This window comes from Mytilus galloprovincialis, chromosome 13, assembly GCF_965363235.1.
Source record: "Mytilus galloprovincialis chromosome 13, xbMytGall1.hap1.1, whole genome shotgun sequence".
NCBI lineage: Eukaryota > Metazoa > Mollusca > Bivalvia > Mytilida > Mytilidae > Mytilus > Mytilus galloprovincialis.
The window spans coordinates 26,017,378-26,089,466 of record NC_134850.1 but is presented as its reverse complement, the minus strand read 5'-3'; the positions used below and the strand labels follow the sequence as shown (position 1 = coordinate 26,089,466).

The following is a 72,089-nucleotide window of genomic DNA, read 5'->3' as shown; positions in this document are numbered from 1 at the left end:
CAAAATAACTGTGTAATTCGGACCTAAGAGGTAAAATCATGAAAAAAAACTTTTTCAATTTTGATGCATTAGTGGCATTCTGACTTTCTATCTGACAGGTTTTCATGTGTCAATATTTGTGTTTCTATAATTTAATCCAGTTGTATAACTCATTTGTGAACTTTGAATCTACAGAAAAATTATTATCTCAGATAATGTGCAAAATGTGTTGTATAAATGACCCTTGTCTAACGCCCTGTTTTGCTCAAGTTAAATGTGAGGAGCTTGGTACACAAAAGTTTAAGTCCAAGATAAAGATTTCACTTAAATTGTATAAAAAGCACTTTATAATGTCCTGTGTACCTGTTTTATTTCAAAAAATTTGTAAGGGTTCCGTGGAACCCAATGTCTCGCCTACTCTTTCTGTTAATCGCAGGCTCAACAAAAATGAGGAAATAAATCAATGAAATATTCCTGTTGATACTATCTTTTGCTTCTGTCCAAGTTTGGTAAAAATCAAGGATAGTTTATGAATCTAATAAATGTTTAAAAACTTTAACTATTTGAAATATTATTGTGATGTATTATGTTTATTGACAAAAGATATTTAATGATTGGCGTGTGTTCGTATTTTTATTGTGTTTAATCCTTGGTGTTTATGATTAGTATACAAACAAAGAGAAATTTGATTGACGGTGAATGGCTTCTCAACAATTTCACTAATCTGTAATTCTTTATTAATGGATTCAGCAATTGAAAAGTAATTATATTCAAATAGTCACATTAAACAGATACAATGTTTTTAGAAAGGCAAGCCGAGGCAAACATTTATTTTACATATAATTAAAAATAGATTTAGAGTAAAATTTTCAAATTCTTTATAAACTTTGAGCCTTACAGTATAATCAAATACATGCACAGTGTATAAACAATATGCATAATAAACAATAGGTGACGTCAGAAGTTTCATCAATACAAAATATCTTTTATTACAATAAACTGTTTTTTTAATTTAAAAGAGAAATGTATAAACTTTCCCAAGTTACAAAGCTGTTTTGTGTTTTCACCTGACAATAATTCTATTAATTTAAAAGTTGATGGCCTAGACCAGTAATATTTTTTTATATATTTTTTTTTCGCAAATCAGTATATCTACTACATTGAAGGATAAAATGAAATTCATCCTCTATTACTCCTAAATCACAAAAAATACAATTTCTTTCATTTCTATTAGTACCAACATAACGTCCAGTTTCAATACAAAGGTTATGTGAAGACAAACGAATCCTTGTTATACATTTACGAAAAAGTACAGGGATGCATTTCTGTAAATAAAATTGCAAAACTACATTTGTTACAAGATACTTATATAATCTACACTTTGAAGAAGAATCTAATAAAAATTGTAAATGAGTAAATAAACTCATAAATACCAGGACTAATTTTTGCATTTACGCCAGACGTGCGTTTGTCTACAAAAGACTCATCAGTGACGCTCGAATCCAAAAAGGTTAAAAAGGCCAAAAAAATTACGAAGTTGAAGAGCATTAAGGACCAAAATTCCTAAAAGTTATGCCAAATACAGCTAAGGTAATCTATGCCTGAGGTAGAAAAGCCTTAGTATTTCAAAAATTCATAATTTTGTAAACAGTTAATTCATAAATATAACCATATCAATGATAATTCATGTCAGCACAACAAGTGCTGACTACTGGGCTGGTGATACTCTCGGGGAAATAAATCTAGCTCCACCAGCAGTGGCATCGACCCAGTGGTTGTAAACAAACTCATCATAGATACCAGGACTAAAAATTGTATATACGCCAGATGCGCGTTTCGTCTACAAAAGACTCATCGGTGACTCTCGAATTCAAAAAAGTTTTAAAAAAAAAGGCGAAATAAATTAAGAAGTTGAAGAGCATTAAGGACTAAAATTCCTAAAAGTTATGCCAAATACAGCTAAGGTAATCTATGCCTGAGATAGAAAAGCCTTAGTTTTTCAAAAATGCAAAATTTTGTAAACAGTTAATTTATAAATAACTTGGAGAAGACAATACTAAGTTGAAAAACTTGTGTCTAATCCATCTGTCTCTTTTTGGAACAATAAAATATGTTTAAACTAAACTAACTATAAATATAACCATATCAATGATAATTCATGTCAGCACAAAAAGTGCTGACTACTGGGCTGGTGATACCCTCGGGGAAATAAATCTCCACCAGCAGTGGTTGTAAATAAACTCATCATAGATACCATGACCAATTCGAAATCAGTGGTAAATTTTCAATTTAAAGAGATTTTTTTTGTACTTTTATTTTTATATATATCTTGTTAACGTATATTTTTTTCATCCCATTTTAAAAATGTTCAAAATGAATTATTTAATTAATTGTAGATACAAATAAATTAAGAATTGAAAATTAATTTCCTATAAAAAAAAAAACAACCAACATTCTACTTATATTCTTCTAGTAGTCCGAGTTTGTTATAGTCCGATTTTTGGAGGCCGATTATGATAAGATAAGATAACTTTATTAGCACTAACACATTGACAATAAATGGTTATGGCAACAAATTAAAGACAAACTACAATAACATATATACAATGAAGGAGTGACAGTGGATATTTATGAGAGAAATATATAAAAATAAAAAGAGAAGCTTATACATTATTACAGAAATAAATTACCTTTTAATAATGAGTTTCTCACCAACAAGCATTCATTCATCAGACAAATAGTTGACAACAATTTTTAATATTGTTGGGGAATTTCTATTTAGAATTGATATAAGCAAGTTATATGATAAAGAAAGTTAATTTATTATTCAATAGAAAATTATTTAATTTTTTAATGAGGTTATCTCTCACATAGTTATAGGAGGAACATTTCAAAAGAAAGTGTAGTTCATCTTCAATGTCTCCATTGTTGCAGTAAAGACAAACCCTACTCTGCCTTGGTATTTTTAGATATCGCCCTCTTTCTATAGATAAAGTATGAGCACTGAACCTCAATCTACATAATGTTGATCTATCACATTTGGATTTGCATTGATCAACATAGGAGGGTCTACTATTTGGTTTATGGGCGTTTTTCAATAAAAACGTATTTTCTTGTCCCAGCCACTTTAAAAAAATGTGTTTGATCTTTGCAAGTAATTTTTTGTGCAATTAGTACATTGAATAAGATTGAACATTTTTAAGCAAAGAAACAGTTTATTTTCAGAGGGATTGATAAGATATTGACTCCTGAATGGTCCAAAACAACCAAAATGGCATGTCCCTAGACCGCCTGTTCAACATTCATACTCTAAAATATCGTAATAAACAGCTGCGCCATGAGTGCATGATACGCCCGACGTCTTGTGTGGAAGTTTTATGCAATAATCTTAAATAGTTTTTTTTTACAAGTATCACTAAAATTAAATTTTGAATCAAACCAAAAAGTATACAGATCTTTAGATGAAAATATAACAAAGAAGTGTGTACAGTTTCAAGCAATAATCATAAACTGTTTTTGAGATACGGCGCGACATGTAAAAAAAAACCTCCCCTATTTTACAAAATACTCAATAACTCAAAAAGTATACAGATCTTTAGATTAATATAACAAAGAAGTGTGAAAAGTTTTAAGCAATAATCATAAATCGTTTTTGAGATACAGCATGACATGTAAAAAAACCCTCCCCCTTTTTTACAAAATACTCAATAACTCAAAAATAAAATTTTTAGTCATCACCAAAAAGTATACAGATCTTTAGATTAATATAAGAAAAAAGTGTGAAAAGTTTTAAGCAATAATCATAAATCGTTTTTGAGATACAGCATGACATGTAAAAAAAACCTCCCCCTTTTTTACAAAATACTCAATAACTCAAAAATGAAATTTTGAATCATCACCAAAAAGTATACAGATCTTTAGATTAATATAACAAAGAAGTGTGTAAAGTTTTAAGCAATAATCATAAATCGTTTTTGAGATACGGCGCGACATGTAAAAAAACCCTCCCCCTTTTTTACAAAATACTCAATAACTCAGAAATGAAATTTTGAATCATCACCAAAAAGTATACAGATATAAAGATTAATATAACTAAGAAGTGTGTAAAGTTTTAAGCAATAATCAAGAATCGTTTTTGAGATACGGCGCGACATGTGAGAAAAAACCTACCCCTGTTTTAGTTACAAAGTGCCGTAACTCAAAACGTTTAAATCTTAATTTCACCAAAAAGTATACAGATCATTTGACCATCATAAAAAACAACTATATTAAGTTTCATGAAATTTAGATAAGTCATTCTCAAGTTACGGTGCGACATGTTTACGCCGGACAGACAGACGGACAGACGGACGGACAGACGGACGGACACCGGACATTTGTATACCATAATACGTCCCGTCAAAATTTTGACGGGCGAATAAAAGAATGAAGAAATAAATGTTATTTTTACTTTACATAAGTTCTTTTATAATTCAAAAGTATGTTCAGAGCCAACATATTTAAAAAAAACAGCTTTCAATATAGGATTTTTAATTTCAGAAGGTGTATCCCTCACAAAATGTCCACTACGAAACGAAGTAATTAAAGTTTGCCAATAAACAGTTTTATAAAATCAATGTAATTTTTATTTTGCAAGAGATATAAACATAAGGGTCTTACAAAAAAAGTGATGCTTTTATAACGGCAATTAAATTGTTGGTAAGAAAAATTGAGCACATCAAATGGACCAGAGTGATACCGTATTTTTGTTAATGTCCACTACGAAACGGGTCAAATCTCATTCAGTATCTGGTTTTAAAATTATGAAAAAAATATCAGTGTACAGCTTAATAAATGCTTTGATGAATACAATCAGTCTTGTTACTATTGCAATATAGGGATTGTGGGGAAAAAAATAAAACATGCGAATATGTCCCCTACGAAACGGTCCCCTACGAAACAAGTATGGGAGAAAAACGTTTCGTAGTGGACACTACCACTACCATGCAGTCTTTTTTAATCGTTTTTCAATTATATTCGTGCAAAACAAATAAGGGTTAGTTTCATGTAATTTTTATTAACATATAATAGGGTTGATGTCAACTACGAAACTTTTTGTCCACTACGAAACGGTTTTGTCCACTACGAAACGCATCAAAATGTCCACTACGTAACATGAGTTGTACCTTCATATATGTGAAGTACTGTCTAATCTTTATCGATAAAAATGGTTTTCCAATTCAGAAAAAAATGAGATTTTTCTAGTATTTAAAGTATACAGACTGGAATGTCTATAGGAAACATTTAAAATTGCAAAAAATATGTGTTTAGAAGAAGTTTGTCCCCTACGAAACAGTACACAAATTATGGAAATAATATAATTTTAAAGAATATTTAAGATTGCACTTTTTGTTTAAAAACAGGTCTATAATAGAGGTATTCAAAATAACACTTGAAATTAAATTTTAGACAAGTTGATTTCCATTTTTTTTAGGTCTGAAAGTTACGCTTTTATTGAAAAACGCCCTTATATATAACTATATTAAAAAAGTTTAATTTTTTATTTTGATTGATGTCAGTCTCTTGCTTCTGGAAGCCTATATCGTTGATTCTCTCTTGAATGGGTTTTAAATACATTTTAATATCAATAGGATTTAGCCGGTTTAATAAAATGAAATCCAAGTCCTGAAATAAGATTTTTCATATTTATTATCCAAGAGTATTTTTTTTCAGTTTTTTTTATATATTTTTAGGGCAAGTGAATTATTTGACTTAAGTATATGAAGCCAATATTTTATTGCTGAGAATTCTATTCTGGTATATATATAAAGGCAATCTATTCAACTCGGCTAACACAGGCAGCATTTGATGCTTTACAATGTATTCCTAGAATTTCTTCAATAAATTTATACTGCAAGTGTTCAAAGTGATCTGAATCCCTGTGTTTTTTGCCTATTCCCCATACTTCACTACCGTATAGAGCAATATGCACAACTAGGGAGTCAAATAATTTTTCTAATAGCTTGCATTGGTTATTCAGTCCAATTGTTTTTTTTTTATTTTAAAAAGTGCTTTTCTACTGACCCTTTTCAACACTGAAGCAATGAGCTGCACAGATTCAAATTTCCTGTGTGCTGCAGTGTCATGCCAAGGTAGCAGTATGATTTGACAGTTTCCAGGAATTCGTTATTATATCTAAAAAAAATATTATGGGTTTTTCCATTTGAGTTAAATATAATGACTTTTGATTTGTTTATGTTAACTTCTAGTTTCCAGCATTTACAAAAATCACTAAGACTGTTTGTAATCCCTTTTTCAGAATTTGATAATAAAACTATATCATCTGCAAATAAAAGGGAATTTATTGTTGTTTTTCTATTAAATTTTTGTACTATTTTCGATTCATTTTCACATTTCCTGTCTGGTGTGAGAAAAATATTTCTCCTCACTAGTGAAAAATCTGTTCTCGGCAAATGATTAGTCGAAATTTTATTATGACGTCTAAATGTGTTGTTTTCTTCTGAATTTTCCTATTGAGACCATTTTGGAATTTAATTCTACAGTGTAGTATCGTCATACGTAGAATGAATTATATTAAAAAGTTTACAGGGTAATTTAAATTCTAAAAGGATATAAAATAATCCATTTCTCCAAACTGTGTCAAAGGCCTTCCTGAGATCAACAAAGGCAGAAAATACGTACCTTCTGTTTCTTATTTTTCTTTTGTTCTATTATAGATTTTAAGGTGAAGATGCATGTGCATGTGAACTGATCTAGGTACGGGATATTTCTTTAAATCCAATTTGGTTTTCACTAATAGTGTTGTGTTCATTCATGAATTTTGTAATTCTCATATATAATTTTATACAAAAAAAGATAAACAAAATCAAATCTCAAATATTTCACGTTACACTACACTAGCTGGCTGCTGCTCCATCATTCATACCAGAATATGCATGCCCGGCGTTGCTTGATTCATCTGGTTTTCAGATTTATCTCGTTAAACTAAGAAATCTATTAAAAAAAGGGACCCAACTGCAGATTAGAAAATTACTATTGATTCCTTCTTTCTCATTCGTGTTCCATTTTAAACCCAGCATCAATCAAGAGATACTGACACAGACTTCTGGAGCACCGGATCAGCGTTTAACTTTACGCAAAATCAAACACGGCCTCAGTTTCGGAACTGGCAGTGTTGTACGATATCATGTTGGTAAGTTCTAGACCTCCAAAGTATCTATTACATTGCTTACATGAAACATTTGAATATGACTACTATTTTTTTTAACTGCTGTGTCTTTTTATTATTCTGTAAAACTTGACCCCATTCACTGACTGTACAGCGCAATAACTGTAGGTACGGAAAGTGATTTTTTTAAATCAACTGATCTAAGAAAACTTTACCTCATGTTAAAGGCACAGTGAAGACATTCAAAACAGTTTCACTTTTATCAAAACACATAAAAGCAACGAAGAAATAGCAAATTTTCAAAATGGTACTTTTTATACGACCGCAAAAATTGAATTTTTTTGGTCGTATATATTGGTATCACGTTGGCGTCGTCTGCGTCGTCGTCGTCGTCGTCCGAATACTTTTAGTTTTCGCACTCTAACTTTGGTAAAAGTGAATAGAAATCTATGAAATTTAAACACAAGGTTTATGACCACAAAAGGAAGGTTGGGATTGATTTAGGGAGTTTTGGTCCCAACATTTTAGGAATTAAGGACCAAAAAGGGCCCAAATAAGCATTTTCTTGGTTTTCGCACTATAACTTTAATTTAAGTAAATAGAAATCTATGAAATTTTAACACAAGGGTTTATGACCACAAAAGGAAGGTTGGGATTGATTTTGGGAGTTTTGGTTCCAACAGTTTAGGAATTAGGGGCCAAAAAAGTGCCCAAATAAGCATTATTCTTGGTTTTTGCACTCTAACTTTAGTTTAAGTAAATAGAAATCAATGAAATTTAAACACAAGGTTTATGACCACAAAAGGAAGATTGGGATTGATTTTGGGAGTTGAGGTCCCAACAGTTTAGGAATTAGGGGCCAAAAAGGGGCCCAAATAAGCATTTTTCTTGGTTTTCGCACCATAACTTTAGTATATAAGTAAATAGAAATCTATGAAATTTGAACACAAGGTTGATGACCATAAAAGGAAGGTTGAGATTGATTTTGAGAGTTTTGGTCCCAACCGTTTAGGAATAAAGGGCCCAAAGGGTCCAAAATTAAACTTTGTTTGATTTCATCAAAAATGGAATAATTGGGGTTCTTTGATATGCCGAATATAACTGTGTAGGTAGATTCTTAATTTTTGGTCCTGTTTTCAAATTGGTCTACATTAAGGTCCAAAGGGTCCAAAATTAAACTTAGTTCAATTTTAACAAAAATTGAATCCTTGGGCTTCTTTGACATGCTGAATCTAAAAATTTACTTAGATTTTTGATTATTGGCCCAGTTTTCAAGTTGGTCCAAATCAGGGTCCAAAATTAAACTTTGTTTGATTTCATCAAAAATTGAATAATTGGGGTTCTTTGATATGGACCATAATTTGGTATTTGGTCTTTGGTTTCTTTTTGTATTCTTTTTTAAATAAGTTCTAAAACTTTAACTTTTATTCTGTGGGTTGTGTTGGTGTTAGAATAGTATTAATGGAACAATTGAGTTTTTCAAGAAAAAATTAATACATTTTGATTCACCGTTTTTGTGACAGGATACCAAACTGGAAACGAATCTTTATTTTCTTTATTTTGCACAATATATTTCAAAAGACATAAATGAACACCAATGTTGCTAGTGTTACTTGCTTCATGTTTATATTTAAAATCTATTTTCGATGTTAGATTAAAGTTTTTTTTTTAAACACGACAGGAAATCATAAGAAACCGAAAGCATTTTTTTAGTTTTATTTTATTGCAAAATCTGCTTAAAATAATCTGAACAGTATACTTTTTCTTAAAATCCATCTTAAATGTAACAGTATTATAAAACTCCTAAACATGTGCTTGTTTTGAAAACAATTAGTACAATTTATTCAGAAATTTCCATATTTTCTTCATTGATACAGGATACCGCCCATCCCTAGATTTTCCATCATCTATCATGGAAAACTGCATGGAATTCCATGGAATATTTTTCCATGGAATTCCATGGAGTATTGGAACCTGTTTTCCATGGAAATCCATGGAAAATAAAAAGAGAAAAAAAGGAATTAATAATATTTCCATCTGAAACATTTTCCATGGAATTCCATGAAAAATATTTTCCATGAAGTTTTTCCATGGAATTCCATGGAAATATATTACATAGAATTTCTTTTTCCATGGAATTCCATGGAAATATTTCCATCATTTCCTTTTAAAATGAATTGCTCAAATTAACCTTTTGACAATATACCCTGTTTAACAATATCTGTAATAATGAAGATAAAAAAAACTAGGTGCCATGCTTTTTTCGGTTTGGTAAGGTCTTTTGAGTCTTACAATGGTCAGTAATAAGCAATAGACTCAAACATCATTTTAACCTTTAATTCAAACTCATTTAATGTATTATAATAAATACAACAAACAAGAAAAACTTTCAATACTGGTATATGTTTGCACTGCCTTTATATCAAGAAATTAAGGTTATAAATGTCACTTATGTCAGCACCAGGCTTCAGTAGATCCATCTTGTAGAACAGCATTAACCATTTTATTGGAGTTTCATTTCTTACTCATGATACCTAAAAATAATGTTACTGTTATAAATAAAGAGATATTCTTTAAATAATGACATTATTAATAATGGCTAACAACTTTAGTCTTTGTCCTAAATATTTTTTCCCATAATTATTGTATATAAATGTCTTCATTGGTATTTTCCATATATTTAGAACTTAGTGTTGATCTGCAGTTTGCTGTAAATTACACTTTTTTTTACGGATCTTAAATTTTATAACCAAATTACTTCATTAGTGGATTATTAGTTATTATAATACACCATATACAGTTTGTCTTGTCTTAATACCCAATCATTATAATTATAAGTGAAAAATCTACTATAGGTGTTTTCATGATGTTTTTATGTTGAACTAAAGGAGCTTGCACTCACTTAAAATGGTAGAATCTAATTCAGTGTACTTACCAAAAAATATGCTCTAAATCCAACAGTCAATGCAAGTCATCAGAGAATAAATCTGCACTATTCGATGTTAAGAACTATTTGGAACTGTATAATCTAAGTCCAATATAAATTTTGCATTTTGTTCAGGAGAGAAGACATCTTTATTTGTTGCCTGCATATCCATTGCAAGTTCAAATTTTCAATGTGTTGGGGGATGTATGAGGAGTTATCTGATTTCTTTTAAAAGAGTCACAATTGAATACTGTTATTTACCAAAATCTTGGATATTTTATATATATTTTAATAAAAGATTGTCCATTTATTGTTTATTTACCATTTTTATGTTTTAAGTAATAATAATTGCACAAAAATGTATAAATCCATGTTCTACCCTACATCAGTCAGGGGAGTTACTTGTACAAGTGATTTTTAAAATCACTTTCTCAAGTGATATTTTCAACATAGTAAGAGTTAATTCCCTTTCATTACTTTTTAAATATCACTTCTACCAGTGATTAGAAATATTTTTTAAAATCACTCATTCAAGTGATTATTATTGTTTGGAAAATCTTTAATAAGAAACCAGGATTATCCCTCTCTTTCAGAGGACAACATCACAACAGGGGTCTTCTGGACATTAAAATAACTATAAAAAAGGTAAAAATAAATAAAAAAACTAACTTGTAAGCCCTAAGTAAAATTTATTTTCTGAGCAAAAAATAGCATTAGCAGTAGTACATGAATTACATGTTTTTCATAAAGCAGAGGTTTCAAACCACCAAAACTTAAAATATAAAAAAACAATTATTGCTGAGTTTGGCGGTAATATAAGCATTGTCTATATGTTGATAACATTTGGTTGAGGCAAATTTAAGTCAGAGAACAGAAACCAATTTTTGGACGAACAGACAGCATGGACAAGGGTGAAATTTAATGGCCCTACACTACAAATGGGCATAAAAAGGAACAGTAAAAACAATAATTATTAATAAACTTCAAATGCTTTGACCAAAAACAAACACAAACATTTTAACATACATTTGTCATGTTTGTAGAAAACTAAAGACCTGAGCAGTGATAAATAAGATTTTGCAGGTCATAATTATAATTTCTAGTGAAGTAAATTTATCATATGGAATATAATCATTCATAGTATTGATCACTCTTATAAATGAAAATAAAACACTTCAAAGGGTGTCTTTCATCACATACATTTTGAAATAATGTATATCACTGGTACACATGATTTTAAATCACAGCACAGAGTTTTTTCATTCAATTAGAACGTAAATCACTTGTGGAAATGATTTAAAATCACTTTTGCAAATGATTTAAAATCACTTGTGCAAATGATTTAAAATCACTTAAGCAAATGATTTAAAATCACTGCACAGAGTGAATTAAAATTGGTGTTCATTTCTGATACCAGCAGTATTTTCAATTACTTTCTAGATGGTGAAAAACAGATATAAATTTTTTTTAATTCAAATTTAAAAAAAATAACTTTATATTTATCAATCATTTCAAATGTTTGTAAATCGTATAATTTCAGAGGGCTGAAATGAAATGTGTGGATTACAATAATTGAATCTTGGTAAAAAAGAGGTTCTTGACTGCTGAATCTTGTTATTTTTTGCTTAAATCTTTCTTCAATGATTATTTTTGCTTTTCTATATATATTTATAATGAGTGGCTTAAAAATACCATTTAAATGTTCTTTAATGAATTGGTAGCCATGTTTGTTGATGGATCAAAACTTCAGTCACCTAAAAAGGGGGGATGAATCGAGTGACTTTAATTTACTGTTCCTTCAGAGTGATTTCAATAGAACACTGGTTAAGAAGTGATTTCTGATTGGAAACCCCTCCCTTGTTAGACATCCAATATCAGAATATTAATCTTTTTATTTAATGACCAGGACTAATCATTGATTCAACTCCATTGCAGGTTGTCAAATTTTGCAGATCTAGATCATTTCAATCTTTTTGTCAGAATATAACTATTTCAACAAATTCAAATTCAGATAACTTTTTTGTTGTAATCTGGTTCAGCAAGGGGTCCTGCTGTCCAGCACAAGATCATTTACGAAGGAAATCAGATCAAATCTATATTTTTTATGCCCCACTTACGATAGTAGAGGGGCATTATGTTTTCTGATCTGTGCATTAATCCGTCTGTCTGTACCATGAATAAATGCATTGCATTTTTGTCAGGAACTACTTGCCAAGGATTTCAAAATTTGGTGTTAGGATTTATAGAAGTCAGCTACTTGTATACATTGTACCCAGTGATGTGTTTTCCAAATTCATCATTATGAATTCAGGGAAAGAAGAAGTCATTATCATCACTGTAAAAGTGTTTGGATTTGTTGGTATATATCACCATTATCACTGACAAGGTCAATTGGCTATAAATACCTTGTGTGCTATAAATGGTAAGGAACATGTGTACTAAGTTTTAAGTTGATTAAACTTCAGCTTCATCAAAAACTACCTTGACCAAAAACTTTAACCTGAAGTGGGATGAACGGATGCAAAGACGAATGGAGGAACAGACGGACTGACGGATGGACAGACAGAGGTAAAACAGTTTACCCCCCCTCCAAGTTTTTAAAGCATGATTCAACGCTATAGCTAGGGTTTAGAATAATAAAAATCACTTGTAATCATAATGGTTTAATCATTGCACAGTATGAGACCTTCATTATGGTCAAATCCTATGTTTTTGTACTGCTATGCATGCTTTTTCAATAAAAGTTTGACATCACAATGCATTTTTTATAGTTAGGAAAACCCATGCATGAGACCAGTATAAATAATAATGAAAATCACTTGTATAAATTATTTCAAATCATTGCATAAAAAAAATATAAATCACTTGTACAAATGATTTTAAATCATTGCACTGAGTGATTTACATGAATTAATATAAATCACTTGTACAGCTGATTTCAAATCACTGCACAGTGATTTTCAGTAATAGTTATTGTCAGATCATATATTAACAGTTTTCTTACTTATGAATTCGTACAATGCATGCTTTTGCTATGGAAATTGTGATGTCAAAATACATTCATTAAAAATAGTAAGAAAACCCATAAGACCAGGATAAATAATAGTGTTAATCACTTGTACAAATGATTTTAAATCACTGTACAGAGTGATTTCTGTGATGGTACAAATGATCTTGCTGCACAATGATTTTTAATAATTTGATATAACATGCATAAATCAGGATGTTAGATCAATTAAAACAAAAATGCAGACTCCCATTGATGTACAAGATCGTCAACAACAAAGAAGTGTACCTCCTATTAGACCAACTAGAGTATCTAGCAGGGGTGGATCTAGCCATTTTAAATTGGGGATCCAACTATGTCCCCATTCAAATGCATTGATTGGCCAAAAAGGGGGGGGTCCCATCCCCAGAGGTTGCCACAGCACAGTCATCAGTGGAGGATCCAGAACTTTCATAAAAAGGGGGGGGCTCCAGTCATGCGTCAGTGATCTCCTATATAATCAACCAAATTTTTCCCACAAATCATTTGCAAATCAGGCCCTCCCCTGGATCCACCTATGGTCATTTGAGACATTCAAAACACAAATGAACAATCTCACAAAATATAAATAAACATTTGTTTTTATCCTGTATTAACCAAACAGAACCAAGTTGCCAGTATATAAAGAAAGTTGAATGTGGACAGTATACACAGAAAAACATGTAAATTATTTGTTTACCATCTTTGATAAAAGAACATTATCTTGGCATGTAAGTTGTTATGGAGTTTGTTCATAAAGATTTGCTTTATTAAGTCTGAATTTATCAAATAAATATTTAATATTTTTGTTTGCAGTGTGAAGAAATTATGAAATTATAATAAATCAAGAAGGCACACAATAATTTCATATTTTTATTATTGTGCCAAAAATTTCTGACATTCTGATTTACATGATTTTGTTTCAAACTTTTTAAGTCGTCGGGAGTTATTCCCCATTAAGTTAATTTCATTCCCAAAAATCACTTGCTGAAATGATCTTTTGTATCTGAATAAAAATATCACTCATTGAAGTGATTTAAAATCTTCAGAAGGTCCAATTTTCAAACCACGCAAGTACTTATATTTCTATCGAGAGTACATATTTTTTTCAACGTCAAAATGTAGTTTAAATGTTGAAGTTTATTGGAAAAATATTCACAGTACCAGCAAAAATCTTATAAAATCCCCAGACTATAAATATTTCAAGGCTATTTTTAGTCATTTTCAAGTAATTTTTGCAAATTCCTTTATTTTGTCAATGTTTACAGTGTTTCCCACCATATCTTTGGAAAACCATGTAGTTTAGGAACAATCTCACAAAATTACAACGAGCTACAAATTGGGGGAAGTTCAAATTTTCAAGTTTTTATACCTATAGCTATGTTTCTAAGCAAATATAAAAAATCACTCAAATAAGTGATTTTAAAAATCACTTGTACAAGTAACTCCCCTGACTGTACATTTGGCCTCACACTGTATGGTCATATCATTTCCTGTCTTCTACACAAAGACCAATGAAAACCAGATGGCACTTTACATTTCTTCCACTGTCTAATTGATGATAAAGAATTAATGTATGTAATTTGTGTACATTTTTTCCATGACTTTCCATCTCAAAAATATTCTAAGTTAAGATTCTATAATTTTTCCATGTTAAAAATATTCTAAGTCAAGATTCCATCCTCTTTTCCATCTCAAAAATATACTAAGTCCACTTTCCATCCTCTTTTCCATCTACAAAGTTTTATTAGTCTACTTTCCATCCCATTTTCCATCCAAAAAGTATTTTTTCCATGGAATTCCATGGAAAGTTTTCCATCTTGTCATGGAAAATGATGGAATAAGTAACACATATAAGTTTTCCATCTGACATGAATTATTTTTCCATTAAATTCCTTGGAAACTCATGGAAAAAAACAAAATTTCCATCATTTTCCATCATTTTATCATGGAAAAAGTTGAACTGCATGGAAAATCTAGGGATGGGCATAATCGTTGTATCTTGATGTTTTAGCCAAAAAAATGTATTTATATTTGGTTTTGAAATTCCAGTTATATACAATTTATTCCAAATCATTGGCAATGTAAAATTCTTTAAATCCAGTAAAGAAAAAAACTTTGAACTTGGAATTAAAATCTTAAAAATAGGCACCATGTGATATTTGTGACCTGTACACCATCTACATGGTTTCCACATTTTAACCTACTTTAGTGGGCTAAAATCAATAAAGTACTTCCTTTCAAGTCATGCATGGTAAAAATTTACTTCTCCTTTGACAAGTTTATTGCATTTCTGAAAAGTGTTTGCAGAACATGAATAAAAAAAAATAATTAAAAATTGTGACAGAGATACCAAATTTGTACATTCCAAGTGTAACGGTATATATTAACATGTATTTTTTTTTATTAAATTATCTTAATTCACCTAAAATATCCAGTAATATTTACTGCTGAAGCAAAATCAATCCAACGAGCATTGGCACAATGATAAGAAACGTAATTTCGATTGAATTTTCCAAGGACCCTTTACATCGTTATCCGGAAACAAAGTGTGTTGTAACATCGTCAAATCTGAAATCGAATTTGTCAAGTCATTGGGCATTTATTTTCACACAAGATCGTATGTAACATTATGCACATAGGAAAAATGATAGACCCCCGGTGCAATCTCTTTGAAAATTGTATTTTCCTTTTTGTAACAAGACGAAACAAGTCTACAGATTATGTTTGCTAACATCCCGTTGGAAACAAACATGTTAGTCATATGTTTCACGACAAAAACTTAACGACAAAAACAATTTTAATAAAAAAAAGGAAATAACTGGACTTCTGTTTCGTGTGAAATGTAGCGGATAACGATAACGTTCATATTTGCATATTGATATAAAGAATTCTGTTACAACAAAGCAGATTACATCATCTAAAATTTGCGTTACAAAATCGGAAACGAAAGTAACACCAGTGTTCTTACACCTGCTTCAGAAATACGTATAGTTCTCGGCATGTTCTTCTGACTATTCTTATTGGTCGATGTTCTTTATTATTTGAAAGCAAAAGTTACGAATTTGCCAGTGACGATTATCTATAAATCAGTCAGCGTTATGCACTTCGGAAGCGAAAAGTAACGCGAAAAAACGACAGAAAATACGGTCGTTTACTAGTGGCGTTAGGTTTTTAAAAATAGCAAAAAAAGTAAACGGTCATGATCATATTCAAATTCATTTCTGAATAGTAAAATGAAAGTACTTCAGTTAACTGTCAATGTAGAATTTTTTGCAGTGTTAGAAAGTGGTGAAAATTCTAAAAAGGCTATCATTATCCCTTATGGGCCAGGAAATACTACCGTGTCATCTTAAGGGTAATTAGGAGTTATCTCCCATTGGTTTGCCATCTATACTATTAAACGAGAAGACCTCATTTTGTGTGTCGCTTCTCTTCCTTCCACAATAAATTAATCATCATGCCTCTGTGTCCTATAGGTACCATATATTGTCGCATTTGTCATCCATTCTTTTGACTATTCAGTTTGGGTTATTTTGGGAGAAAAACGAACAAAACTGCATCCGGATATTTTTCCGTCATTGGACGAAATTTTAAATCAGACTAGACATCCGGTTTGCGTTTTTTCTGCACTTTGTACATACCAAAGACTATGAATAACGTGTATTTGCTATCTGCTATCATTTCAAGTTAATTATCCACGGTGTTCCACTGAGTTTATTAAATAGAGAGGTTCTATATAATATGTCAATGACCGCCGTGGATCGATTAGTAACTTGAGAGTTGATACATTTGTACATGGTAGTAAAAAGCAAATACACTTTATTTATAGTAATATATGTTCATATTGTTATGAGTTACAATTTATGACTAAAATTAGCAAAGACCCATCAAAACAACATTTGATACAAAAATTTAACAATACTTTTAGATATTTGGATGATATATTGGCTCTAAATAATGACGACTTCAGTATGTATACATACTAAAGAAATTTATCCTGTAGAACTTACTTTAAATAAAGCTAATGATAACAATGACCACTGCCCTTTCCTCGATCTTGATATCTATATCATAAACGGGAAGCTTAATACAAAAATTTATGATAAAAGAGATGATTTTTCATTTCCTATTGTTAATTATCCATTTTTAGATGGTGACGTTCCCTTGTCACCATCTTATGGTGTTTATATATCTCAACTTGTACGATTCGCTCGTGTATGTAACAATGTATTAGATTTTAGCGAGAGAAATTTATGTATTACTGAAAAATTATTACACCAGGGTTTTCGATATCACAAACTGGTCAAAACATTTACTAAATTTTATCACCGGTATAAGGAAATAATTCGTAAATATAACTCAACATGCAGACATCTTATACGTTCAGGTATTTCACATCCAAAATTTTATGGAAATATTCTTTATAAAGCACAAAAATGTCAGTATTCTCCTCAGAAACTAACAAAACCTTTAAATAGACTTATTAAAAGGGGATATAGTTACGATACTGTTGTCAGGTCATTAAAGATTGCATATTTTGGCTTTAACATTGATTCACTGATAGGGTCTTTGCATCGGAACTAAACACATTTATTTCTAAAAAAACAGTTGTTGGCATGACACGGGTTATGTTCTTCTCATATATTTTATGATAGTATGATACTAAACCCCTAACGGGAGGGATTGTACCTGATATTCATATGATGAAGACATAATCTTTCAATCAGTTTAATTGAGGTCTGGAGCTGGCATGTCAGTTAACTGCTAGTAGTCTGTTGTTATTTATGTATTATTGTCATTTTATTTATTTTCTTTTGTTACATCTTTTGACATCAGACTCGGACTTCTCTTGAACTGAATTTTAATGTGCGTATTGTTATTGTTTTACTTTTCTACATTGGCTAGAGGTATAGGGGGAGGGTTGAGATCTCATAAACATGTTTAACCCCGCCGCAATTTTGCGCCTGTCCCAAGTCAGGAGCCTCTGGCCTTTGTTAGTCTTGTATGATTTTAAATTTTAGTTTCTTGTGTATAATTCGGAGTTTAGTATGACGTCCATTATCACTGTACTATTCTGCATATTTTAGGGGCCAGCTGAAGGACACCTACGGGTGCGGGAATTCTCGCTACATTGAAGACCCATTGGTTGCCTTCGGCTGTTGTTTGCTCTATGGTCGGGTGGTTGTCGCTTTGACATATTCACCATTTCCTTTCTCAATTTTAGATAAACGCTTACATTATTGAAATCAATAGAAGAGTAATTATAGGAATTTCTGAGGAAAAAAAAATTAGGAGCGTGCTAGAAAAACAATTGTCATGTCCCAAAGTACCTAAATCATTTGATACCTTTTCTGAAATTCTTCAGTCATAAAATCTTTTACAAAAATTCATCGGGTCACTTAAATTAGTATATTAAATAGAGAGGGTCTATATATATATCAATGACCGCCGTGGATTGATTAGTTAACTGAGAATTGATAGTTAAAAGCAAACACACTTTATTTATAGTAATGTATGTTTTCATAACATACTAAACGTATGTTCATATTGAAATAAATAGAAAACAAAAAAATGGAAATTTTGGGAAAAAAGGAGAAGGGGTTGAAAAACAATTGTCCTGTCCCCAAATACCTATAACTTTTTATCAGCTTTCCTGAAATATTCTCCAGTCATTATTTTTTTACAAAAATTCTACATACTTTTGAACTACCACCCTTGGATGCCCGCGATTTAGCGGATGTGTTCTAGCATTTATCATCCTTGCTTAAAGTATTTCAGAAAAAGAGGTCACTGTAATATTTCTGTATACTACATACACAGAGCCGGAATTAGGGGTGGGGGCTAGGGGGGCAGGGGTCTCCCCCTTTTTGAGAAAAAAATTGGTTGTTTATATAGGGAATCACTGAAGCATGACTGGAGCGGGCCCCTCTTAGGCAGTCAGTGGGCCCCCACTTATGAAAAATTCTGGATCCGCCACTGATACATATATACTATGAATAAATTGTATAAATTTGCTATAATTTACTATAAATTCCAATAGTGTAATGGGGTGACTTTTAATATATCAGTAACCGTTATAGTAACTATAGTATATAGTACTAAAAAAATGTGCCCAGTCCCCATCTCCTGCAATTCTCCAGTTATATTGTTTTAACAGTTTACATACGCTCTATTTCCCCGCGATTTTGCGGGTGTGTTCTAGTACCTAATAACTGAAAGAAGTACGGAAAGAAATACGCATTTAGTTTATTCCTAATGCCTAATGGCAGGCATGCGAAGAAGTCGCATTTATACAAACACAAACATACCTCACATGCAAGCAAACATTCATTATTGTACTGATTGTCAAATGGTAGAAAACAAACAGCAGGAAAGGGGGGGATTGATACCAAAAGTCAATGCAAAGAGGGATAACTCTTTTAAAAAAAAATGATATTTGTCTGGGAAAGGCAAATAAGCAATTGTTTCTATCTTAAATGCAAAAAATTAAGATGGAGACTGCATAATGAATTTTTTTCAATTTCCTAGATTGCTGTAAAAGCTATTAGAATTCCTTAGTAGATTGTTGAGGCCTGCTCCAAATCTTGGTCCTTTCGCCCAAAATAACATTAGCTCCCACTCTTTTTCGGGGAACAAGTCAAAACAGCACCCTGTCAATTTGCCACCCATAGAAAAAGTCAAATCGGTACCTGTTTAAATCAGCATCTAGTCAAATCGGCACCTGGTCATATCGGGATCTAGTCAAATCGGCATCCAATTGACAACTAATAGTGTTTGGCGAAAGGTGCTTTAATATAATAATGCAATAATATACAATTATACCAAACATGGTATCAATAAGCAACAATGAACAAGTGTCAATATGAAGCACCTTAACCCAATCTGGGTAAGATTAAATATAAATTATAAGGAAGGAAAAAAAAAATTAATCAAATACATAATAAAATGTGGCTGGAACATGCTCTTTGCTAAAACCACATGCTAACTAAGCTTCGGATGACGCAACAAGGGGAGGCAAATCTAGTACACGGCGTTATCAATTAGGTACAATGAGAGTTGCCTCCCATTGTACGCAGTTATATTTGATATAAATATATATAAAGTATCATGACTATTCAAAAAATGTATCAATGATCTTTCTATTTTTAATTATTTTTAGGGTTTTCTCAACATTCTATAACTCAACATTCAATGACTCAGACTGTTGTTTTGGTTAGTTTTCATTTAAATTAATTAATTTTAAGAATTCACTAGTACCTATACAAATCTCTGTTGATTAAAAAGTCAACCAAACCAATGTCTTGCTAGCATTATTAAAAAAATTGTAACTCTATACAAGTAGTTATTGATGTTTTTTTTCTTCACTGAAAAACTAAATAAAAAACAAATTAAGAAGCCATTATTGATGTTTTTTTCTTCACCGAAAAACTAAATAAAAAACAAAGAAGCCATTACCATGATTATGCAAGATGTTGTTTAATCATGAGAAAGTCAAGAGAAGCAGTACAAGCATGGTAAGAGGGAAAACTATTAGTCCTTTTCATTACTACCCCTAAATTATTGCAAAATTATACGTAATTCTAAGGTCATTTTGCAGGAAAGTTTAAACAGCACTTTAACCAACAATCATTTTGACAATCATGCAGAATACTCAATTGGTTGAAACATGCATAAAAAATATCTTACACCTTTAATACACTCACATTAATTTGAATGAAAAAAATACATACAAAAACTCCCCGAAAATGTAAATTAGTCAATATTTTGGGACAACCCTTTCTTTATTTTAATCGTTTTGCTTAGAATACTGCAATAAAATATATATTAATCATGTTAATTGAAATAAAATATATATATAAGACATATTTAACATGGGTGCCGAAATTACTACATCAGGTGCCGATTTAACCAGGTGCCAATTTGACTAGATGCTGATTTGACTATACTGGGTGCCAATTGACCAGTTGCAGATTTGACTAGAATTCCTTTTTCGCCCCCTCCCATCTTGCACCAAAAAAAATCAGAAAAAATAAAGGGTCTGTATGCTAGTTTTCGAGATATATAAAGCCATTGAAAATTTGGTGGAAAATAATTCTCTCTAGAGTAACATTGGCACCTTTTCCCTTTAAAAAACATTGAAAAAAACCAAGGATTTTATAAGATTTTCAAATATGGCTTTTTACACTAACTATGTGTAATAAAATTCTGTAAAGTAGGGGTCAGTGGGCAAAATTTTGATTGGCTATCCATGGATAACACTAATGTATTCCGAATATCTGACAAAAAGTAAAAAAACAAGAGTAGCGAACATCCTTAGATTAAAGATTCTTACTGTTGTGGAAAACATAGCAGTGCAAAATTAGTACTGTAAATTTAGAAATTATTGCGATGTTTTTATTATTGCAAAAAATGCGACAGGGTTAAAATCGTAATTTAGTCTTTAAAATGAAAAATCACAATATATCTGAATTTACCATTTGTTTACAGTATATGGGTCATTTTCAAAAAATGTCGAATTTTCAGTACACCCATGCTTAATTTTTTATTTCTAATGGAAATTTCAGTTTTAATGGTTTAAATGAAAGCTTGTCGGATTTGTGATTCAAAACATTAATAATAAACACACCTTACATCTATTTTGATAAGATTAAACTGCATTTAAGTCCGATTTTGGGGGTATTTGTGTGCGTACATTGTCAGAAAAACACATTTCAACTGATTTTTTCCTGATTTTCTGATCGCTTTGATACATGTATCTGCAAAAGGGACTTTTTAAGAATGTTCATTATAATTCTAACGAAAAATCGTAGCTTCTTTATCATTGTTTGTATCAGATTATCTACAAACTAAATTCAATCACAGACAGGAGGTTCATGTCTATCCTGTTACCGCTACTTAAATCAGTCGTTAAATTATTCTCCCTATATATGAATATATTGAATCAGTCAGTGTTGATTTCAAAAATGCAAAGTAATCTTTACATTTAAAACGCCTCGTTTCTTGAACGACAGTGTAGAGAAAAGAAATTTCAAGACATTTAGTGAAAAAAATAGAGCGTACTTTTTTCCATGTCTATGCTGTTATTAACCATTTTGATTAATTACACTAACAGTATGGTTGTAAAAAGTGCAATAACATGTTGGAAACCAAATTCACAATAGAAAACCATAATCACTTCACCAAAGGGAGTAGTTATTTCACAACAGCAATCAAAAACAAATAAATTTATCTATCCTGTTATGTCTATCCTGTTACTATGGTTGCTATGGTTACAGCAACAGGATAGACAATTATAGACAAAAACGTCGTTAAATTTTTTATCTTAACATGTAGGTGGAAAACGAATGAAATATTTCATTGTTTGAACTCATCTTAGGTTATAACATCTTAATCTTCCCAATTAAGCATTTGCAGGTGCAATACTGATATCGGTAACAGGATAGACAAAAAGGTAACAATCAGGATTACCAACGAAATAAAGAGAAAAGTAAATTAACTTATGAGGGTTTAACTTGATGTTTGGTTTGTTTGAAAGGGTGAAAAAAGGCCGAACATTATGTAAATTGCTATCTTAAGACTTGCATTACTGGTGGTAATTTTTACAACCTTTGAAAACCAATTTTTAGAGCCATTTTTCAGTACAACCTAGAAAATTGGCAAATAATCTATTATTTTACAGAATGAAAATGTATAGAAGCTTATTCTCTTGAAAACCATCTAATTGGTAATATAAAACAAGCTTAACATTTTATCTAAACCTTTTCTTAATGACCCAAAATTTCTTTTGAAAATGGTAACAGGATAGTCAAAATATTGTACCACCGATCAAAAAATGTTTCAAGATATTCTTGTATGACATCATTAAGATTGCATCTTTTAATATGTTGTTCTTAAAGTACTGTTTGTTTTGATTTGCTTATGTAGAGGGTTGTTTGAATAAGTAACTTTTTATAAATTTTTCAATTTCAAAATTCGACATTTTTTGAAAATGACCCAAATCATGATTACTGCTAATTTTTTTGATGTAGAGTGATATCCCTTAGACATATGCATTCAGATTTGTTTAATATGAAAAAAAAAGTAGACTACACAATTTGCTCTTAAAAAGAGTGTTTTATTGTCTGTCATTAATAGTTGTCTTTACTAAATGTATAATTTCAGGGACAATTATAATCTCCTTTATCTGCATGATCTGTGTATTATCTAAATGCTGCTTATTTACAAGCCTACTAACTAATTCAAAATGCTGCTAATTTACTACTCATGTTCAAGCCTCCTGGAAGCAATTTTTGAAGGCCTTTCATAAACTTATTTCATGCACTTCTGTTCAGAAAAGTCTATCAGGAATTTTTTGTAGAAGATTAAGGGGAAATAATTCAAACCTTGGAAATAGAAATAGAATAAAAATTGTACAAACATGACAAATTTACTATATACATGTAAATATAACTTGTATTTATAAGTAAGCATATTACCAACTATACTCTATAATCCAGTGTAAAAAAAAATACCCAGTTATAAACATGATAAATTGGAAAACATATTCATATACATGATATATATATCTAAAAAAAATCATGCCTTTTAACTGAAATATTTCAGAAATGAAATTATTATGGAGTTGATTGAGTCTTAAAAATTGTTTGATGGGAACGTTCCTTGAAATAGAGCTCCGCCATAAATATTAGTCTGATGTTCATGATGTTAGTCATTTGTTAGCATAGTTAGTCATGTTAGTACATGTAGTAGTCATAGCAAGTCTTAATTATTAGTGTTATTGGCTTTTTTCTTATTAAAGAATTTTTTAGAAATATACTCAAACAAGTAAATGAAATGATTTTTGAAGCAACAATGTATATATGCTGACGCTAAAAATGAATTGGCGCAAACATTAGGATTTATTTAAACATAAATTGACTGTAGTCTGTTAACTTTTTAATGGATAAATTATGTTCATTCAGCTTGACAATTTCATTTATTTTCACATTTCTGACATTAATATGTGATAGTTATCCAAACTTTTGATTAATAAGCCTTAAATGTTGAATTTTAATTGCATGAGAGATATAAACTTGATAAATGGATCAAAAATTTTAAAGGGACTTATCGGTAATAAATACGTAGAAGAGGAACATGAGTGGTGTTGATTGTTTTATACTTATAGTATTCATTGCATTTATCAATCATTATTCAACATGTTCATGATGTTCAACAGTTTAAATAGAGATTAGATGAAATTTGATTATTACTTGGTTATGTGCGTTTGTTTTTTCTACTTTTATTAGCTAGAGGTATAGGGTGAGGGTTGAGATCTCATAAACATGTTTAACCCCGCTGCATGTTTGCGTCTGTCCCAAGTCAGGAGCCTCTTGCCCTTATTAGTCTTGTATGATTTTTATGCCCCACCTACGATAGTAGAGGGGCATTATGTTTTCTGGTCTGTGCGTCCGTTCGTTCGTTCGTCCGTCCGTCTGTTCGTTCGTTCGTCCGTCTGTCCCGCTTCAGGTTAAAGTTTTTGGTCAAGGTAGTTTTTGATGAAGTTGAAGTCCAATCAACTTGAAACTTAGTATACATGTGCCCTATGATATGATCTTTCTAATTTAAATGCCAAATTAGAGTTTTGACCCCAATTTTACGGTTCACTGAACATAGAAAATGATAGTGCAAATTTCAGGTTAAAGTTTTTGGCTTCAGGTTAAAGTTTTTGGTCAAGGTAGTTTTTGATGAAGTTGAAGTCCAATCAACTTGAAACTTATTATACATGTGCCCTATGATATGATCTTTCTAATTTAAATGCCAAATTAGAGTTTTGACCCCAATTTTACGGTTCACTGAACATAGAAAATGATAGTGCAAATTTCAGGTTAAAGTTTTTGGCTTCAGGTTAAAGTTTTTGGTCAAGGTAGTTTTTGATGAAGTTGAAGTCCAATCAACTTGAAACTTAGTATACATGTGCCCTATGATATGATCTTTCTAATTTAAATGCCAAATTAGAGTTTTGACCCCAATTTTACGGTTCACTGAACATAGAAAATGATAGTGCAAATTTCAGGTTAAAGTTTTTGTCTTCAGGTTAAAGTTTTTGGTCAAGGTAGTTTTTGATGAAGTTGAAGTCCAATCAACTTGAAACTTAGTATACATGTGCCCTATGATATGATCTTTCTAATTTAAATGCCAAATTAGAGTTTTGACCCCAATTTTACGGTTCACTGAACATAGAAAATGATAGTGCAAATTTCAGGTTAAAGTTTTTAGTCAAGGTAGTTTTTGATAAAGTAGATGTCCAATCAACTTGAAACTTAGTATACATGTTCCCTTTGATAAGATCATTCTAATTTTAATGCCAAATTAGAGAATTTAGTCCAATTTCACAGTCCTTTAAACATAGAAAATGATAGTGCGAGTGGGGCATCCGTGTACTGTGGACACATTCTTGTTAATTTTAGTTTCTTGTGTATAATTCGGAGTTAAGTATGACGTCCATTATCACTGAACTAGTATATATATTTGTTTAGGGGCCAGCTGAAGGACACCTCCTGGTGCGGGAGTTTCTCGCTACATTGAAGACCCATTGGTGGTTTTCGGCTGTTGTCTGCTCTATGGTTGGGTTGTTGTCTCTTTGACACATTCACCATTTCCATTCTCAGTTTTATTACACTATGTTCTATCATGATGCAGGTTATCTAGAGGGAACATAAAAAAAGAGAAAGCACATACAAATGTACATGTATGGGACAAAATTATTCTACCCAGGATAAATGTAGATAGTTAACATGGTTAAAAAAAATGATTTTAAAATGACTTTCATCATGATCATGGGAGATAATGCTATGCATTTTGTACCTAAAAAATTGTTGTCAGTTCCAGTTAACAAGAAATAACTTGAAAAACATTCAAACCTATATCATGTATCAATTTTTGTAAACATGTGATGATGTGTATATATAGACAATAATAGAAATGATAGATTTTGTCTGATATAAAAATAAGATGTGGTATTAATGCCAATGAGACATCTTTTCTTCCAAGTTACAATTATAATGTATAAGGAGTAAACAAATATCTAGGTTGTCAATCAAAAACCAGCTTTATAAAACCCTTAATTTATAAATTTATTTAAATCTACCTCATCATGTTAAAAAAAAAAACACTTTTTTTATAGCTTTTTCATTGTTTTTATAGGGGTCATATTCCAGCTCACAGTTAAAAAAGTGAAATAACAATGAGTCAGCAAAGAGGTCAAAGAGGAGGAGGTGCAAAAGGGAATAATGGAAAGCAACCTAATATGCAAGGAGGTGGAAAAAGAACTAAAACCAATCAAGGTCAAGGAAAACCTCAGGAGAACAAAGTCAAAAAGCAAGAAGTCCCAAGAGGACCAAACACATATCAGCAACTAGGAGGTCCAAGAGGTCCAAACCCAAACCAGTTTCTAAGACAACATCAAGGAATCCAACAAAAAGGTCCACTCAGACCAAATCCAAACCAGTTGCCTGGACAACCTCAAGGTAAACCAGGGGGTCAACAAGGACAAAACCCAAACCAGTTTCTAAGACAACCTCAAGGAAACCTACAAGGAGGTCCAAGAGGACCAAATCCAAACAAGTGTTCTGCACAGCCTCAAGGAAACCAACAAGGTGGTCCACGTAGACCAAATCCAAACCAGTTTCTTAGACAACCTCAAGGAAACCAACAAGGAGGTCAAAGAAGACCAAATCCAAACCAGTTTCTTGGACAACCTCAAGGAAACGAACAAGGAGGTCCACATAGACCTAATCAATTCCCTGGTCCACAAGGCAACCAAAAAGGAGGTCCAAGAAGACCAAATCCAAACCAAGGTCATGCACAGCCTCAAGGAAACCAACAAGGTGGTCCACGTAGACCAAATCCTAATCAATTTCCTGCACAGCCTCAAGGCAACAAAAAAGGAGGTCCAAGAAGACCAAATCCAAACCAAGGTCATGCGCAGCCTCAAGGAAACCAACAAGGTGGTCCACATAGACCAAATCCTTATCAATTTCCTGGACAACCTCAAGGAAACCTTCGAGGAGGTCCACCAAATCCAAACCAGTTTCTGCGACAACCTCAAGGAAACCAACAGGGAGGTCCACAAAGACAAAATTCAAACATATGTCCAGATCAACCTCAAGGAAAAAAACAAAGAGGTCCAAGAAGACCTAATCCAAACCAGTTTCCAGGACAACCCCAAGGAAACCAACAAGGAGGTCCAAGAAGACCAAATCTAAACCAGGGTCATGCACAGCCCCAAGGAAACCAACACAGAGGTCCAAGAAGACCAATTCCAAACCAGGGTCCTGCACAGCCCCAAGGAAACCAACAAGGAGGTCCAAGAAGACCAATTCCAAACCAGTTTCTGCGACAACCTCAAGGAAACCAATCAGGAGGTTCTAATGGAAAGTGTCAAGAAGGTCCACAAAGACCAGTTCCAAATCAAGGAGAACCAAAGCCTAAAAAACAAGGACGTCCAAAAACATCTGGTAGAACTTTAGACCTTTATATGCAAAGGAGAATTAATGAACCTACTCAAAATCTAATTAGAGGGCAGTTTCAAGGAAATCAGTCTAATTTGAATCAGTTTCCTGGTTTTATGCAGCAATCATGCAACCCAACAACCCAACAAACTCTACCAAAGTGCCATATTCAACAGTCAAAAAAAGTACAGTCACAAGTTCAAGTAAAATGTAAGCTATTTTTAGTTGGGGGCATATTGTGTTACCGCTGTCTGTCTGTCCGTTACACCATGGGTACATAGTATCACACAAGTTTTTACCAACAAACAGCAGTAAATATGAAAGTATCTGACCCCTAAAGGTTTTATACAGACATTGTTTCTTCTTACATAAGGGTCATGTATACATGTGTTATTCCCACACAATTCATGATAGGAGGAGATAACTCTGTCAGTATGTGGGAATTCTGACAGAGTTATCTCCTATAAATAATTGTGTTGGACTAACACATGTATTTTAAATTTATTATTTCATGGCTACAGGCCTTTGAAAGCTTGTTATGGGGTATAGGTTTTTGTTCATTGTTGTAAACTGTACAGTGCACTTGATGTTAGTTGCCTACTTCTACATGTTCTATGCTATTTGAAGATGGCAATTGCTAGAAATTTCAGAATAAATTATATTTCAATTGAGTCAAATCATGACAATATGCATGATAAAATGTAGATATTTTTGGTATTTTATATGTACTATTAGAACTGAAATTAATATCTATAATAACATAAACAAGTATGTTTTGTTTAATACAGATGTATATGTGCCAGTTCCTGTTACTCAGTTGACTCAGACTCCACCTCCTCAAGAGTCACAGCCTCAAGTTTTGTTGCCTGGACCTGTATCACAGACAGGAATCAATATACAAAAAGGTAAATAAAAAATTATGTAATGGAAAACAAAGGATATGGATATCTATGACACAAAATCAGTACATGGACAACAAAAAAACACATAAAAAGCAAAGGAACATGGCTTTTATTGCTGTTCTTCATCACAAAGTCACACTAAGGGCCTTCAACATGGAGCAAAAAAAACTCGCCTCACTGCAAGTCTAAGACAGTCCCTAGCACCAGCTTCAGCAGAATTCATTAAAGAAGTGTCTTAATTTTCATGAGGATTTATTTTCGTGAATACTTTATTTCCTGTTTAAACCCTTCGTTTCTAGCCCACTTCTCAGCGATTTAATTATGTAGATTTCAAATTCTCTTGAAGTAAGATTAGTAAAGATCCAAGTTTAAAATTGTCACAACAATTTAAATTGGTGTTATATTGTACTAGTGGAAGTTGCAAAATAATTGCTGGCAAAAATTAGTAGTATATATCATGTATATATACAGTCATGACAGTATATACTTTTCAGCCTATAAATAGTCCTGGGAAATATTTTCTATGTGTAATAATTGCATTTTCACAGGTGAAGGTCAGCAAGGTTGTGATAATAGAAGATCTCAAGCTAGATTAAGAAGACAACTCCGAAAAGATCGTATACATGGTGACGGCAAAGATTATGATGGTCAACGGGTACATGAACATGATAATGAGGAACAAAATGGCAAAATACCAGACATGGATGATAACGAAGTATTTAAATTCATGATTAAAACTTTTGGCGGAGGATGTAGTTATGAAGACTTTTTACGAAGGTGTGACCTTTTTCCTTTGAACTCCAATATCGCGCTGTGGTTCAGAAAACACAATACAAAATTTCATATTTTCTGGGATAAAAAAGATATTGTTTATCTTCAACCATTTTACAGAGATGCTAAAATTTGTGCGCAGTGGAACAGTAAGAAAAATCCCGGAGAATGTCAGAACGCTCATTGGGATTATTTTCACATCTGTCGTCGCTTTATTAGAGGCAACTGTAAAGATAAAGATTGTCCACTGTCTCATAGTTTTAGAGGTCCCCACAATTATCGTTTGAAAAATAAACTTGGAATTGTCAATTTTAGCGATGATGAAATGAAAATTGTCTTAAATTGCAATTCACCATCAGTTTGTGCAGATTATATTTACAACAATGATTGTAAGGTCGACAACCCAGAAAGAAAATGTCCTCATTTACACTTATGTCGCCAGAAAATATTTGGAAAATGTCCAGATCCTTGCAAATTTAATAGAACACACACCATTAATCAGTTTCATAATAAATGGGTTCTTACATCATGTCATATGAAAGAATGGCCTCTTGCTAAAGTCCTCAAGGCCATATATGTACCTCCTAGAGAAAAGAAAGAGAACGATAGTTATTCAGATGATTCTGACCTTAGTCACGATGAAGATGACCTTCATGACCTTGAAGAATCTAGTGTTTTCGATTATGACAGTGATGTCTATGTCAGCAATGGAAGTCTTTGTTCCACATCAGGTCCTGCAAGAAATAAAATGGTTCATTCAGCTGAAAACCTTAGTACTGAAGAGACAAGGTCAAAGCATGGTCGTAAAGGAAGGTTTAGATCATTGGAAAATATCACATGTGGCATTGTGGGTAAAGATGATCAAGATTTAACAGAAATGGTTGAAACAGAAAATAATGATGATTATGATGATAAAGATGATTATGGTAATGTTAAAGTTGATGATAATTACGTATATAGTGATGATAAAGTTGATAAAGATGAGTATGGTGATAATAAAGTTGATACAAAAGATTATGGTGACGGTAATGATGATGATTATGATGATGATGATTATGATTATGATGATGGTAATGATGAGGATGATTATGGTGATGGGAAGGTTGAAAACGACCCTAGAAAAAAAGAGGTGATATTGACAGAAGATCAGACCAAGGTTCATCAAGGAAATGGTGATGGTAATGAGTTAGATGATGGTTGTGATTATGATGATTATCAAGATAACTATGATGGCAATGATTATGATTATGATGACAATGATTATGACTATGATGTCAATGAGGGTGGAGATTATGATCACCAGTATGGTGATTATGATTATGAAAACGATGCTGAAGACATTGATAATGAAATTGGTGATGATAATGACCCTAATGATGATGGTGATGGAGATAATGACAAAATAATTGAGGAAGAGAAGTTCACTATAGAAAACAGTGAACAAGTTCAGCAAGACTATGAGGATGACACATTAAAAAAGAATCAACAGCAATGTAATGAAGATGTTGATAACATCAAAGAAAAAGAGGACAAAATGATGGAAAACTGGAAAGGTGAGAAACAAGGCAATGACAAAATCTCAAAAGATATCCATCAAAATTTACTTGATGATGACGACATTAAGGAGAAAGAGAGAATTCAGATGGAAAAATGGAAAAAAGAACAGCAACAAAATCAAAATAATGATGACAATATTATTGAAAGAGAGAGATTAATGATGGAACAGTGGAATCAACAACAGGGAAGAAGTTCTTTACCACAACAGGTTGATGTTAAATTAGATCCAGCACCATCCCCATCTGATCCAGATTACCAGGAAACTGATTCTTCTTTGTTGAAAGATGAAACAGAAAATACCAAAATCTGTGTATTTGTTTCCAAACATAAATGTACATTTGCATCCTGTAAAAAACACCATCTGCCATGTGGCTTGCCGTACTTGTGGCAGATTAAGATATCTGGGAAATGGTTTTCTGTTTCATTGGCAGAAAATGAGAAAATAGAAAAATCTTACTGTGATCTACAAGATGTTGCACCAACAGAAGTAAGTTTATACATTTTGTATAAGTGTATTTTTTTTTTGCAGACTCCATTTTTATGTTAAGCGAATTGTACTACACGTGCATGGCATATCAAGTCTTATTTTTAAAGTTAGATACTATATATATTGCTGCTGCTAAATGTTTCAATGACATTCTGTACATCCTGAAATTGGTTTCATTTCTCTAACTTGTCTTTGCCATTAACCAAATGCTATGAAACTTATACACAATGCTTATTATAACAAAACACAAATCAAGTTGGAATTTTGGTGGCATCACTTATACCTTTGTAGAGTTATGATATCTCTTTACAAATGAAAAAAGTTTCTAAATTTTCGTTTCTTTTCTCTTACATATATCATCATCTAACTTCAGTGTGCCTGAACCCAACGTTACAAATTATACACAATGCTTTCTGGATCAAGTTTGAATTTTGGTGGCATCAATTTTAATATTCTAGAGTTATGCTCCTCTACAAATTGAATAATTGCTGAAACTTTGGTTTCCCTTCATTAATTTAGATCGCATCAACCATGTCAACCAAATGTTATGGAGCTTATACACAATGATTATAACCACAAAAAGTCACATCAAGTACACCTTTTGGTAACATCATAAGTCGTTCTTGAGTTATGTCCCTTTTATTATATAAGGTTATATGGAAGCAGGGGCATCATATATGTCCTATGGACACATTCCCAAAATTAATTTACATGTAAATGAGTAATAACTCAAATAAATTGAAAACTGAAAGGTAGGTTTTTTTTCCTGGAGGATCTTATTTATTAAATTGCTCACTTGGTAAAGTTGAAGATGAGCTTAATTTTTTATTAGAATGCCCTCTTTATGATATTCAAAGAGAAGATTTTTTTCAAGATATTTCTAACAATTGTTATAATTTTATAAATTTAGATAAATCTTCTAAATTTTTATGGTTCTTGACCCAAGAAAATGTAACTCTTATGAAAAAACTGGGCTGATATATTTGTGACTGTTTTGAATTAAGGAGATCAGGTATGAACACTGACACTAAGTCAAGTAAATAATTTGAGAATAAATGCAAATAATGTAATTTTATTCTTTTATTCTAAATATATGTATGTATATGCCGCTATTATTGTTGTTGTTACCAATTATGTAAATCAATTGTATCTGATTTTATGCCCTTAATGGGCCCTGTAATTTGGGAAATAAAAATATTCTATTCTATTCAAATGGATTATTTTTTAACCTGATTGAATGACAATTTTTTTCAGATTAAATTTGGAGACAAGATATACAACTGTCATGTTTGGTTCCAAAAGATGCATGCAGTTATTTTAGATGTTGATGGTCTGCGGACAGCTTATGATGACCAGTGGTCAACTGTCAGACGTCTAAGTACTCCATCCTTTGCTGAAAAGAAAATGACATTCGACAGCTATCTTACACAATGGAGATGGTATTGGAAAGATGATGGTGAAAAGTGGAATATTTTCAATAAGGTGAGACATGTGACATTAATTATACCATTGATTGATTGTTGGTGTGTAATGCCAATTTCAGCACTCTTGGCTACTGTAAATTCAAAAATTATTGCATGCATTTATTATTGCGATTTTGACATTTCAGAGTAAAATGTAACTGTAAAAGTACTTTTATTTGTGGGGTACCAATTTTTCTTGGTTTTCGTGGATGACCTTATCCACAAATTTAAGTGTCCAACGAAATAAAACAACCATTGTCCAAATCAAGACATGGAAAGATCCCCTTGGTAGGTTTGACTACTGATATGATAATCTAGAGAATATATTAAATTACGCCAAATCTGAGAATACTTTAATTGCAGTCACAGAACTACAACCGCATGCAGGATTATACCCATTTAGTCAGTCACATGTCCAATGTCCTTGACCTCATTTTCATGGTTCAGTGACCACTTGAAAAAAAAAGTTCAGAATTTTTGTAATGTTGAATTCTCTATCTCTTATAAGTAATAGGATAACTATATTTGGTATGTGCGTACCTTGCAAGGTCCTCATGCCCGTCAGACAGTTTTCACTTGACCTCGACCTCATTTCATGGATCAGTGAACAAGGTTAAGTTTTGGTGGTCAAGTCCATATCTCAGATACTATAAGCAATAGGGCTAGTATATTTGGTGTATTGAAGGACTGGAAGGTGTACATGTCCAACTGGCAGGTGTCATCTGACCTTGACCTCATTTGCATGGTCAGTGGTTATAGTTAAGTTTTTGTGTTTTGGTCTGTTTTTCTCATACTATATGCAATAGGTCTACTATATTTGTTGTATGGAATGATTGTAAGGTGTACATGTCTAGTGGGTAGATGTCATTTGACCATGACCTCATTTTCATGGTTCAGTGGTCAAAGTTAAGTTTTTAAGTTTTGGTCTTTTTATCTAATATTATATGCCAAAGGTCAACTATATTTGGTGTATGGAAATATATTATGATCTATATGTCAGTCCCACAGGTTTTATTTGACCATGACCTCAATTGCACGGTTCATTGCACAGTGTTAAGTTTTTGTGTTTTGGTCTATTTTTCTTAAACTATAAGTAATAGGTCAACTATATTTGTTGTATGGAAGCTTTGTTAGCAGTACATGTCTGCCTGGCATGGTTCATCTGACCTTGACCTCATTTTCATGGTTCATTGGTCTTTGTTTAGCTATCTTGGTTAATGTTAAGTTTATGAGACCGTTGTAATAAAGCTTTATACTTAGGACTATCAACATAATATCAATGATTAGTAAAGAAGGCGAGACATTTCAGTGTGTGCACTCCTGTATCCTCATAGTTCTTGTACATATATATTGGAAATAATAATTTCATACTGGGCTTGATTTTGATAAGAATTATTTGACAATTCAAAATACGTTTATAGCATTTGTTATTCATTTCATTTTATACTAGCCAAAAAAGTCAAACACAACTTATCAACTACATGTAGTCACAAAGTTCTTCTTTGTCAAATAAGTCTATAACAGAACTAACAAACAAGTCAAAATTACCAACTGAACTTATCAACTAGTCAGACAGCTTCATTCAGAGAATTGACTAAAAAAGGGAAAGAACATATCATCATTGAACTTTTAAAAAACGGAACCAAGAGACTATGTGACACTTGCCACAAATGCTAAACGGAAGTTATAAAATAGCTACAAAGTTCCTCCTTCATCTGCGAATTAGCCCAAACAGGAAATAGCAAACTTAAGCTTAAAACAGAACTTATCAACTAGTCACACAGTTCCATATATATAGTTGTTGTTCCAGGTAATAACAAAACTAAAATACCAGAACCTGAGTTTCATTACTTATGTTTTATAATAATGTTGAATCAAAACTTCATTTAAGAATTGAATGCTCTTTTTGGTAAATTTATTGGGGTGTAAAAGCGTTGACCGAAGTACATTTAGTATGAAGCGCGGAAGCTCTTCATACTAAAAATGTGCGCACGGTCAACACTTTTACAACCCTATAAAGTTACAAAAAAAAGCATTCAATACTTATAATTACATTTGTACCTATAGGATCATGAAAACACGCCTTTTATCAAGTTTTTATTTCATTTACCTGTGCACTTAATTGTGGGACCTCGTGTCATCATGAATGAAAAGTTTTATTGTGTGATAAAACTGCTTAAGGAATAACACGTGACGTACAGTTAGCCAATCAGAATAACGTATTATAGTGAAACATACATTTAATGTAATTATTATAAGATAGTATTTTATAACGGAATTTTCAAATAGCTACTTTTTTCCAGAACTTATGGACTGCACTCGGAATAAAACAACTAGTTGGAACGAAATAACTAGTTGAAAAGCTCAGCTGTTACATTGACAGGCTAGTGATAGTTGCTACTACTTTGACCACTTGGACACTTAAGATTTTTTGGATATATATGTTAATAAGACAAAACCACAGCGAAAAAAACCCTTATTTATTGTTTTTACATTTCATGAAATTAAAGTCATAATAAACAAGTGACTGGTGAAAAATAATGTTATTCCAATTCTTGAACCAATGCATACAAACATCATAAACTTAGTCTTCTGTGCACGATTTTATCATTTTTTTCGTAAAAATTTTGTATAATTGTCATTTTTTTTTCAATAGGTCAGTGTTGTTGTGAAAATATGGCAGGTTAAATTAAAGTTCGTGTTTTGAAGCCGAAGTTTAACAATTGTCACCTGTTTGTCAACAAACAACAAAAAAGCATGGATATTGAGCATGTGTTTAACATGTACAATCAGTTTATAGTTTATTTTAAGGACATCCATGCATATTGCGATCACCAGATTTTTACGAGATGGGTCACACTGAGGTCACTTTGCATATGGAAAATATTCCTGGAAGGAAGCAATTAAAATAAAGTAAACTTCCTCTAAATATGAACAAATTAAAGAATTTTCTTCAGAAAAAAGTATATGTTCATAAGTTTTATAATGAAAACTATCCATTGAGTTATAAAAAACATATGCATTATTTTTTTTTAATTTGAGGTTTCTTATGACTTTAAATCAAACTATTTAATTTAAATCTATTATTCCTGGAATGAAGTTCTACAAGCAACCAGTTGTTATTGTAATGGAATCAATGTCCTTAAGCCAGTGGTTGTAGTATATTATCAACATCTATTTTTTAGGCTACTGCCAATTCAGAAATAATTGCATGCATTTATTATTGCGATGTGGTCATTTAAGACTAAAATAGGATTTTAATTTTTGCAATATTATGGAAATCCTGTTTATTTCATATAAAAAAAAATCAAAATGCGAGTTTAAGTAATTGATAACCTACAAAATGACCTATAGCATTTTTTTGCAATTATGTATTTTTTTCTAGGATATATTCTTGTTCACGCTTGAGAGGAAATATCAAACAAAGCAGAAGAACTATTTGTTTTCCAAGGAGAATAATTTTTTGATGTACAAAATAGACTTTATGAAAATGGTACAGGTTAATCTTGAAACAGATAAAGTTAAAGAAATTATCAGACGTCCTTTGTTTGTTTCCAAAGATGGTGTATTGGGAGAAAAATTGTAAGTTCTTAAAATTATTGTTAGTCTGTATGAATGTATAATAAGAATGTATTGATACTCTTATGAGAGGGAAGTAATCCCCTTTAATGTAGGGCATCAAACAGTCATTTTTAGCTATCGTTAGGGTCAAATTGGTTAAAGTTTGACCATGATTTGTCAAAATACCTTTATCGTGCTTTGTCAGAGGGCTCAAATAATTATCATTTTTGGAGAAAAAAATTAACGTGATTCGTCAAAATCGGTCGATGTTTTTATTCTCTAAAAGAAATTGCACATTTTATCGTCATACTCCAAAAATTACCATTATTCCTTATGAAGGTAACCCCATTATAAGACCCTCTTATAAGGGTCTGGATGGGGTTTACAGAATAGAGAATAATGGTCAAAAGTGGAAAATAATGATTTGAAGGACAACTACAATTGTGACTCTTTCTGTTAAAAAAAAAGGAGGCTATTAAGGGGTTAAATTCAGTAAATAAATATAAAATTACATTTTTTAGAAACCCCATTTGGGGAAAAACTTTCAGTATAAAACTGAAGTCAGTGTGCTCAATCTAGTGATTGGTAAAAATTGGTAAAAATGATTGTAATACATATCTTTTAATAGATCAATTAGGTTTATAAAAAAACAGAAAAGAATTTAGCATGAACTTAATCTTTTCACTGCAGGGTTGAAAAGTAATAGAATCAGTCTAAGAGTCTGTGTAAGAATTCAATGTGAATTTACAGTGTTTGTTAACAGGAACAGGTGAATGGCCCAAAAAGTTACTCTTGATTTTAGCTATGTTTTTTGTTGCAAAAGATGGGGCTACATTGATACTTTCATCTTTCATAATGATATGTACAAAAGTTTCTGATTTCTAAAGGTAAACCAGGTATAACTTTAATTGAAATGATAGGTTTTTCTATTTGAATTGAGGTGTATGAGAGATTTTTTTACAAAATTGACTGTATAGGTAATGGTAAAATTGGAGTTATCTTCCTTTGTACCAAATTGAATCTATAAAGCATACAGTTTTTTGTGCTGTTTATTTTTCTTTTCACAAAAAACAAATAAGCAAGTTCTGTTTATATTGGTAAAACATTTGCATTGATTTTGTTGACAAAATTATATTAAAATTAAAAAATCTACATTTACATATTTTACAATGTTACAATTATAATATGAATATTTTTTACACATATTCAAATTGAAAATTTAATCATATAACTTATAACTGAAAGATAGTTTTCATTCCTGTATTTTCCATTCTAGTTTAGACAGTATACCATTTCCATCTGCTATGAGTACACCAAAACCAGCACATTTCTACAACTGGGACTGTTCCCATGACTTTGAACCAGTAGAGCTAGATAAGACAGGGAAGGAGTACAAAGATGTCATGAAGTCATTATTAGATTCTATGGACCCTTCAAAGTTTGATTTCAAATTTATTTATAGAATTCAGAACAGGAAAATTTGGAGTGAATATGACATGTGAGTATACGTTTTAAATTTTTAATTATTTAGTGTGCAAAAAAGTATTCAGTGTTCATTTTTTTATTGACCCATCATATTTACCATGTTTACAGCCACAATGACAGCTATTTACCTTGAGTTGATACTGTCAATACAGAAAATTTTGCATGAATTTGTTGTTAAAATGTTTGAAAATGGGACAAACATGATATTATTTAATAATTATTGCGATAATTTCAGCTAAAGCTGCAATACAAATAATGCTATCAAAATTGAAATACAAGTGTTATATGTGTTCATCAACTCTTATGTCTAATTTTTGTAATCATAAAACTTTCAAAATTTACTAGGGATGTCAATGAGTACTGGAGTACTTGAGTATTGCTCGGTAGTACCGAGTATCGATTACCAAAATGATACTTGACTAATTGGTTTCCTGTTAGAATGTTGTTTCTTTCTTTAGTTTAAACAAACAAACAAAACATTATTGAGAGCACCTCCAGGGACATTATATATTATTCAAATTAATAAAATTAGAATATGATTCAAATGTTTGCATTTAACTGGTATTTAAAATTCCTCAAAACATTGGTATATGTAGGATATATGAACAAAAGCATTTTTCCAAGGCTGACACTTTTAGCTAATCTTAATCACTCCCCCTACTGTCAGAGCATATATTTTTATCAGCAGGACTGTTTGTTACCTTACAAATTGGAGAAATTGCCAAGTTTAAGAAAAGTTGACAGGATAATAATTTTTAATAACAAATTTAAGAACAAATTCTTTGCTTTCTGCATCCATACTTGCCAACCTCTAACAATGGGAAATCATGTAATGACATGACATGACATGTCAAAAAGCGTGTGAAAACGTGTGTAATATGAATGTGGTAATGTTCATAATTCATATAATTTCACATACAAATTTGTTAAAATAAAAATATATGTTCTACTGTAAACTTTTATTGTATATATTAAACAGTGGTCTGTTATGTTGCTTTTAAAGCACTACCACTAGGCACATATTCAACTGCCAGTTTCAAGTTTAGTTACATTTATTTGATAACAGCACACAATATAAATGTATCATAGTCAAGTTCTGATCAGAATTCAGTGTCAATTTCTTTATAATTGAAAATGCTCTCCCACAGTAGGAATTGATATTTGACTGAATTAGCTTCATCAAGATTTGACAGAATGTCATAATGTTGGTTTTTTTTGAAATGTAAAATGTCATCTTTATCTCTGCCATTGCTCCCATTTTTATTGCCTGGTCAAAACTGGGTAGTTCATCAGAAGATAGCTGGTACTATGAAAGCTGATCCAACAGTTCTGTGATATTTTCATCCCCATGGCCAGTAGAAATCTGTTGGCTAGATTTGAAACTAAAATTGAAAAAGAAAAATGTTTTATAAATTTGATTTCCATTAAATAAACATGTTGAATGCTTATTCAAATAGCTACATTTTATTTCTCCTCTCACATGTATTGTTTTTTATCATTGCAACATAGAATGCACAATGCGTTACTTGTCACTCGATCATTTAAAGCTTAATTTATAAATCTTGAATCTTGGTACGTACACATCGTTTTGGCTTAACAATGGGCGCTTTAGACGGTACAAGCCCTGAAAGGGACCTCTTTCTGTAAACATTCCCCCTAAAGAGTGAATTTGAAAGAAAGTCACAAAATCGTTAAACTAATCACAAACTACTTACCTTTTACTGTTTGTTCATATAGAATAATAATCAATATGGCAGCCAAACAATTACTTTGATTTTTCGGTATTTATCGCTGAATAAGGAAAAAACCTGTGTAAACCGTTGAAAAAGCGTGTATTACACACGAATATCATGTCACTTGGCATGTATGTCTGCATCGACCCTCAGAAAATGATAAAATGGCATCAGTAATTTGTTGATCATTAAATGTGTTGTTTTAACGGTACCCTAATACATGTAATACTTTTTTATGCCCCACCTACGATAGTAGAGGGGCATTATGTTTTCTGGTCTGTGCGTCCATTCGTCCGTCCGTCTGTCTGTCTGTCTGTCTGTTCGTTCGTTCGTCCGTCCGTCTGTCCCGCTTCAGGTTAAAGTTTTTGGTCAAGGTAGTTTTTGATGAAGTTGAAGTCCAATCAACTTGAAACTTAGTATACATGTGCCCTATGATATGATCTTTCTAATTTAAATGCCAAATTATAGTTTTGACCCCAATTTTACGGTTCACTGAACATAGAAAATGATAGTGCAAATTTCAGGTTAAAGTTTTTGGTCAAGGTAGTTTTTGATGAAGTTGAAGTCCAATCAACTTGAAACTTAGTATACATGTGCCCTATGATATGATCTTTCTAATTTAAATGCCAAATTATAGTTTTGACCCCAATTTTATGGTTCACTGAACATAGAAAATGATAGTGCAAATTTCAGGTTAAAGATTTTGGTCAAGGTAGTTTTTGATGAAGTTGAAGTCCAATCAACTTGAAACTTAGTACACATGTTCCTTATGATATGATCTTTCTAATTTTAAAGCCAAATTAAACTTTTGACCCCAATTTCACGGTCCACTGAACACAGAAAATGAAAGTGCTTATTTCAGGTTAAAGTTTTTGGTCAAGGTAGTTTTTGATGAAGTTGAAGTCCAATCAACTGGAAACTTAGTACACATGTTCCTTATGATATGATCTTTCTAATTTTAATGCCTAATTATATTTTTTATCCAATTTCATGGTCCATTGAACATGGAAAATGATAATGCGAGTGGGGCATCCATGTACTTTGGACACATTCTTGTTTAAGTTAGTATTTATTTTAGTATTTTAAAAGCTGAATTATAACTGGTGCATTCTATTGAAAGATAGATTGATGTATGCATAAATGAGCATTGGTATGTGCCATAAGAACAGTTTATTTTAATGAAATTATTGTGCAATTAGCCAGGTATTAATGGCACTTTTATGTCCCACCTACGATAGTAGAGGGGCATTATGTTGTCTGGTCTGTTTGTCCGTCTGTCCATTCGTCCCTCAGTCTGTCTATCCTGCTTCAGGTTAAAGTTTTGGTTCAAGGTAGTTTTTGATGAAGTTGAAGTCCAACCAACTTGAAACTTAGTACATATGTTCCCTATGATATGATCTTCCTAATTGTAATGCCAAATTAATGTTTTGACCCAAATTTTAAGGTCCATTGAACATAGAAAATGATAACTAGTGTGAAGTTCAGGTTAAAGTTTTTGGTTAAAAGTTTTTGGTCAAGGTAGTTTTTGATGAAGTTGAAGTCCAATCAATTTGAAACTTAGTACACATGTTCCCTGTAATATGATCATTCTAATCTAAATGCTAATTTCAAGTTTTGACCCCAATTTCAAGGTCCACTGAACATGTAAATTAAAGTGTGAGGGGCATCTGTGTACCATGGACACGTTCTTGTTTTTTTTTCTCATTGGTGAAAGTGGGAATTTTGTTGTAGAAAATTCTTAATAGCTTGTTAGCAGTAAAATTCATTGAAAACATTCATGTATGTTAATAAGGCAAGCTGTAGGATTTTGTTTTGGGCAGCAACAGTGGTGTCAACAATATATATGTTTGTGTTTAGATCAGGTTAAAAGGAACCACCACTGTTTAGTCATTATCATCTGGAATACAGTTGTATTAACATTGACACTGCTCATTTCATGGAGATCATTTTTCTTATCAAACTCAGTCATGCTCTTTAGAAGCTTTTGCATAGTTAACATGTTAAGTTTTTGATTATGTCAATTTATGATGGTAAGTAAATTATATTTGGTATACAGTTGCAAGTGCCTTTAATAGGTTATCACATATGATTTCCTTTAATTTGAGATTAGATGAACCTGTCCCCTCAGTCATGGTTAATTGACTTTTGGTAGTTTACATGTTAAAGTTGTGTTTAGATTAGTTTAAGTCCAACTCAATTATGATCAGTCATTGACCATGAATGTCCATTATATAATATTTAACATGTTCAAGTATTGCCATTTCAATTTTAAAATGTGCATTGTATTTTAAAATTATAAATCTATGTGTTATCATATTTTACACAGAATAGCAAAATCATTATACATGTACATAATTAATTAGTATAAGAAAATATTTGTATGGAACATGTACTAATAGTTATGTGCTAATATATCAATTGTAAGGTGCTTTTATTAACCGGATTTTTGTGACAAAAATGTCGGTTATTGATTTGGGGATGTACGGCGGGCGGCCGGGCGGGCTGGCGGGCGGCAATCAAATGTTGTCCGTGCATTAACTCATGAACCGTTCAACCAAAGCTTTTAAAATTTTAATATGTTATTACTGACAACTATACGAAGGTCAAGTTCAATAATGACGATTTTGACTTTTACCTTTCAGGAGTTATGGTTCTTGAAAGATTGAAAAATGGTGTTTCCGGTCGTGTCCGTGCATTTATGCATCAACTGTTCTACCAAAGCTTCTGAAATTTTAATATGCTGTTACTGATGACAAAATGGAGGTCAAGTTCAATAATGACGATTTTGACTTTTACCGTTCAGGAGTTATGGTTCTTGAAAGATCGTAAAATGGCGTTTCCATTCACGTTGTTGCATTTACTCATGAACCATTCAATCTAAGCTTTTCAAATTTTAATATGTTGATACTGATGAAAAAATGGAGGTCAAATTTGATATTGACGATTTTCACTTTCACCATTCATCAGTAATGGTTCTTGTGATATTGCCAGGACACAAATAAATGTTAATAAATCCGGTTTGCTGTCGTTGTGACAGCCTCTTGTTTACAAAAAGTGTTCAGTGGTTGGCAATTGTAAGGGGGAAAATATGTTTTGTTTATTCTTAGAGGCCATAACGATTTTTTTCTAGATTGTAAAGTTTTCAAATAGGTGTTCAATCAGTTTTACATTTTTGAGTGTCAAAAGATATGACTGGTTTAATTTTTGGTCAAAAGCTTATTCATCATTTGTTTTTTTAGGTTTGTCAGACTTACATATTGATTTCCTCGGGTCCATCAAAGGACAAGGTACGATAAGGCACGTTTTGGCCCCCCTATTTTCTCATTTTTTAAATTTTGTTTTGGAAAGCTACTTTCACGTTAAAGTATTCCCTTAGTTTTGAAGTTTGTTTGGATGAACTTAAAAACCATTTATTCAGAAAATGGGTGAGGTTAGAGGGTAACAGGGCATCAAAAATGTCAAAAGAAGGAAAATAATGATTTTTTGACAACTGTTAATAGCGTGGGCCTAGGTGACCTGGAAAAATTTATGACGATTTAGACAGCAAAAACAGTTCTCATGACATTGGAATAAAAAAAAAAACGGAGTCACGTTGGCGCAGGCACTAAAAAGATAAAAAATTGTTGTAAAATCACCTGCAACATGAATAATAATAACAATATTTGAATAATAACAGAAAGTTAACCCAACTCACCTTACCAAGTTGCGAAAATTAGTGGTTTTGAAGTTCATCCAAACAAACTTCAAACCCAGGGAATGTTTTAACATAATAAGTAGCTTTCCAAAACAAAATTCGAAAAAATGAGAAAATAGGAGGGCCAAAAACAGGCCTTATCCTACCTTATACTTTGTATCCAATTTGTACAGTTTTCAATACATCACAATGACAGAAGTTGGGTATCGGTTACATTTTTATACGACCACAAATTTTGAAAAAATTTTCGTCGTATATTGCTATCACGTTGGCGTCTGCGTCGTCGTCGTCGTCGTCGTCGTCGTCGTCGTCGTCCGGCGTCCGAATACTTTTAGTTTTCGCACTCTAACTTTAGTAAAAGTGAATAGAAATCTATGAAATTTTAACACAAGGTTTATGACCATAAAAGGAAGGTTGGTATTGATTTTGGGAGTTTTGGTCCCAACATTTTAGGAATAAGTGGCCAAAAAGGGCCCAAATAAGCATTTTCTTGGTTTTCGCACCATAACTTTAGTTTAAGTTAATAGAAATCTATGAAATTTTGACACAAGGTTTATGACCACAAAAGAAAGATTGGGATTGATTTTGGGAGTTTTGGTTTCAATAGTTTAGGAATAAGGGGCCAATAAAGGGCCCAAATAAGCATTTTTCTTGGTTTTTGCACAATAACCTTAGGTTAAGTAAATGGAAATCTATGAAATTTAAACACAATGTTTATGACCACAAAAGGAAGGTTGGTATTTATTTTGGGAGTTTAGGACCCAACAGATTAAGAATTAGGGGCCAAAAAGGGACCCAAATAAGCATTTTTCTTGGTTTTCGCACTATAATGTTAGTATAAGTAAATACAAATCTATGAAATTTAAACACAAGGCTTATGACCATAAAAGGAAGGTTGGTATTGATTTTTGGAGTTTTGGTCCCAACAGTTTAGGAAAAAGGGGCCCAAAGGGTCCAAAATTAAACTTTGTTTGATTTCATCAAAATTGAATAATTGGGGTTCTTTGATATGCCGAATCTAACTGTATATGTAGATTCTCAACTTTTGGTCCCGTTTTCAAATTGGTCTACATTAAGGTCCAAAGGGTCCAAAATTAAACTTAGTTTGATTTTGACAAAAAATGAATCGGTTGGGTTCTTTGATATGTTGAATCTAAAAATGTACTTAGATTCTTGATTATTGAAGTTTTTTTGGTCCAGTTTTCAAATTGGTCTACATTAAGGTCCAAAGGGTCCAAAATTAAACTTTGTTTGATTTCATCAAAAATTGAATCCTTGGGGTTCTTTGATATGCCAAATCTAACTGTGTATGTAGATTCTTCATTTTTGTCGAGCCTTCGACTTTAGTCGAAAAAGCGAGACTAAGCGATCCTACATTCCGTCGTCGTCGGCGTCGTCGGCGGCGTCAACAAATATTCACTCTGTGGTTAAAGTTTTTGAAATTTTAATAACTTTCTTAAACTATACTGGATTTCTACCAAACTTTGACAGAAGCTTGTTTATGATCATAAGATAGTATCCAGAAGTAAATTTTGTAAAAATAAAATTCCATTTTTTCCGTATTTTACTATAAATGGACTTAGTTTTTTCTGCGGGGAAACAAAACATTCACTCTGTGGTTAAAGTTTTTAGAATTTTAATAACTTTCTCAAACTATCCTGGGTTTGTACCAAACTTGGACAGAAGCTTGTTTATGATCATAAGATAATATCCAGAAGTAAATTTTGTAAAAATAAAATTCCATTTTTTCCGTATTTTACTTATAAATGGACTTAGTTTTTTCTGCGGGGAAACATTACATTCACTCTGTGGTTAAAGTTTTTAGAATTTTAATAACTTTCTTTAACTATCCTGGGTTTGTACCAAACTTGGACAGAAGCTTGTTTATGATCATAAGATAGTATCCAGAAGAAAATTTTGTAAAAATAAAATTCAATTTTTTCCGTATTTTACTTATAAATGGACTTAGTTTTTTCTGCAGGGAACCATTACATTCACTCTGTGGTTAAAGTTTTTAAAATTTAAATAACTTTCTTAAACTATCCTGGGTTTGTACCAAACTTGGAAATAACCTTATTTATGATCATAAGATTGTATCCAGAAGTAAAGTTTGTAAAAAGATTACTCTGTTTTTTTCTGTAATTTACTTTCAAATGGACTTAGATTTTCTTACAATCATAAAATAGTAACAAGAGGAATATTTTTATTGATTTTTTTCCTCATTGTTGTTGAGCCTGCGATTTACAGCAAAAATAGGCGAGACACTGGGTTCCGCGGAACCCTTACAAATTTTTTGTCTTGTTTTCAAATTTCAAATTCTACATTAAAGTCCAAAGGGTCCAAAATTAAACTAAGAAAATTGAATTCTTGGGCCTCTTTGATATGCTGAATCTAAACATGTACTTAGATTTTTGATTATGGGCCCAGTTTTCAAGTTAGTCCAAATCAGGATCTAAAATTATTATATTAAGTATTGTGCAATAGCAAGTCTTTTCAATTGCACAGTATTGTGCAATGGCAAGAAATATCTAATTGCTCAATATTGTGAAATAGCAAATTTTTTTTTAATTAGAGTTATCTTTCTTTGTCCAGAATAGTAAGCAAGAAATATCCTATTTGTGCAATAGCAAGAATTTTTTTTCAATTGGAGTTATCTTTCTTTGTCCAGAATCAACTTAAATCTTTGTTATATACAATATACAATGTATATACACTTTTTACTACCAACTGATAAATTTAAATAATCTTTACCATTCAGTGATAACAAGCAGTTTTTTTACATCTTAATATTTTATGATGTATTTAAATGAGTAGTTATTGTTGCAAACTCCATTAGAAATTTGAATTGATATCAGTTTTGAAAAAGGGAAACGGGGATGTGAAAAAAAGGGGGGGGGTAAATTTTTCTCATTTCAGATTTCATAAATAAAAAGAAAATTTCTTCAAACATTTTTTTGAGAGGATTAATATTCAACAGCATAGTGATTTGCTCAAAGGCAAAAAAAACCTTTTAAGTTCATTAGACCACATTCATTCTGTGTCAGAAACCTATGCTGTGTCAACTATTTAATTTTAGATTTAAAAAGTTTGAAGAAGAAATCTTTAATTGATTTGTAAAATCTTGGCATTTGTTTTGTGTAAAAAAAAACCATGTAATGTCAAAAATTTGATCACAATCCAAATTCAGAGCTGTATCATGCTTGAATGTTTTGTCCATACTTGCCCCAACTGTTCAGGGTTCGACCTCTGCGGTCGTATAAAGCTGCGCCCTGCGGAGCACCTGGTTGTTGTTTAAGGTAATTACCATTTCTTTATTTTAGCAATTCTGTCATAGTTCATTGTAGTTCATTAACATGGTTAATGCATAATGCCAATTTTTTACATTTTTTGTTGTTGTTTAATATGTGTTATTTTCTCTTTTTCTTTTGAGCATATTGCAGAAATGTTGCTTTCAAAAATTGTATATATTTATTTTTGTTTACTAGTCAGTATATTTTTTGATTTTTTGATTTACTAGACCTAATTTTATGGTGATTTCCAACTCCTAATTTAAAGTTTATTTGCCAGTCCTATTTTTTGGCATAAGATTTGCTAGTCCTAATTTAATGGTTATTTGCTATTTTTAAAAGAAATGTTGTTCGATATTATAAAGATATTTGCAATATATTTACATGTAAAAGTCTTTATAGTCAGATTGTTTTTTGATAGTTAGTTAAGGTGCATTTGATTAAGTTTATTTTCATTGTTTACATTAAGATGAATATTGTGATGGTTTTTAATTTTTTTTTTGCTTTACATATCCCGTTTCAGCATTGGTATGTGTTGTTTATTTATGTAATTGATTTTAACATTTTTGTCATAGCTGTGACTGTTGAATCATTCATAGAATTTTGTTGGTACCAATTTCTGTAGATAAATGAAAAACTATTTTGTGAATTTTCGATTTTGTGGTTTTACAAAAGTTTGCAAACAATCATATGTTTTATTACATGATGGGATTTTTTTCATGATTTGATAATAGGATTGAATAAGGCCTTTAATGATATTATGATAAAAAATATGCAAAGAAATTAATTGTACTTTTGATACATCCTTCTCATAAGGGCACACATAAACCTCATTAACAAATTATTTTATTGACTAGTCACACACAAATTTATGCACCTGTGGAGCAAGTCATTATTACACAAATTCTTGTCTGTATATATCGAAGTTAGACCCTATCAGTGAATAGCATCCTTATTTCTAAAACCTGAAGAACATGGAACTTATTTTCTAGGATGTTTGTCTCATATATTTCATAAAAATAGTTATCAAGTTAATGTTAACAAATAGATTTGAAATCCTATTTAACGAAATTATAATGAACATAACACGTTGAAAACTGTTTTTACCAGCCTATTTGATTCAGAGGATAAGCAAAGACTAATAAAAATAAATGTATTATACAAAGTTTTAACTGTAATATATAGGGGTCCAGTAGTTTTGACTCTGATTTTAACTATATGTTTAGGAAAATTGTCAACAGTTTGATGAAAGAAATTAAAGATAAGTAATTCTAAGTAAAGTCTCCTCAAAATAACTGTCAAATTATATTTGTAGATTTTCATAAATTGTAATTTAACTAATATGTTTTTTTTTATGTGTCTAAGTCGCTTTACATTCAATGAACCTTTTTGAAGAATAACATTTTGTTTTAAATTACTATTATCTATCATCTGTCTGGTTAATGTTTTGTATTGATTAAATTGTATACAGAATTGATAAGTGCACATATATAACTAGTAGTTATTCAAAAGCAATCAGGTTCTTCACTAATAAAATTGTTCAATTTGAAACTGTTTGAATGTATTAGGCATTTTATTGAGAAGCACTTCAAATTTTGAAGAATCATGTAATATCTAAATTTTGCAATATACCTTACTTGAGGCTATGAGTTTTCTTTCGTCAGCAACTTGTATATAAACGTAGATGGCCAGAATTTTGGGAGATAATTGGATGCGTTTTCAAATTAAAAACAAAATAATTTTGACATTCAAATTCAAGATAAAATGACAAAATTCACTCAAAGATGCAAGTTTGAATTTAAAAGGGCTTTATATATATAGATATTGTTATATTGTTATATTGTTATAATTCATTGTTAATTATCAATAAAAATTCAGCTTTACAAGTTTGATCAGTTGATATTTATACACAATCTGCTGAATATTTCAATGATGAAGTGAAGTTTTAATTTTATTGTTCTAAATTGGAAAAAAATTAACTGTTGAAATGAGATATTAGATAAGCTCTTAAACACCTTGAAAGACTATCTGGTTCATCAATTACTTCATTTAATACAACTATATATACTCGCCTAACCATTTACTGCTATAGTTCAAATATATAACAAATTATCCAAATTCAGATTATCAGTGACATTCTTTATATGAAAATAAGGAGTTGCAGTTTATACTTTCATATGAGACAACTATGTACTAAAAAATAAAATAACAAAAATTCTGAAATTCTGAGGAAAGTTCTAACTGAAATTCCTTAAGTATCAAAAGGCAAAATCAAAAGCTCAAACAAATCAAATGAATGGATAACAACTGACATATTCCTGTCTTGGTACAGGCAATTTCGTATGTCGAAAATTATTGATTATAGTGGATTAAAGCTTAAGGATGCCCAAAACAATGGTATCTATATATAGTGGCTGTAATTATGGTCAATTATTATGGTGTTTTTTTCATATAAAAAGAAATATATTGTTATCTCATGCACATTATACGAACAAAAATATCTGTGGTATAATTTCATTATTATGCCTATACATCAATAGGTATGTCAATGTTGTACCTTATACAACAGCCAAAATATCTGTTGCATTGCATAGTTCAGTCTGTTAACTTGCTTGGTCAAGATGGTCATTATTATGCCCTCACCTTGAAGGAGTGAAAAGGTCAACCTGAGAAAATCTACAACTTGTTTGTGTCGATGAAAGACGCATTGATTTGGGACAGGCACACCCAAAATGTGGCTGGTAAAAAGGAAAAAAAACGTGTTGGTGAGCACATAACCTTCCCTAACCTAAGACAGTGGTGAAACAGCACATTTTAAGAAAAGACTATTAAAATGAGTTTGAAATTCTTGACTTGTCAAATTGATACAAAGCTCAAAATACAAGTAGTATAAAGACCAATGACATAAGTTACTCGCATTACTTTTAATTTTTCTAATGTCTTGGCCTTTTATAGATAAGTCAAAATCAATCAAACTAATCAATCAATCATGTTCCAAAGACTTCTTTAAAGTACCAATCAGTACAAATCCAACAAGTCTTGTGTGAAGACGTCCTAAAGAAATTTGAAAAACATTAAGTCGTCTATATATGAGTTTCATCTGATCTTCAAGGATAATACAGAATCAACATTACAACTGAAGCATAACATTTAGGATCATTTGGCTAATGTTTAAAAGTTGTGCATACTCTAAAATTTAGTATTTCTTTTTCGTAGCTTTATGTTAGTGTTTCAATACCTTCCTATCAATTTAATTACAGAGCTGAATTCCTATATCAATTTTAACTCATGTAATGTATGGTAGTAGCTTTTGAATTGCTATAAGTAAAAAACAATCAAGATGAGCTTTAATTTATCCCCATGCAGTACTCTTTTCTTCTACAAGTTTAGACTATTTCTATTTAACCAACGTGTGGTTCGTTGAATCTCAGTTTTCCATTGGTCAAAATTCACAAAATTCCGTACACAAAAATGGCGGGCTCATGTTCAACGAAAAAATTGTCTATTAGATTTACAAACAATTGTGACCCTCTTCTTGCTGACTTGTTTCTTTACTATTATGAGGCTTAATTCAAAGAGGAACTCCTAAGGAAGAAAGATAAGAAGTTAGCAAAATCCTTTAACTTTACTTCCGCTATAAAGATGATGTTATCTCACTAAATAATTCCAAATTTGGTGACTATGTTGAATCCCATCGGACTAGAGATAAATGATACAACAGATAAAGTTTCATATTTCTGCCTTATATCTTGATTACATCTACGAATTAACAATGAGGATCGGTTGAAAACAAAACTTTACGACAAAAGAGATGATTTCAGGTTCCCAGTTGTGGACTTTCCATTTCTATGTAGCAACATTCCAGCAGCGCCTACATACGAAGTATATATCTCCCAATTGATACGGTTTTCCCGGGATTGTATTTCCTATTCTGATTTCCTTTATAGAGGTTTGCCGATCACAAGAGTTCCAAATGGTGAAGTTGAAATCAACCCTTCGTTAATTTTACGGACACCATCACCAGTTGGTTGACCGTTAAGGAATAACCGTTTCACAGATGATATCGGATATGTTCCTTATGCCGTAATAACAATCCGCATCCTTTTTTACAACGAATGTGACCTACCGAATTAGCCTATTTACCGGGTTTATAACAACAAGAGCAACACGACGGGTGCAACATGTGGAGCAGGATCTGCACACCCTTCCTGAGCTATGGGTATCTATAACACAGTTTTTGTTTTGTTTTTATGTTTCGTAAAAAAACATGGTGATCATGGCTAAATAAAAACAGGGGTAAAATATAGTTTTGGCTTTTATATCAAAACCCAGTTTTTGGTGGGGTTCTTGTTGATTCGTCTTTAGTTTTCTATGTTGTGTCTTGTGTACTATTATATGTCTGTTTGTCTTTTTATTTTTTAAAAATGGCGGTGTTAGTTTATTTCCAATTTATGAGTTTGACTGTCCCTCTGGTATCTTTCGCCCCTCTTTTACAAAGATTATGTCCGCAGTGAAAGAGATTCATCCGAAAACTATGACATTGTTTCACTGGCGTCGTGGTATTAGCCATATGTGGATTCTAATATCTTCCTGATACTTTTAAACCTCTATCTTTCTCTGATATTAGTTCTATCAAAACTTGATTTTATACGACCGCAAAAAATGTTTGCCTTCGTATGCATGGTATGATGGTATGATGTCGTCTGCGTCGTCGTCAGCGTCGTCCGAAGACACATTTGGTGTCCGGACAATAACTTTAGTTTAAGTGAATTGATCTCTATGAAATTTATCAAAAGGTTCAATACCTTCACGATGTATTTAAATGAGTAGTTATTGTTGCCAACTTCATTAGAAATTTGAATTGAGATAATTTTTTCAATAATCATTTTGTTAATTTTTTTGCTTAGTAATGATCCAATAAGTGACCGTCTGGTCAACAGATATGTTTTTAGAAAGCCTTGAAATAAAGTAATGTAAGCGTGTGATATAATTGTGGTCGGTCATTTGTTTCCTGTCATTGGCCTTTACATTTTTGTCTTCTGCTTAAGAACCACAAAAAAAAAAAAATGGAAGTATACTTACTTTTGAGTAAATTTGTCATTTATCAGCTGAGTAGTCAGGATTTTGGTACTGACATGATTTAACAAACTTTACTAAAATTTCCGTTTATAAATTTTGAAATTATTAAGAAACTAAGGTTTCTACTCCCTCAGACAAAGTTGGCTTTAGATGAATTTGGCTATTTATTTTAGGTATTTTTATGCCCCACCTACGATAGTAGAGGGGCATTATGTTTTCTGGTCTGTACGTCCGTTCGACTGTTCGTTCGTTCGTCCGTCCGTTCGTCCGTCCGTCCAATCATCAGTACGTCCGTTTGTCCCGCTTCAGGTCAAAGTTTTTGGTCAAGGTAGTTTTTGATGAAGTTGAAGTCCAATCAACTTGAAACTTAGTACACATGTTCCTTATGATATGATCTTTCTAATTTTAATGCCAAATAAGAGTTTTGACCCCAATTCACGGTCCACTGACCATAGAAAATGACAGTGCGAGTGGGGCATCCGTGTACTGGGAACACATTCATGTTGACATATAACTCTTCAACGGTTTCGGTACTTTTACATCTTCGGATTTCAAATGTTTGGCTTTGAGTGTTCCTGGTGTCATGTATTGTGTTCCATAGTTATGTACTAAACATTATATATCAGATTTACTCACCTTGAGTCATTAAAGCATTGTTAGTCAGCCATTGTTGTATTCTTGATGTACCCCATATGGTGTCAGATGTAAAACTTGTAAAATGGAGCAACTAAAGCCTCCAGGAACACTAAATTTGGAAGGGAATTCTACAAAGAATGGACTCAGTCATTCGAACTTTATCTTACCGCAATGGGAATTGAAGAAAAGTCAGGGAAGGTACAAGTGGCTACTTTTCTGCATGTCCCAGGATCTGAAGCACAACGTGTTTATAATACTTTTGACATTGTTGCGGATAATAAAGAGAAAATTGATGTACTTAAAGATAGATTCAAGGGTTACTCTGAGCCGAGAAAGAATCTCACGTACATTCGTCACGTTTTCTTTACCCGAAATCAAGGACCACATGAAAACATATATCATGTAGATAGTTACGTCACGGATCTAAAGAATAAAGCTAAACCATGTGAGTTTGAACATTTATCTGATGGCTTGATTAGAGATCGTATCGCTGGTGGCATACAGAACGAAGGTTGCCGAGCCCGGCTTCTACGGGAAGCGGATTTAACATAAGTAAAAGCAATAGACACATGTCGTGCACAGGAAATAAGCTCACAGCAGCTAAAATCATTAAAATCTACCGAGGAACATTCTGTGAACGCCGTCAAACAGATAAGTTAATCTAGATACAGACAAAATGACAGTCACAAAAATCAAAGATCTGTGCATGTAGATAGACAGGCTATATGTAAAAATTATGGCAGAACACATGGTAAACGGAATTGCCCAGCGTTCGGTAAGGCATGTCATTCATGCAATAAGAAGAACCACTTTGCTAAATATTGCATGTCAAAACAGAAGAAGAAAGTAGATGCAATTCAGTATGATTATTACGACAGCGAAGATGAACTATTTATTGGAACTGTAAGCGTAGACAGTATTCAACAGTGTGGAATGGAAGGAATCAATGTGTTTAAACAATCAGTCTGTGGTTTTTAAACTTGATACAGGAGCTCAGGTAAATATCATATCAGAAAAAACTATTTCATAAATTGTCGTTGCCGGATAATAGGACAGAGAAGACCAATATTAAATTCGTAACATACGATGGACACAAACTATCGCCGATTGGTACAAGAATGTTAAAGTGTACATTCAAAGACAGAAAATACAATCTGAAATTTTTCATAGTACCGACCGATTCACAACCAATATTGAGTGCCGACACATGAAGCGAAATAGGAGCGATTGTACGAGTGCCCGCCGTAGATAAACCACTGACAAAAGAAGAAGTAGTAAGTGATTATGGTGAAACATTTAAAGGACTAGGTACATTCCCTAAAAAACATTATATTGAAGTAGATCCTCTTATTCCGTCCGTAGTTCACTCGCCGCGTAAAATTCCAGCAGCACTTCGTGATCAAGTCCGAACAGAATTAGACCGGCACGGTGTCATCGCAAAACAGGACGAGCCGACCGATTGGGTTCATAGTATGTTAGTAGTTAGGAAACCTGGAAAACTACGCGTGTGTGTATAGATCCGAAAGATTTGAATCGTGCGATTGATTAGATTGTTGAAAGATTGCCCAAAGCAAGCGTCTTTTGCCGATTTGATGCAACACATGGATTCTGGCAGATTCGTCTTGACGAGGATAGTTCAAAACTATTAACTTTCAATACTCCATTTGGACGTTATCGATACCGTAGATTACCGTTTGGTATAAGATCCGCACCGGAAGTCTTCTCGAAAGCTGTCCGAGAGATGTTTGTAGACCTTCCGGTGGTCGAATGTATCATGGATGATATTCTTGTTTGGGGAGAGAATGATGAACAACACGACGACCGCGTTCGTAAGATGCTCAACAGATGCCAGCAAATGAACTTTAAGCTAAATAAAGCGAAATTTGAGTTGCGCGTACCGGAAGTCCATTACGTTGGACATGTTATAAGCAAAGACGGCTTAAAAGTTAATCCGGAAAAGTGCGTGCCATACAAGAAATGCCAGCACCGACCGATGTGGCAGGAGTTAAAAGGTTCCTTGGTATAGTAAAATATTTGGCCAAGTTCATACCTAATCTATCAGATGTTCCCGATCCGCTCCGCAAGCTGCTAAAAGGTGACATACAGTGGCATTGGGATCATGAGCAACACCAACGTTTCGAAGAACTTAAGCAGTTAGTATTGCACGAAGCACATCTTGGCATTGTTAAGACAAAACAGCGTGCCCGTGAAATACTATTCTCGCGTAATATGAACAGTGATATTGAAAACTTCATTACAAACTGTAGCATATGTAATAAGTTTAGAAAGGCAAACTGTAGAGAACCGCTCAAATCTCATGATATTCCGTCGCGTCCGTGGACAAAGTTAGGAGCAGATTTACTGGAGTTCAAAGGAAAACATTATTTACTTTGTGTAGACTATTACTCTAAATATCAAGAAATTGCATTGCTTCCGTCATTGTCTAGTGTATCGACAATTTCAGCATTTAAGTCCATGTTTGCCAAGCATGGTGTTCCGTCAGAAGTTGTAAGTGACAACGGACCGCAATTTGCATGTGGTAATTTCAAAGACTTTTCACATGAATGGGACTTTATGCACACAATTTCTAGTCCGCGTTATGCTCAATCCAACGGAGAAGCTAAACGTTATGTACAAACAATTAAGGATATGTTCAAGAAAGCCGAAAAAGGACAAAGTGACATTTACATTTCCTTAATGGAGTATCGTGCATCTCCTATCGAAGGAGTTGGACTTTCACCCGCACAGTTGTTGTTTAACCGACAGTTGAAGACAACACTTCCCATGTCAACGGAACTTCTCGAGCCGAAAGCTTTTGGATCATAACAAAAAGTACTAATAGAACGTCAAAAACGTCAAAAACACTATTACGACAAAACTGCGAAACCGTTACCGAGTATTGCGCCAGGAGAAATTGTCCGCTTTAAGAAAGAAGATAAAAGTACTTTGGAAACCAGCAATAGTTGACACAGAACATAGTGAACGTTCTTATGTGTTACGTGCCGAAAATGATAAATTTTATCGACGAAACCGAAAACACAATTTAAAAATCAGCGAAAAAGTGTTAAACAAGGACAATTCACAAATGACCTCGAGTTTCCAATGGTAGACAATTCAATCGATCGCGAACCACCAACATTTATAAATCACGATCATAAAGAAACACTAAACCAAGCTTCCGCGCCGACCGATCGGACAACTGTAACCAGATCTGGACGTATCTCAAGGAAACCTGCGTACCTCACAGAACACTTTGTGTGAAATACAAAAATTGTCAATTTGTTCAATTTAGTAGTTGATAGCAGTTAGTTACATTTTTCTTAATTTTTCTAGTAAAAAAAAAGACATTAATTTTACTGATTATTGATCTTCAAATTGTTTAATTTAGTAAATAAGAAATAGACATTTTTGTGAACGAACTTTAAAAACTTTAAAAAGGGAGATGTCATGTATAGTTCCATAGTTATGTACTAAACATTATGTATCAGAGTTACTCCCCTTAGTCATTAAAGCATTGTTAGTCAGCCATTGTTGTATTCTTGACGTACCCCACACCTGGTTTAGGTAAATCCAGAAAAGCGCTTCGGACGCAGGAAATTATTAAACGTTGTTTTCAATTTTTTGCTAGAAATTACTTATCAGATGTTATCACTTTTGTGTTTAAATATAAAAAATAAGATGTGGTATGAGAGCAAATGAGACAAGTCTCCACAAGAGCCAAATGTCACAGAAATAGAACTATAGGTCAACCGTAGGGCATTCAACAATGAGCAAAGTCAATACCGCATAGTCAACTATAACAGACCCCGAAATGACAAATGTAAACCAATTCAAACTAGAAAACTAATGGCCTTATTAATAAAAAATTAACAAAAAAACAAATATGTAACACATTAACAAACGACAACCACTGAATTACAGGCGCCTGACTTGGGACAGACACATACATACAGAATGTGGCGGGGTTTAACATGTAGGCAGGATCACAACCCTCCCTTAACATGGGACAGTGGTGTAACAGTACAACATAAGAACAAAGTCCATTATGGCTTTAAGGGGACACACGGATTTCGTTTCTCTTATTTTCAAGGTGCTTAGTTTTTAATCGCTAGGCCGACCTAAATGTACCAGATTATATAGTCATGCAAAAATACTGTACAAATAATTCCACTTTGATGCTGATCTAAAGTTCCTAATGCTTACCATGAAAGATCAAGTTTGACATGGAAACCCTATAGGCAAAATTACATTTTTGCCAAGCCTACCCTCAGAAAGCTCGATATTTTGATAGTGATCCGGCGCCAGAGACGTTTGCCAACTTCTTATAAGTTTTATAAGTTAGAAGGTGGAAGACCTGGATGCTTCATACTCTGTATATAGATGCCTACTCTTATGAAGTTTCCGTCTGTCACATTGTCCTGGACATGACTACTTGAAAAAAAGTTACACCTTTTTATAATGTTAATTTCATTCCTTATAATGAGTAATATGATAAATATATTTAGTATGTGCGTACCTTGCAATGTCCTCATGCCCTTCAGACAGGTTTCATCTGACCTAGACCTCATTTTATTGATCAGTGAACAAGGTGTAGTTTTCGTGTTCAAGTCCATATATCAGATACTATAATCAAAAGGTCCCCTGTATTTGGTGTATTGAATCATTGTAAGGTGTACATGCATCTACTCAAGGTGTATATGACCGTCATTAGGTATCAACTGACCTAGACATCATTTTCATTGTTTTCATGCTTGGTCAATATTAATTTTTCATGGTTAAGTTTGTTTTCTAAATACTATAGGCAATAGGTCAACTATTTGTAATGCATCGATTGATTGTTAGATGAACACATCTGTCTGGCATGGTTCATCTGACCTTGACCTCATTTTTATCGTTTATTGGTTTATAAGCAATATGTCAACTATATTTGTTGTATTGCATGATTATAAGGTGTAAATATTTTCCCCGTTTGTTTCCCTCACCTTGACTTCATTTGATAGGATCATGTTAAATTTATGTGATACTTATAGCAGAGCTTTAGTTTATATTTAGGGCTATCAACATAGAATCAATGGTAAGTAAAGAAAGACGAGACATTTTAGCGTGTGTACTCTTCGTGTCTTAATCTCAAAAACAAGTAATACGGTTTAGTTTGGTAAAATGAAATGGAAACCCAACAATGCAGAAGTGAATCTACTTCATTACCGTGTGATGTTTCGTCTGTTTCAAGGGATCCAATTTGTCGTTTTTGTGAACATTTTTCAACACACAATCGAAGATCATTCACAGGTGTTGGTACTGTGATTTCAATCGGAAATCCAAAATAACCTTAGTGGATGTCAAAGTTGACAATGAAACCCTATATAGCTAGTTAGTCTAATATTATGCTTTTATTTAGTGCTTGAAACAATCCATGTAGAAATTTTTCTTAGAAAAGGTGTAGTTCGTGATGAAAAAATAATAAGATATATGTGTATGTACAACCTGTCAATCTCAACGTCTTTACTTGGAATCAACTTGGAAGTAATTCGGATGTTTAAATCTTCAATTGCTTTGAAATCGTTCGGAAGTGATTTGGAATCTGTTCAGATTACCTTGGAAACGACTTGGAAGTTGACTCGGAAACAACTTTGACGTCAAGTTGGAAACTATTCGGAAGATTACTGAAAACATCTTGGAAGTCGATGTGTAATTTTACTAATGATGAACCGGAAAATAGTTCTAATACTCCAAGTTTCAATTCATAACTTCCGTATAGAAATTTGCGAAAATTACATTTGGGATTCAAAGCTACATGAATTAGAACTTTGTGTATGTGTGTTTATTGTGTAACATGATAAAACAAAAAATCAACATGTATTATATAATATTAAACTGTCCATATTAATCTAACTCGACACACCAATCGTTTGAGAGTTAGTTGTCTCGTTTGCATTCATACCACATTTTCTTATATCTTATATGGAACCCCCATTTTTTTGGACGATCAATGAATTTGAATGGGGACATGTGGTTGGAACCCCCCTTTTGTCCTGGGTTGGGACCCCCTTTTAAAATGGCTGGATCCGCCCTGAGAAAAGTCAATGATAACACTTTATCAATATCAGGAGTACGAACCACTTTCTAGATTAAACGTCATCAGGGACGCTCAAACACAAATATTTGAAAGAAAATGATACATAAGCACTGCAACAGTAAACGAACTACAAGAGCAAAACGGAAACAAAATATTAATCTGAAATAACAAAAGTAATAACTCAAATTAGTAACAGAACAAACATTTGTTGACAACAAGGATTTTTATAGTATACAAACATACACAGAACACTTCATTATAATCTTATTTTGGATGTAACGTGAATTATGATTGGCTGACACTGTTTTGTCTATCAGCTCATAGGCATTATTTTGTCATGTGACCATCAAATTTTTTGTCATGATTTACTCCAGCTAAAAATAGAATTTAAAATTAAATTATAAGGAATGACTAATATTTTTTCTGTAAATGAAAAAATAACATCAATAAATGCACAAAATCATCATCAAATAGACAGTTTATCCGACTCGTCTTCATCCGAGTTGCTATCACTAATATCAGCCCTTGGCGCAAAATTATTCTCATCCAAGTCAATAAAATCGCTACCTTTGTTTAAATCGTCATCATCGTCGTCAATGCATTTGTAATGGTCCGAGTCACCTTTAGCATTTCTCTGATAACTGGGAACTCTTTTCGGTGGAACGTATATGTTTTTCAAGATTTTATCTGTTGGCCAGTGCCTCATCTCAAATGCTCTGAGAACCCATTTGTTATGGTCTTTACTTAGTTTATGAGTTCGTTTGTTTTTGCATGGCTCTTCACATCTTCCAAATTTATATAAACCACATAAATGCAGATTGACACATTTCTTCGTTCCAACTTTGCATTTTTCGTTAAAATTATAGTCCCGACAGATGGATGGGAAATGATTATTAAGTACCGTTTTAATTTGTTTTTCGCTAAAATTCTCTAATCCAAATTGTGTTACAAGTCGACTATTGTGTGGATTTGTAAAATCATGAGCGAGCTTGCAACCTTTGAAATTGCAGTATATGTTTCTGACAAACCGACGACAAACGTGAAAGAAGTGACAGTTGACACTATAACTACATTTACCAGGAAAACGAGGATTATTATAACCAGAACAAATGTCAGCGGTCTTTACATATGGTAATATGTATTCTATCGTTTCATTCTTTTTGAAAATATGAAACTGAGTCAATTGTTTTTCAAACCACCTTGGAATATCAGCAGAAGAGGGAAAAAGGTTACATTGTAATACAAAATCGTCAAATGTGCAGCCATTTTCAAAGGTTGTGATGACAAAGTAAAAAATCTCGTGTGCGCTGACACCTTCGATGTTGTAAGTATTCGTTCCACTTGGTTTCTTTGCTATGGCGTTAAAAACATTTTTTGTCTTTTTTCTACGTTGATTTTGGTGTCGGCTTTCTTTTTTGTCATCTAAAGTTTGAGTTTCTGCAAATAAATATCAGATATGATTGATTACTTGTTCAAATAATGAGACACTATAACATTGCAATAGAGATTTAGATAATAGTATATGAGACTCTATAACATTGCAATAGAGATTGAGATAATAGTATATTTATTATGTGCTATATAAAAAACACCATGCTTTATGATACCTAAAATTGATAGTGGAAATGGGGAATGTACCAAAGAGACAACAACGATTTTCAAGGGCAAATACAGGCGAAGGCCACCAACAATGGGCCTTCAACGCGCGAATTAGGAGATAACTGTATTGTATTTTAAGCTCCGACGGCATCAATTGGGATTTGATGGTCGCAAATTACGTTTACTGGCGACGCGTAAGGGGAGACAGTAAACGGGTATTTGCGACAATCAAACCCTCAATTGATGCCGTCGGAGCTTAAAATACAATATTGTTATCTCCATTTCTAATGAAACTGACTGAAAACAACGTTAAACATGTATTTAAAGTTTGCCATATGCCGTCTGCGCTTGTACGTACGTCCCATAGCATCAATTGTCAATTGATGCTATGTAAATATGTGATGTTATTCAATTATAATGAACGTTACAATTGTTTTGCATTAGAATGAAAATCCTGCACCCAGAGGTGGACATCAACTGGCCTCTAAATAAAATTGTTCATACTGAACTCCAAATTATAAATGAACTTAAATTAAAAAAAACAACATACAAGACGCACAAAGGCAAGAGGTCCCTGATTTGGGATAGGCGCAAATGAGGAGGGGTTACATATGTTTTGTGAGATCTCAATCCCTTCTTTAACTTCTAGCCAATGTAGAATAATGAAACACATAGCAATTCGCAGAGTAAAACTCATTTTAAAAGAAGTCGGAGTCCGATGTAGAATAGGTAACAAAAGAAACTAAGCAGCATGATAATTTCTATGGAACAATTCATATTCAGAGTGTGTTTAATTCTGGTTAGTGCTATTAATCTGGAAACATTCAATTTGTTTAATATCTAGTTGTTCACAACATTTCTCCTGGTGTGACGCGGGCCGACAGTTACTCTGAATGTATTTTCGGATGTTAATACCGACTTAACTGTATTCCTAGAACAGGCTTGTGGTAATTATAATTGTAATCATTAATCAGCTGTAGATGATTGCATTTTTCAAGTAATCATTGTAATCCTTAATCAACAATCAATCTGATGACATGCAAATTAGTTTAATCAATTACTTTTAAAATACATTGTAATCCTGATTCTTTTAGTAATTCTTTTAGATTACCTTCTTATTACGATAACAAAAATCTGAAATTGTGTTCATTATCAATATGTCATGCCTATTTTGTTTATACTAGAACACACCCGTATATCGCGGGCCCGTGACTGAATTAAAGTATATAACTATGCGCAAGCCTTATTTTAGTATTAGTATTGTCATCTGATAAAGTCATGCTGATTATAAGATAAACAGTTTTCTCTGCTTTCATTTTTTTCTGTTTGAAGCCGTCGATCTGGAACTGATCAATTATTGATAATATTAATTATTTGGAAAACAAAAGGTCCTTGAATGGAGTATTTTTTAATCAACAGCATTGTCCTATATTAGTTATAAATATTGAATTCTTTGATTCGCTGTTTTACGTCATGCCCGCTAACAAATTGAAAACTGTACCTATACGCCTTATTTTAGTCCAGATTTTTAGTATTCGTATTGTTATCTTAGAAAGTCTAATTGATTAAAATACTACAATAGGTAACAATTTGACAATTAAGTATTGTCAACCCTGTGATTATGACCCGTGTAATACTATATAGCATATTAATCCTGAATACACCGTCTGGTGGTGCGCCTGTCAGATGCGGAACGTACAGATAAGGAACTTCATAATTATTGGCAATATTAATTACGTGGGAAAAAAGGGCCTGGAGTGGTGTAATTTTTAATCTACACCTTTGTACTATATTAGTTATATATAAAGTTGAATTTTTTGATTCGTCGTTTTTTCGTGATGACGGCTGACAAATTGGACCTCGTAATTTTAGTATTATAGATACATTTGAAAAAAATGGTTATCTGGTTAAATAGTTTTGTTTATATTAAGCATGTCAATTGATTCATTTGCTTAGAAATTAATTAAATGATTCAGTATGAAAGTCATCATTATCCCAAGTAAAGCAATACTGTCTTATAGGGTCTCTGCATCGGAAATAAACACATTTATTCTAAAATAAAACCAGTTGTTGGCATGATACGGGTCATATGATACAATTATGTTATGATAGTATGATACTCAACCACTAACTGGAGGGATTTTACTTGATTTTACATGATATTCATGTGATAAAAACATACTCTTTTAATGTCTTCAATCAGTTTAATTGAGGTCCTGAGCTGGCAGGTCAGTGACTGCTATTAGTCCTTTCTTAATTTATGTATCATTTTGTTTAGTTTCTTCCTTTAAACTTTGTTTTACTGTGCGTATTGATGTGTGTCTGTTTTTTCTACATTGGCTCGAGGTATAGGCCTTGAGGAGGGTTGAGATCTAAAAAAAAATGTCTAATCCAGTCGCATTTTTGCACCTGTTGCAAGTCAGGACATTCCCCATTTTTATTCTCAATTTTATTGTACATGTATTCACAATTTAGATATGTATATTCGAATTTTTTTATTCAAGTTAAACTTTTCTATAATCCCTGAATTATAATCCGTTGTTAATTTTTGAATTGATAGATAGGAGACCAATTAAGATATTTTTTTAATTGCAATTACCAATTATGTGTAGCTGTAAGGGTATATAATATAAAAGATAAACCAGACTAGCCCCTTTAAATTGTTCACTTTTAAACATTTTATGGAATCGAGATCAATAGACCTGTATTTATACATCAGACTGTAATGCACTAGTTACCGGAATTTTGGACACCTAAACTGGGCACATTATATCTGAGAAAGTGGCTATATATGCCCTCAATTTTAGAATTCAATCATACATTAATCAAAATTATCAGAAAATTGTGTACTCTACAATGATCAACTGTCCTTCACATTTTATCTAATTTCTTAATTACTAAAATATATGCTATATATTTTAAGATTTACACTTGTGCGTAGGAACGAAGAAGAGCAATAAAAGCGCTGTTTCTTTGCTTTTTGTATGTTTTTTGTTTTTGTGCATTTACTGGTTTTGAGTTATCGATGAATATCCCATTTCTGTTGGTTTTCTATTGTATGAAAATTTATCTAATAAGCACAAACAAAAAAGGTGTGACAAATATGCTGTTTAAAATAAACAAATGTTGGTATATATATGGTCATTCTTTGTAAAGACTTTTAATACTTATATTTTTGCACAATTCTTTGCAATTTTAGATATGTTTTAAATGGTATGTATATTTCATCCATAATTTCAGAGAGTGCACCCTGCAATACTTATAAAGTCGTGAAAAGGACAAACACAAAACCTCTTTACAAATCTTTATTCAATTGAAGTCCAAATTAATTTTGAGGCTAATGATGATGAAGTGTAATAGGTCTCCGTGGCATAATGCTCATCTATACAACGTTTTGGAACTTTTGGTCCTCGGCGATCTTCAACTTTGTAGTAATTATGGCTTTTAAACGTTTTACATCTGAACATAGTCTTGTGTGGACGTAGCGCGCGTCTGGCGTATACACATATTTGTTAACCTATTACTTTTTGATGGCTATTATTCGTTTGTTTCTCTGTCCTATATTTTCTCCCATTTATCTGTTTATTTATTGTAACCCTGTCGTGAAATGTCATTTTAATGTTATAATTAACACTGTCATTAAAGCGGAAGGGTTGACATGCCACAAAACCAGGTTCAACCCACCATTTTTACATACAATGCCTTGAACCAAGTCAGAAAAATGGCCATTGTTACATTATAATTCGTTTCTGTGTGTGTTACATTTCGGTGTTGTGTCTCTGTTGTGTCGTAGTTGTCTTATATTTGATACGTTTCCCTCACTTTTAGTTTGTAACCCGGATTTGGTTTTTCTTTATCGATTTATGAATTTTGAACAGCGGTATACTACTGTTGCCTTTATAAATACTGTGAATCCTTGGTTTATCAAATTTACTAAGTTTAAAATTATTATTCAATATAATATCAAACAAAATCCGTTCTCAAAAAGATGCTACAGTTTTACATGTTTTATTAAACCTTTTTTATATTTACACCTTTCAAATCGGTTGTTTTGAAATTCATTGTAATACCGTATAGCGGGTTATTTTCGCGGGTGTAACATTTCGCTATTTTCATTCAATAAGGTGTGCGTAATATTTTGACGGTCATTATTTTGGTGGATTCAAAAGTTATATCGATATGCTTTTAAATTGTCAGGATTTATTTTGGCGGTTTTGTTCTATTCGCGAAAATAAGCGAAAATTTACACTCCGCAAAAATAACCAACTATACGGTAAGATGCTCATGATAACTGTTATCACTTAATTGAATTTAATCAGGTACTTTGAGAAATGAAGTAATCAGTATTTAGATTTAATAGTTCAATTGACAAAGAAATTGTAATTTAATCAATTGCATTGGAAGTAATCAGCGAAATCTCTGTACTAGAGTTTATGAAGCATGAATGTCTTGAGGGCGACCATAAATTTTTCATCATATCTACAACTTGTAATTTGACTGAAAATAATACCGCAAAGTCAAGAACAGTACGATGGGTTAACATGGTTGAAATTGAATTAAAATTTCTGTTAGTTTAAAACTGTAAAATGCAAATATTATGACGTCACTATTTGACAGGAACTTGTAAAATAGAGGCTAAAGATACCAATGAAACATCAAAACTCATAAATCGAAAATAAAAAAGCCATAGTTGTAAAAGAAAATAACATAAATAGTACTCAAAACACAAGATAGAAAAATAAAGAACATAATCTTTTTGGACCTTTTGGATTATAGCTCTTCATCTTTTACATAAGCTTTGGATTTCAAATATTTTGGCCACGAGCATCACTGAAGATACATGTATTGTCGAAATGCGCATCTGGTGCAGGAAGATTGGTACCGTTAATGTTACTACATCACCATACCATTCGGGAATTATCATGATCAGGTGCTCCAAAAGGGAAAGTAGATTCTAATCCACACGTTCCACCCGCCTTGATGCTCAGATTAGTAGAAACCCAGATATAAGTTTATTTCAAAATTTAACATAAGAAAAAAAAACGGGATTATAGTTACGAGCTTTAGAACATATCCGTTATCATCTAGGTCACGAATATTTCATGACCAACTCATAATGGCGTCCGTAAAACTTACGAAGGGATGATTTCAAAATAACCACTTGGAACTATTGAGAATGGAGATGAGGAATTTGTCAAGGAGACAACAACCCAATCAAAGAGCAGACAACAGCCGAATGTCACTAATAGGTCTTGAATGCAGCGAGAAACTCCCGCACCCGGAGGCGTTCTTCAGCTGGCCTATAGACAAAAATGTATACTAGTTCAGTGATAATGGACGTCATAATAACCCCGAAATATACACAAACGCCTACGTCTGAGTAGCAATCATGTATCAAGGAAGTCATGATATGAAATTCAAGCCCTAAAACATTGTATCAACAAGAAGATATATCCTCCGTATTTTTCTACATAGAAATGGAAAGCTGTAAGATGTTATGACATGACAACTATAAGTACTATGTTTTAGTGCTGATTCAGTGTATAAAATGATTAAAAATAATTTGACATTAAATATTTTATGTCCGTGATTAAAGTGTATGACCAAATTTAGCATATGTTTATTTTATCTTAATTGTTTTCTAGTCAATTGTTAGTAACTATACATTACAATACTTTGAAAAAAAAACCATAAATGTAAAAAGTTAAATGACAAAAATACTGAGCTCTTAATCAAAATGTAAATAAGAACTATCTCTGTTTGTGTTCAGTATTCGCGGTCCTCGTATCTTTCTGTTTACATTCACCAAAACCCCGCGGAAATCTCACATGCGTTGGTGCGTTCTAAAAGTCAAGTACGTTCGGACAACACAGTTTACATTAAAAATTATATAATTGTATAATTGTCCCGAATAAACAGCTGTCATGGATGCAAAGAGCTATTGGAGAAACAATTATTTCAATAAAATATATAAATCTTTGTAAGATCTAGTTCAAATATTTATAGTTTTTCACTTGCTTTCCATCACGATATAATTAACGAGACGTTTTTTCAAACACAACGAAATCACCCAACATGACAGCATTTTGTATAATCACACACATGATTTTCGAACATGCGTATTCATAGTTAAGCGTCCTTAAGTTCAAAGGGCACACACCGAAACTATACCGACTACGTCGGAAAAAGGAAAGATCCTAATCAATTGGCAAAATCTTAAGCTCAAAAACATCAAACGAATGGCAACAACCTAATAAGACGACAAAGAACGTATATTGACAACATTATCTGTATGTATAATGAAACCTAGTTGTGGAACTCCCAGTCCTTACCATTGAAAGAAATTAAATCTGTAAAACACAAATTGCCAAGCTCATTTTTTTTTAAAAATAAAGATAAATAAACCAGTTAGTGACAGCTGGGCCGTAGCATAATAAAGTTTTTGAAAGAACTGGAAAACAACTGGTCGAGTGCTGATTTAAAAAAAATAAAATATGTACATTAATTTGTGAATTAAATGAGTTTCCACTATTCCGCTATAAAGATGATATTCTTTCACTAAATAATTCAAAATTTGGTTACTATGTCGAACGCATCTATCCCATTGAACTAGACATAAGAGATACAACAGATACAATTAAGTTGGCCTCATATCTTGACTTACATTTAAAAATTGACAATGAGGGTCGATTAAAAACAAAACTTTACGACAAAAGAGATGATTTCAGCTTTCCAATTGTGAACTTTCCATTTCTAAGTAGCAAAATACCAGCAGTATCTGCAAATGGTGTTTATATCTCCGAATTGATACGATATTCCCGTGCTTGTATTTCCTATCATGATTTTCTTGATAGAAGGTTGTTGCTCACAAGAAAGCTATTAAAACAAGAGTTCCAATGGTGAAGTTGAAATCATCTCTTCGCAAATTTTACAGATGCCATTACGAGTTGGTTGACCGTTATAGAATAACCGTTTCACAAATGATATCGGATATCTTCCTTACGTCGTAACCACAATCCCCTTCCCTTTCATAAATGTGACCTACCGAATTAGACTATTTACCGGATTTGTTATCTCATAAGCAACACGACGGGTGCCACATGTGGAACAGGATCTGCTTACCCTTCCGGAGCACCTGAGATCACCTCTAGTTTTTGGTGGGGTTTATGTTTTTTATTTTTTATTTTTCTATGTTGTGTCATGTGTACTATTGTTTGTCTGTTTTTCCTTTTCATTTTTAGCCAGGACGTTGTCAGTTTATTTTCGATTTATGAGTTTGACTGTCCCTCAGCTGGTATATTTCGTCCCTCTTTTTAAACTGTATATCGAACTTATTTTGTATAACTTTTATAAATTACATATAATAGGATTTGGCGTATTGAATTTTAAACCTGATGCTTTTTGTTATCTATTAATCATGCTTTTCTTTGTCTAATATGGTCTCCTTTTTATTTGTATTGTAGTCCTGTAATATTATGTTGTCATTTCAATGTTATATTTAACTTTGCCATTAAAGTGCGAGGTTTGGCATGCCATAAAACCAGGTTCAACCCACCACTTTTATTCCCCTTTAAAAGTGTCCTGTACCAAGTCAGGAAGATGGCCATTGTTATAATATTGTTCGTTTCTGTGTGTGTGTTGCATTTTAACGTTGAGTCGTTTGTGTTTTCTCTTATTTTTTAGATAAGACGTGGCACGGTACTTGTCTATCCCAAATTCATGTATTTGGTTTTGATGTTATATTTGTTATTCTCGTGGTGTTTTGTCTATTGCTTGGTCCGTTTCTGTGTGTGTTGCGTTTCGGTGTTGTGTCGTTGTTCTCCTCTTATATTTAATGCGTTTCCCTCGGTTTTAGTTTGTTACCCCGATTTTGTTTTTTGTCCATGGATTTATGAGTTTTGAACAGCGGTATACTACTGTTGCCTTTATTTATATATGTAACTAAATTCTATTCGCCATGTGATTACAGAATAAATATTAGAAAAGTAAAGGAAAACAACAACCAATGACAAACTGAAGCAAAATTAACATAAATAGTTATCAAAGGTACCAGGATTATAATTTACATAAAAAAGCAAAAACTACAACATATTCGACCTATGAATAAAACTGACATTTGTAATATACACGTTCGTCTGATTAAAGCACGAAAGACAAAAGAACTCTGATCCACTGTTGACAATCTTACCTGGCGTCTTATTAATAGGTGAAGATAGTTCCCCGGAGTGATTATCACCATTTGTCATCAATTGTTTAGTTACAATGTCATTTCTTCCTTTGTTCTCACACAATGTATCCTTGTGCCTTATCTTAGAAGTACCTGTACCTGAAAAAAATAACAAGAGTAATAATTTGAAATTTTGCATGCAGTTTTTTTTTCGTAGTCTGCATCATACGAAATACGTGATACAATGTATGTGAGCTACACAATAAGGCCGTGTACAGTAAACATGTTTACAATTAGTTTAATGTAATGGACACTGGTTTCACATTAAATTTGTTCACATCTTTACACCTTGTTTATAAACCTGTACATAAGATTCGTTCACACTTGTAAACTCTATGTCGTTTAAATGTTCATTACGTAGAACCGAATGCCAAGTTTTCGTACAACATTTCTAGCAGTAAGGGAACAACCATTTGACTTCAAAATTGGGCCCGGGGGAGGGGGGTATCGATGGAAATATTCCAAACCCCAATAGGATAAAAAAAAAGGTCCTACAGATGATACAAAAATATTATAAATCAAGAGTTTCCCCATACATTATCTTTTTATAAAGTCAAAATTTCGAATTCTAAAACAGTCAAAATTTCGAATTCTAAAACAGTCAAAATTTCGACTTTTTTAAAAGTCGAAATTTCAAGATTTTAGAAAGTCAAAATTTTAAGATAAGAAAAGTTAAAATTTCGAGTTAAAGTCGAAATTTCAAGATTTGAAATTTCAAAATATCGACTTTGAAAAAATAGTTCACTGCCAATTTTATTTTTTCTATGTCCCTAATACGCTTCTGTACATTATAGTGTTAAATGTTGAAAAAAAATTGATTACTAGCATCGAAAAAAACCCCGGAATAAAACGTTTGCGCAGTAACATTACTGGCTCAGAAAAATTAACAAAATACACCCCTTTTTTTAAGCTAAGTGTTTGTTTCTTTATGAAAGCCATTTTGATGATTTGCAGTAGTTTAGTAATAATAAAGATGTTTCGATTAAGCATTAGAAAATGTAGGCTGTACCGGCGTGCTTACAGACGAAGAATATATATTTTTATTCTCATAAAGCCAATGCATTACATCCGTACAGAGATTGATATATTAGGGATCACTATATTCCTATCTTTTCTGTTTGTTTCAAATGGTGTTTCGTCTCCACGGAGTATTTGGCAAAGGGAGGGGGTAATGTTTGTTTTTAGTTTTAAGGGTAATTCAACGGATCCGAGATACATGTACTAGACAAACAATACATTTACCTCACACTTTTTAAGTAATGCATTTATAGTGAATCGTTGTTTGATTAAAGGCCAATGGCAAATATTTCTGTGCAAGTCAAGTCGATTCGGAAAGACCTTCATTTTCAAATGAATTATGTGTTCGGCAATGATGCTGCTTTGAGTCTTGATAAGGGCCAAAACAATTTCTAGTAACAAATTACTACTCAATAGTCCGTTTTTTTTTAATCTTACAAAGTCATATTCTTAATTTCTGTTCAATTTATTCTGTTGAAATCGAAGCTTATGCCACTGTTAGCTAACCTTTATTAGTAGAGAAAGTAACAATCTTGTCATAAGGAATTAAACATTATCTTTTACTTTTTTTCAAAATGAAGTATGGCTAGTTTAACTTTCAAATATATATATTGTTGTATTCTGTCTAAGCAAACAGATTCTCGAATAAATCACTATTACCTTTTCTCTATTTACCATGTAGAAATAATTTGTCAAAAAATAAATTGATTTGATTCAAAATTTACAAGTAACATAAAAAGGAGTATAACATGGTTCTGGATCGTTTATACATTAAAATAAGTATCAATCTCTTTATTGAATACATTCTGTAGAACAAACTCTCGTTAATAGTGGTAATAACGTAGTAAGCAAATCAGTATAAGTGCATGTATTCATCAATCAAGTTTAATGCTAACAATAACTTACCCATATTAAAATAAATCCTATAACAGCAATGAATTAAGAATGTCTGTTTCAAGATATTTAAAACTTACTACGAGTTTCAGAAAATAGTTGTAATACGATTTTCAGAAAATCATTGTAATACGATATTTCTTTTGAATTTATCTAGGCTCTGCATAAATATATGAAACTTTATTGTATGCACATAAATGCTATATCTGAAAGGTTTAAAGGGATATAATAAACGTAAAGGGTTATACACTTTATTGCATGATGAAACATAATGAACAAAAAGCGGCAAGTATAATGTTATCTATAATTTCTTCATTGTGTCTGTGATTTAAATTATTTGAACACCTCAAAGTTAACAACATGATTGTGTTGTTTTCATGTACACCCTGTTATAATTGAGCTTAAACAAATACATCAATCTTATTAATAAGGTTTTTACTGAAAATGAAACATTTTGTTTTACGTCAGTCGAATAAAGTTAATGCGGAATATTTATCAACAAGGTCTTATATTAGATGGTTGGTTTTCCCGCTTGAATGGTTTTATACTAGTATTTTTTGGAGTATATATTGGATAGACAATGATATTCTTCTTCATACGATGTATGGCTTTTCAACCTTTTTTGTTTGCGTCACTGATGAGAGTTTCGAAGACGCAAGGCGTGTTTCGCGTACATATCTTAGTATGGTATTCGTGTTTTTTAAATTATAATCCTGGTACCTTTGATAACTATTCTACATAAAAAAAAATTAAGAATCGCGAAAGTAAGTTGACGCGAAATGGGATAGAAAGTGCTTAACGCAAAATACAGTATCCGCACAAATAAGTTGGTTTACAGTAGTTGAACTGTACATTTGCGTATGTCTTCTGTTTGTGTACAAAAGATCATTAAAATTACGAATGGAAAAGGGGAATGTGTCAAAGAGACAACAATCCGAGCAAAGAGCAGAAAACAGTCGAAGACCACCAATAGGCCTTCAAAACAGCGTGAAAATTAGCACCAGGAGGCGTGCTTCAGCTGGACTCTAAATAAAAATATGTTCTAGTTCAGTGATAATGGACGTCATACTAAACTCCGAAATTTATAAAAGAAACTAAAATAAAAAATCATACCAAACTAACAAAAGGCAGATGCTCCTGACTTGGGACAGGCGCAAACATGCGGCGGGTTTAAACATGTTTTGTGAGATTTCAACCCTCCCTCTATACCTAGCCAATGTAGAAAAGTTTAAAAGTTTGATTTCATTCAAATACATTTTTTAAATTTAGAAGTGTTTTGACAGATTAATCTTTAGATGTATTAACACTGTTAGAATCGAGAAAAATGTATGCTGCAAACCAAAGATAGCATTCTTATAAACATGTACTATTCGAATTTACGTATTCAGTTAAAAGCGACATAGTGCTAGGATGTGTAATTGGATAAAAAATAATATCATCAGACAGAAGACATGGAATCTTTAAGATTTGTATTATTCATGATTATTCCTCGGAAACCAATTTTTGATGATATTTTTTTGGGGTGCAAGAGAACCACGAATTAAAATGTTTAATAAAGTTTTCTAAAGAATTGCATGCAGACTTTGTAAAAACAACGAAATGAAATATCTACGAAAATGATGGTTTTCCTCAATCCAGGAAAATTGGTACTCACGAAAAAAAATGAATCTACAATAGAAGTCATTGAGCAATGAATATAGGTATATCATATGAATAAACAAAAAAATACAAGGAAGTTCAAGGACGATAGCTTTGGTAAAAATCTGAAAACGGAACATTCACATGTTAAGAAATAATATTTGATAATTTAAATGTCAAAAAATAGATGATAAACTCAGTGTATGCAGTTTCTCGTTTTCGATTTTTTTTAACTAAAATGTTGAATAAACTGCACTTACTTTTCAATGGACAACCATTTTATTTGTTGCTGGAAGTATGACAGCAGGACTTAGAAAATGAATTGCAATGACTGATAAGATATATAAGTTATTTCTGTGCAAATGAAAAGTCTGCGACACAAAATGCAAAAAA

At 32.2% G+C, this 72,089-nt stretch overlaps 1 protein-coding gene across 1 annotated transcript; it reads left to right on the top strand.

Moving 5' to 3' along the window:
• The first annotated feature begins 26,298 nt into the window (after nt 1–26,298).
• On the top strand, nt 26,299–37,833 carry LOC143057446 (uncharacterized). The gene is made up of 6 exons (XM_076230753.1): nt 26,299–27,800; nt 28,379–28,495; nt 29,041–31,307; nt 32,562–32,789; nt 36,156–36,352; nt 37,608–37,833. The coding sequence occupies exons 1-6, from the start codon at nt 26,324–26,326 to the stop codon at nt 37,831–37,833; spliced, it is 4,512 nt and encodes a 1,503-aa protein (XP_076086868.1). The 5' UTR covers nt 26,299–26,323.
• Nucleotides 37,834–72,089: the final 34,256 nt, after the last annotated feature.

What these genes read in the sequence shown, in the direction of transcription:
- LOC143057446 (XM_076230753.1), top strand. Translation starts at nt 26,324, where the DNA reads ATGAGTCAGCAAAGAGGTCAAAGAGGAGGAGGTGCAAAAGGGAATAAT. An exon ending in AGGAATCAATATACAAAAAG is followed by an intron (nt 28,496 to 29,040) that starts GTAAATAAAAAA and finishes GCATTTTCACAG; the next exon opens with GTGAAGGTCAGCAAGGTTGT. An exon ending in AAGATGTTGCACCAACAGAA is followed by an intron (nt 31,308 to 32,561) that starts GTAAGTTTATAC and finishes AATTTTTTTCAG; the next exon opens with ATTAAATTTGGAGACAAGAT.